This window comes from Mustela lutreola, chromosome 10 (genome assembly GCF_030435805.1).
Source record: "Mustela lutreola isolate mMusLut2 chromosome 10, mMusLut2.pri, whole genome shotgun sequence".
NCBI classification, from domain to species: Eukaryota; Metazoa; Chordata; class Mammalia; order Carnivora; family Mustelidae; genus Mustela; species Mustela lutreola.
This window is the reverse complement of record NC_081299.1, coordinates 108335833-108396780: the sequence shown is the minus strand read 5'-3', so window position 1 is coordinate 108396780 and position 60948 is coordinate 108335833. Positions and strand designations below refer to the sequence as shown.

The window sequence follows — 60948 nt, the reverse complement described above, 5'->3', positions numbered from 1 at the left end:
CTGAAATCAGTGATAAAGGAAATGTCTTCCGCCTTTGCCTCCTTGTGGACCTCTGTGCATCACACTTACACACTTGCCTGGGTTTGTAACAAGAGGAGGACAGTAAATCCTGGTGGTGGAGTCTTGAGATCTGGAGTTAGAATGACAGATGCAAATCCCAGGTTTGCCTCAGCTTTCCCATCTGTAAAATGGGAACATTAAGAGTTCCTACTTCATGAGGTGGCTGTGCGATTTTGGGAAATTTACTTAACCTCACACAGTTTGCTCACAGGTACAATAAGAAGTAAAGGAGGTAAGGCAATAATGTGTTTACACAATGACTGAAAACTTGTAATTTTAGGCAATAGCTATCTTTTTTTTTTTTTTTTTTTTTTTAAATAATTCTTAGACTGTTGTAGGCTTGAACCACTCCAGAGAAGCCCTATGGGCCAATTTGTCTTCGTTTCATTCACACAAGGATACAGTCTCTGTAAACAGCCTGTGCACACCATCTCTAACACTGCTTTTCCCAGGGGCAACTCAAGACACCATCAGCCAATGAGGGCAAAGGCCTTGTAAAAATCTATTGTACAGGTTCTGAGAAAGAAGATTCCTTTTTTTTTTTTTTTAAGTCTTACTTCTTTATTTGAGACAGAGAGAGAGAACACAAGTTTGCTTAGCGGCAGGCAGAGGAAGAGGGAGAAGCAGGCTCTCTGCTGAGCAGGGAGTCTGATGCAGGGCTCGATCCTAGGATCCTGGGATCAGGACCTGAGCGGAGGGCAGACGCTTAACTGACTGAGTCACCTAGGCACCCTGAGAAAGAAGGTTCTTTTTTCTTTCTTTCTTTCTTTCTTTCTTTCTTTCTTTCTTTCTTTCTTTCTTTCTTTCTTTCTTTCTTTTAAGATTTATTTATTTGACAGAGAGAAATCACAAGTAGACGGAGAGGCAGGCAGAGAGAGGGGGAAGCAGGTTCCCCGCTGAGCAGAGAGCCCGATGCGGGACTCGATCCCAGGACCCCGAGATCATGACCTGAGCCGAAGGCAGCGGCTTAACCCACTGAGCCCCCCAGGCGCCCGAAAAAGATTCTTAAGGTCCGTGTAGATTGCTGCGATCTTGAATTCGAAAGCCCTTGGGTTTGGGTCCCTTTCCTCCCCTCTCCCTTTCTGTCCTTGCCTAGATCGCCATGCTGTGGAAGCACAAGGCCGAGGGCAGAAAAGGGTTTACAGGAGGGTGGGTGGACTGCCACAGTTCAAGGCTGGCCACAGTTTTCCCCGGGGAGCTAGCTGGGACCTTCACATTTATGATTGTGCACACACTAGTCAGAGTGTTTAATGCTAGTTCTAATAGTGTGCGGTGGGGATAGCAAACACAGCGTAGGGGTTCTGAGGGAGCCTATCTCTGTGGTGGTGCTCTGCTATTTCTCTAGTTGACCCTTAGTTCACTGTAGTGACTGAGACATGTCCCCCCACCGACCTTGTCTTTCTTCCACGGTTACTAGGAGTCACCTAGGCACATCTTGCTTTCATGGGGAGAGCCACCACTGCTTTCTGAGGGGAGGATGGCAAGTTGTTTTCCCAGAGTGAGGCTCACCTCTTTGTGTTCCTGCCAGCTGGGCCTGGGTTCCAACTGTGCTCTAAGGGTAAATTACAGATAGACACCGTTCTTCAGCAGGGGTCCCGGATGTGACCACTTCTGGGTCTGCAGACCCAAGGACTAGGTCTGGCACCCAAAGGGCTGAAAGGAGTCAACTCTAGAGTCCAGCCCTCTCATACACCTTCCAACTCTTGCCCATGACTTCTGCCTCTTTCTGCCCCCCTGCCTCCCACCGCACCTTACTCCCCCACCTGGGTACCTCCAGACATGATTATAAAACACTCGACTCTTAGAAAGGTCCCGGATCCTTATGCAATTATCTCCCTACTTCCTCACGGACTCTCTGGGCTTCACATGTCAGTAGTTGAAGGGGAAGAGTTTGTGAGGGCGTGGAAAGAAGGATGATTTGGTTCCATTTGTCCCTCTGCCAGTCTGACAAGATTCCACTAGAAGAGACAGAAATGGGGTGACATGTCAACCAGAAATGGCTAATCCTCTTCAAAAGATGTTTTGTTATATTAACTCACCAGGCACTTCTCCATTAATTGTAGGTTGAGTTTATCTCATATAAGTTATATGAGACTATATATATGGTTCCTGGACTATAGCTATGCTTATTTAACATTTAAACTCTAAATACTTCACACATTGCTGCATCCTGTGGGCTCAGTAGTGTGCTGGCATGGCTCCCAACCAATGTGGTGAAGAGGAGAGTGACAGTAACAGCAAACATGCATTTTACATTCATTTACTCACTTAATTCCCCTTACAATCAAAACTAGGGACTAAGATTACTTAACTTGCTCCAAGGCACAGTCAGGATGTGAAGCTAGGCTGTCAAACTCTGAAGGGTAGGCTCTGACTTTCTTTCCCTGTGACAGACCCTGACAGACCTTGACTGACAGAGCCTGAAAGACCCTGACTGACAGATGCTGACAGACACTGATGGATCGTGGGCTACCAGAAGACTTCTCTTTTGAGGAAACCTGGGTGGATGAGAAGCTACCAGTAAGAGGACCTGTAGTTACCAAGCTCTTCCACCAGCCAGAGGCCATAAATTACTGCGTATACGTCTCCTTAGATGAGCACAGAGCCCAGCCCTAGCCAGCAGAAGCCAAATTTCAACAAGTTTTGTCTTCTTTTTAAGGGTAAGGGTGTCCTATTCAAATCACTTTTCTACCTGGGAATTCATACACATTTTTACTGAACACTTTCTCTGCATCATACTAAATGCTGTGTATGGATTTGCTGTTTTAAGCCTCATATCCTCATGAGGTATCCATTATTTTTAAAAAATTTTTTACAAAAATTAATTTATTTAACAGAGAGAGAGTGTGATAGAGCACAAGCGGGTGAGGGGAAAAGGGAGAGGGAGAAGCAGGCTTCCCACTGAGCAGGGAGGTTGATGTGGGGCTCGATCCCAAGACTGGGATTAAGACCTGAGCCAGATACTTAACTGACTGAGCCACTCAGGTGCCCCAGGTATGCTCTATTTTAAAAATCCAACTTCTATTTTATCAAAGTAATTTCTTCTTCTTCTTCTTCTTTTTTTAAAAGATTATATATATTTATTTGACAGAGTGAGAGAGATCACAAGTAGGCAGAGAGGGGGGGTGGGAAGCAGGCCCCCTGCTGAGCAGATAGGCTGATGAGGGGCTCGAACCCAGTACCCTGGGATCATGACCTGAGCTGAAGGCAGAGGCTTAACCCACTGAGCCATCCAGGTGCCCCATCAAAGTAATTTCTTGCATAAAGTTTAAGGTTAAGCTTAACCTTTTTTTAAAAGATTGTATTTATTTGAGACAGAGTGTGCGTGACAGAGTGAGAGAGCAAGAGTGGGGAGGAGCCGAGGGAGAGGGACAAGCAGACTCTGTACTGAGCCCAGAGCCTGATGTGGGGATTGATCCCATGACCCTGAGATCATGATCTGAGCCAAAATCAAGAGTCGGATGCTTAACTGACTAAGCCACCCAGGCCCCCACCCCCAAAGTAAGGTTTATTATTAAAGACAACAAATTCCCGGGGCGCCTGGGTGGCTCAGTGGGTTAAGCCGCTGCCTTCAGCTCAGGTCATGATCTCAGGGTCCTGGGATCGAGTCCCGCATCGGGCTCTCTGCTCAGCAGGGAGCCTGCTTCCTCTCTCTCTCTGCCTGCCTCTCTGCCTACTTGTAATCTCTCTCTGTCAAATAAATAAATAAAATCTTAAAAAAAAAAAAAAAGACAACATATTACCTTCACACTGCTCCGTTTTCCACTTCCATAGATTCAATCACTTTTAACTATTGTAGTGTTCCTTTGGTTTTTTAAAACTTGATTAAAATGACTTTCCATTGTTGGGTTTATACTCTGGGTTTATTTCCCTAATATTTCCATATTTTATTTTGAATTAGAACTTATGAAACTTCAAAATATTTAAGCTATATTTTTAATAGGAGCTTTGTAAGAATTTGTGTATTCAGCAATTAAATATTTGCAATTTCTATTATATTAAATTGTCTCTTAAACTAAATTTTAAAACTCAGTACTGGCACTGGGAGCCTCAATCCTAGATTTATATTATTTTTTAAAATATCACGAACTCACAAGATGGGACTGGGGAGGGAGACAAACCATAAGAGATTCTTAATCTTAGGAAACAAACTGAGGGTTGCTGGAGGTGTGGGGGGAGGGATAGGGTGGCTGGGTTATGGACATTGGGGAGGATATCTGCTATGGTGAGTGCTGTGAATTGTAAAAGACTGATGATTCACAGACCTGTATCCCTGAAGCCAATAATACATTATATGTTAATAAAAAAATATATCACGAACTTTGGTCTTCTACTCTGTTATTTATTTGCCAATATTTAACCCCTATTTTTAAAAATTTAAATTCAATTAATTAATGAATAGTGTATCAGTTTCAGAGGTAGAGTTTAGTGATTCACCAGTTGCATTTAACACCCAGTGCTCATCATATCACATGACCTCTTTAATGCCCATCACCCAGTTACCCCCTTCCCTGACCTATCCTTCCCTCCAGCAACCATCAGTTTGCTTCCTATAGTTAAGAGTCTCTTATGATTTCATCTTATTTTTCCTTCTCTTCCCCTATGATCCTGTTTTCTCAAATTCCACATTTGAGTAAAATCACATGATAATGTCTCTCTGATTGACTTATTTCACTTTGCATAATAACTTCTAATTCCATCGGTGTCATTGCAATTGGCAAGATTTCACTTTTTGATGGCTGAGTAATATTCCAACATATACAGCACGTCTTCTTTATCCATTCTTCTGTCGATTTGGTCTCTTTCCATAGTTTGGTTATTGTGGACATTGCTGCATTGGGGTGCAGGTGACCCTTTGGATCACTACATTTGTATCTTTGGGGTAAATACTTAGTAGTGCAAATGCTGGGCCATAGGTAGCTCTATTTTTAACTTTTTGAGGACCCTCCATACTGTTTTCCAGAATGGCTGCACCAGTTTGCATTCCCACCAAGAGTGTAGGAGGGTTCCCCTTTCTCTGCATCCTCTCCAACATCTGTTGTTTCCAAACTTGTTAATTTTAGCCATTCTGACTGGTGTAAGGTGGTATCTCATTGTGGTTTTGATCTGTATTTCCCTGATGTCAAGTGATTTTGAGCATTTTTTTCATGTGTCTGTTGGCCATCTGGATGTCTTCTTTGCAGACATGTCTGTTTATATCTTCTGCCCATTTCTTGACTTAACCCCTATTTTTGTATCAACATCACCCCCAGGCTTTTATCACAGATAAATACAATGTACACTCAGGAAATCACTCACTCCTCCTAATATCAGTCTATTAATTAGACCTGAAAACTTGCTACATAAAAACTTTTCTAAAAATTCATAAAATATTCCCTCTATCATTATCTATTTGGGATCATCTGTGCCACTAGCATTTATTCACCTAATTCTCTATCAATTGTCTAGTGCCACATTACAAATTACCTAAAATTTTAGCTCAAAATAACATTTATATCATTTCAGAGGGTGAGGAATTTGGAAGTGTGTTAACTCTGTAGTTGTGGTCCTGTTTCTCAGGAGGTTTCGGTCAACCTGGTGGGTGGGGTGGAGAGAGAGATCGGATGGGGAGAGGGAAAAAGGAAGGGGGGAGGGGAAGAGAGGGAGGGAGAGAAAGGGAGAGATAGAGATGGGGAAAAGGAGGATTCAAGATGTAAAGATGTAAGCTTTTTTTTCTTTTAAAGATTTTTATTTATTTTATAGAGAGAGAATATACAAGCAGGGAGGAGGGGCCGAGGGTGAGGGAGAAGCAGACTCCCAGTTGAGCAGGAAGCCCATGTGGGGCTCCACCCCAGGACCCCAGGATCACGACCTGAGCTGAAGGCAGATGCCCAACCAATTGTGCCACCCCAATTGTGCCACCCAGGTGCTCCAAGATGTAAGCTTTCTATTTGTTAGACGTGCCATTAAGTCCTACCCACACTCAAAGGGAGTGGAATTAAGATGTAGTATAGTTAACATACAGTGTTAGTTTCAGGTGTACAATATACTGATTCAACAATTTATACATTATTCAGTGCTCATCATAAATGTACTCCTGGGTGGGGGGATGGGTTAAATGGGTGATGGATTAGGAGGACACTTGTAGGGGGTCCCTGGGTGGCTCAGTTGGTTAGGCATCTAACTCTTCATTTCAGCTCAAGTCAAGACTGTCGTGAGATCAAGCCACGTCCGGCTCCACACGAGGCATGGAGTCTGTTTAAGAGTCTCTCTCTCGGGTGCCTAGGTGGCTCAGTGGTTAGGCTGCTGCCTTTGGCTCAGGTCATGATCTCAGGGTCCTGGGATCGAGTCCCGCATCGGACTCTCTGCTCGGCGGGGAGCCTGCTTCCTCCTCTCTCTCTCTGCCTGCCTCTCTGCCTACTTGTGATCTCCCTCTGTCGAATAAATAAATAAAATCTTTAAAAAAAAAAAAAAACAAAACAAAAAAACAAAAAAAAACACAAAGTTTTCAACACCTGAAACAGAAACCATATCCATTATGCAGTAACCCCTCATTCTCAGCTCCCCCCAAGCCTCTGCTAACCTGTAATCTACTTTGTGAATAAATTTGCTTATTCTAGGTATTTCATACAAGTGGAATCACACAATATTTGTCCTTTGGTGTCTGGCTTATTTCACTTAGCATAATGCTTTCAAGGTTCATTCACATCAGAATTTAGTAATAGCATTCTTTTATATTCAAACAAATATATTCATATTTGTTTATCCATCCGTCTGCTGATGGACATTCCGGTTATTTCTACCTTTTGGCCACTATGAATAATATGGTAATGAACACTGGCATCCAAATATCTAAGTCTCTCTTTTCTTTTTTTAAGATTTTATCTGAGGGGCACCTGGGTGGCTCAGTGGGTTGAAGCCTCTGCCTTTGGCTCAGGTCATGGTCTCAGGGTCCTGGAATGGAGCCCCGCATCAGGCTCCCTGATTGGCAGGGAGCCTGCTCCGCTCTCCCCACTCTCTGCCTCTCTGCCTACTTGTGATCTTTGTCAAATAAATAAGATCTTAAAAAAATAAAAGATTTTATTTATTTGAGAGAGAGAGAGAGCATGAGCAGTGGGGAGCAGCAGAGGGTGAGGGAGAAGTAGGCTCTCTCCTGAGCAGGGAGCCCGACATGGGGCTTGACCCCAGGACTCCGGGATTGCGACCTGAGCTGCAGGTCTCTCTTTTTAAAAGAGTCTCTCTTTTTAATTCCGGTGCATTGCCTGGGAATGTGGGAGGAGAGAACAGGGTGTGACTACTAATGGGGCTGTCTTCTGGGGTGATGAAATTTTGAAACTAGGGAGAGGTGGTTGTTGTACAACACTGGAAATGTACTAAATGCCCTGAATCATATTTTATTTTATTTTAAAGATTTCATTTATTTGACAGAGAGAGAGAGAGAGAAAGAGGGAATACAAGCATGGGGAGTGGGAGAGGGAGAAGCAGGCTTCCCGTGGAGCAGGGAGCCCAATGAAGGGCTCAATCCCAGGACACTGAGATCATGACCTGACCTGAGAGCAGACGCTTAATGACTGAGCCACCCAGGCATCCTGAGTCATACACTTTAAAAGTTAATTTTATGCTATGTGACTTTCATCTTGATTAAAACACACACGCACAAAGTGGTTTCTCTTCACATCTACTGGGATGGCCATATATACATACACGTATGTGTGTATGTACGCATGTGTGTATGTATATATAAATATATAGATACAGATTTATTTATTTTTAAAAAGATTTTATTTATTTGACAGACAGAGATCACAAGTAGGCAGAGAGGCAGGCAGAGAGAGGGGTGGAAGCAGGCTCCCCACTGAGCAGAGAACCTAATGCAGGGCTCCATCCCAGGACATTAGGATCATGACCAGAGTGGAAGGCAGAGGCTTTAACCCACTGAGCCACCCGGGTGCCCTGATTTTTTCATATAGTAAAAAAAAAATAAATTCCATGTATAACTGTCTGATTGACTAATTTCACTTAGCATAACAGCCTCTAGTTCCATCCACATCAGTGCTAACAGTAAGATTTCACTTTTTGATGGCTGCATATTGGATCCTTATCTTGTTCCTGATCTTTGCAGGGAAGCTTTCAGTCTTTCACCAAGTATGCTAGCTGTAGGTTTTCCATAGATACCCTTTTATTATGTTCTGCAAGTATTCCTAGTTTTCTTGAGTGTTTCTTCATGATAGGGCATTGAATTATGTCAAGTACCTTTTTTGCATCAATTGATCATGTGGTTTTATTCCTTTGTTCTCTTAACATGGTGTATTACATTATATTCTTTTGAACTACCCTTGTATTTCTGTGATAAATCCCACTTGGTCATGGTGTTTAATCTTCTAAAATGTGATGTTGGGGGAGGTGGGCCTGGGTGTTTCAGTCGGTTGGATGTCCAGCTCTTGATTTCAGCTCAGGTCATCTCAGGGTCCTGGGACTGAGCCCCAATTCCGACTCTTTGCTCAGCTGAGTCTGCTGGAGATTCTCTCTCCCCCTCTGCCCTTCCCCTCCGCTTTAAAATAAATAAATCTTTTAAAAAATAAATGTGCTGCTGGATTTAGTTTGTGTTTTGTTGAAAATTTTTGCATCTATATTCATAAAGGATATCAGCCTATGGTTTTTCCCCCTTATCTGTCTGCAGTTCACTTAATTTTAAATCCGTAACTAAGATGAAAAATAAGCCAATTCTGTAATTCTGAGCTGATGTTAGTAGTGACAAAGAATATTATCAAAAGAAATTTTGAGGGATGCCTAGGTGGCTGAGTGGTCAAGCTGCTGCCTTTGGCTCAGGTCATGATCCCGGGGTCCTGGAATGGAGTCCCACATAGGGCTCCTTGCTCGGCGGGGAGCCTGCCTCTCTGCCTGCTTGTGTGCTTTCTCTGACAAATAAAATCTTAAAAAAAAAAAAAATTTAAATCTTCCTGAAACATAAAATCCAAGACTTTAGTGATTTAAACTTGAGATTTTCTTGTGTCTACCATAGAGAATGCTGTATGGTTGGCATTGGAAAGAGGGGTTTGCCTAGGGTTCCATGATGGCTGGTTATTAGATAAAATAGTCATTTGGCCTCATGACTCCCTGTGATAGGTGGTCAGCATCTTGAGAAGGAAATGCGAATTGAAACACAGAACACAAAGGACATCTGCACCCTAAGAATAGTTTTTCTTGACTTCCTTTTATGTTTCATTCCACCTTCCCACTGGAGAAAAAGTTAATTTTTAAAAATTCCTTCAATGTACTTCTGTACATGACCATCTATTATATTTCCTAGGCATTTAGAAACCTGGGGTTAAGAGCAAAAGCTGGCTGCCCAATTGTTTGCCCTGATAGTTCAAAGGTATTTTAACACTGACCCACATCAATTCCCAATCTTTATTCAAACTGTTCCCTACTGGCCAGGGTAATGAGGGGAAATGGGCATGGAGGAGTATCTGCACAGCAACAGCTACACAGCAAGCTCATGACTGAGCAGAGCTGGCCCAGTTCTCAGGAAACTCCCCTCCTAAGCCACCTGCCCTCCAGCTTACAGATTTATCAAAAATGCAAGCTGATGAAGGCAAGAAAGCAAGCTTGGTCAAGCCTAGGAATGGAGTCTACTGCATAGCAGGGAAACCATTTTGCCCTTGCCGGCTGTGGAAGGCCCTGCATAAACAGCCGCCAAGCCTTTCCCGCGGCTGACCCTGTGCAGGTGCAAGCAGAACACCCGCAATACAGACAGCCCAGACACCAGCAAAACAGTGAGACGAAAACCTTACATGTGGATGGGAAGGAAGGTATGCACATACGTAATAAAACCTGGTCCTCTGGGAATCTTTGTTAGGTTCTTTTTAGCTTGGATGATGGCCTGGTATGCTTTAGCAATTTGAAGTACCTTCTCTGTCTAAACTCCTTTCTACTAATTAAGTGAAACTAGATGGCAGTGTTGGCTCATTCCTTCAGCTTCACATTTTTACACATGCCTACTATTCATGAGAAGCTATGAGAGAGGCATCAAGAGCCCACAGGCTCCAGTGTCATTAGATGGAAGATCTGGAAGAGAGGCTGTTGCCAGACATGCAAACTACACAGATGCGGGCCAGGCACCTGCCCAAGCTCTGCCAGGATTTCCAGGAAGAAGGAACTGTTAGCCTCACCTTTACTGTGACCCTGATCTTCTGCTGGGGCCTTTCTTGCAGCCTGGAAACTGCAGGTGTGCCCCAGGGATGGGAATCTTCTCTGGGCTTGGCCATCCCGGGATCAATCCACTCTGGCAGTGGAGTCGTCTAGCTGATCTTTCAGCTGTGCAAGGATGACTGGGTAGGGGGCTGCAAGGCTATCCCTAAGTCATTAGGTCGAGCCATAGGAAATTGTATTTGACCATTCTGACCTTTGAAAATGGCTATTTTGTGTGGTTCAACCTAAACTTTCTTAAGGGGAAAGAAAGGCAAGAAACTGAAGCCCAAACTATTGTCTGCAGTAGATTCTATTTGATCTATTAGAAGCAGAATAGGTTTCCTAGAACATTAGTCTCCCAATTCGTTTTTTCATCTTGTTATAGGTTCTGTTATGGGGTGAACCATGTCCTCCCAAAAGGCATGCTGAAGTCCCAATTCCCCTACATCATAATGAGAACATATATGGAAATGGGGTGTTTTTAAGTAGGGTCCATGACCCCAGTGCAGGGCTTGAACTCATGACTCTGGGATCAAGACCTGAGCTGAGACCAAGAGTTAAATGCTTAACTGACTGAACCACCCAGGTGCCACAGAAATGGGATCTTCATCAAGGTAATGAGTTTAAAGCAAGGTCATTAGTGTGGGCTCTACCAATGACTGGTGGCCTTATAAAAAGGGGAAATCTGGCCAGAGGGAAGATGATGGGAAGGCAGGAGTGATGCATCTACAAACCAAGGAACTGCTGAGGCTACCAGCAGCTAGGAGAGAGACTTGAGCAATCCCTTCCCTAGAGCCTTGAGAGGAAGCTTGGCCTTGTCTTGAGAGGGAGCTTGGCCTTGTAGAACTCTTGACTTTGTATTTCTGATTCCAGAACTGTGAGGCAATGAGTTCCTCTGTTGTTTGAAATCACCCAATATGTGATACTTTGTCATGGCAGCCCTGAAGTGAAGGTCTGAATGTTTGTTCCCGCCACTGCCTTCGTGTGTTGAAATCCTAACACCCAACGTGATGTTATCAGTAGGTGGGCTGTAGAGAAATATGTAATAAAGTAGAACCCTCCTGTGTGGTTAGTGTCCTAATAAAAGAGGATCTAGAGAACCTCTAGCCCTTCCTACCATGTGAGGACACAGTGAGAAGGCATCAGCTCTAAGCCAGTTAAGCTAGCCTTCACCAGGTGACTTTGACTTTCTAGGTTTAAGAACTGTGAACAATTTCCGTTGGTTATTTTGTTCTGTATTTTGTTATAGCAGCCTGAATGGATGAAGATACCTGGGAAGTAAATACAGGTTCCTTCCAGTGAAGATCAACTATGCTGTTGGTTAAGACACAACAGGACAGCTTATGTTGGTACAGCTATTTAATCCCTAGGATTCAGAGTTGAGGTATCATTCATTCCTATAGGAACTAGTTGTGCTTCCTACTGTGGCCAAAGAGATTTTGTTTGGATATAATAAAGCTAGCTTTGTAATTTATCTCTCTCTCTCTCTCTCTCTCACACACACACACACACACACACCTTCCTTCGGTTTTCTGGCATTTTCTAGTTTGTGTTAAGAGTTTCAATATAATTTTCTTCAGTCTGTAATGGGGAAGATACTATGCTTATGCAACCTTAAGGAGCCCATTCAAATTTAGGAGAACCAGAAACTTATTCTGAGGACACACAAAAAACTGCTGATACTGTCACAGAGAGTCCTTCCGTGTTAAAAGAGTTTAGAAGATGCAAACACCTCCTGGAGTTGTATTTCGAAGATTTGTTCAGGAAGATCAGTATTAGCAGGCTTCACCCCCTGGGGGGGGCTCAAAAGTGGGTAAGCGGGGCAGGATCAGAGACACCAGCTTCTTCTGGAGGAAAGGAGAGCCCAGTGCAGGTTGGTGCAGAATGCACCAGAAACTTTTATGGCGAAGTTTTTTTAGGATCCAGTTTTACAAATAAGCCTAAACAAACAAAATAACAGAAGGTGATTATAAGCTGGCTGACTACAGTCGGATGGGACTTCTCTGAGTAGAAATGTATACATAAGGAAAGGGATTTTCACTCATATTTGTACCTTCCCTCTTTGGGCCTACTCTCCTTTCTTAGCCAAATTAAGAGTCAGCTTTTGACTATCCCAGTACAACAGCACCTCCAGGAACTGTCCTCTCCCGCTTGGTCATTTTCATGGTTCATTACCACTTCCATTAGAGAGAGTGAGGGAAGTGAAAGGAGGTGAAATTACAACTAAGCCATATGGAACCTTTGATACTGAAAGCTTTAGGGAGACAAGACATATAACCACAGCCTGGAATGGAGTCTTTAAATTTGCTATGGATTCAAATTATTCAGGATCCTATTCCTGCTTCTTTTACCCATCATTTCTGCAAACAGCTACTAATTGGCAGGGGGTGGGGAGGAGGAATAAATATTAAGACACAAAAAGGAGTAATTGTAAAGGAAAAAAAATTAATAAACACAACTATATTAATGTGAAAAAAAAAAAACAACTTCCATTCATAAAAAAGATACCTCAGAGCAAATAAAACTTACATACTGGAAAGTGAGGCTTGTATATCCAACAAAAACACTAGTTTAATACAAAATAAAGAAAGAACTCCTATAAATCAGGTAAAAAAAAACAATAGAAGAGGCTGAACAAATAGAAATTTTATAGAATGGGAAACTAATACAGTAGAGAAATAATATGATGAAATGCTCATCTTCATGGGTGATTAGGAAAATGCTAATCAAGATCACACAAAAATAACATTTTACAACCATTTCACTGGCAAAAATCCAGAAGTCCAACTTTACCAAATGCTAGTGAGGACAGAGCTCAACGGAATCTCATCTATTGCTGGTGGGAGTATAATTTATTAACAGCTTTAGAAAGCAAGCTAGTTTCCTCTCTGAAGCTGAACACTCCCATATTCTACAACCCAGAAATTCTACTACCTATATGCCACGCTCTTGCCCGTGTACACCACCAGAATGCTCACAGCAGCCCATTCACGAGTCTAAGGCCCATGGGAGACCTGAGTGGCTCAGTCGGTTAGTCGACCAACTCTTGATATCGGCTTAGTTCATGATCGTGGGGTCGTGAGATTGAGGCCCACATCAGGCCCCAGGCTGGGTGTAGAGTCTGCTTAAGATTCTCTCTCCCCACCCTGCCCCCACCCTCTACTCTCCCTGCCTCTCTTTAAAAAAATAAAGTAAAATAAAAATAAAAAAGAATCCAAAGACCAATATCAGAAGAGGATATAAATCCACTGTGGTATAGTAACACAATGGAGTATCACTAAGTAGAAAAAACGCGGAAACTACATGCCAACAACAGAATGAACTTCAGAAATGTGAAGCTGAATGAAAAGACAATCAACTCTCAGAAAAATACATACAGTGTGTGATCTTTTTACAAAGTTCAGAACAACTAAACTGTACATTCCTTAAGTACACACATATATTCTTGATAAAACTTATTAAAATAAAAAACTAGGTATAAGCAAATATAACTTTTTTTTTTTTTTTTTTTAATTTATTTGACAGAGAACACAAGCAAGGGGAGTGGGAGAGGGAGAACAGGCTTCCCGCCAGAGCAGGGAGCCCGAAATCAGGGCTCGATCCCAGGATCCTCGGATCATGACCTGAGCTAAAGGCAGACACTTAAAGACTGAGCCACCCAGGCGCCCCTAACATTTTATGTTTATTATACTTCAAAAACCTCAGGAAAGCAGGAGGATGAGATGGGAAAATAATTAGATAGGAAGATGATAGTAGGATTCTGATTCTTGGCTGATGGTAGGTTTTCAGAGTGTTTCTTATTAAACCGAAAAATACTTTAGTGAATAAAGAAATAAAAGATGACTGTTTCATGCATCAATGATGCTTACTGTGTCCTAACTCAAAGATTCTGATTAAGCCAAATGTGGGCATCTGAGGTCTATTAAATAAAACGGAACAGGGGTGGCCTGGGTGGCTCAGTGGGTTAAGGCCTCTGCCTTTGGCTCAGGTCACAATCCCGGGACCCTGAGAAACAAGCCCGGGATTGAGCCCCGCATCAGGCTGTCTGCTTGGCGAGAGCCTGCTTCCCCCTCTCTCTGCCTGCTTCCCCCTCTCTTTGCCTGCCTCCCTGCCTACTTGTGATCTATCAAATAAATAAATAAAATCTTAAAAACAAAAAACAAAAAACAAACCCAGACCAGAAACAAACAAAAAGCACTGGGTATCTTAATTAACTCGTCTACCAGCTGAAGCTAAGGAATGTAAGGCTTCAAGGGCTCCTCCCTTGCAAGGGCCCAGTCAGTCGAGGGGCCATGAGTGCGCAGGGATACAATCTGGAACCACTTGTGAACAGCTTAGAGAGACCACAGAGGGAAGGGACCTGCATGTCCAGACAGCAGCAGCAGTAGCAGCAATGCTGCAGTTTCTTTCCTCTTTTTAAATAAAGACTCACATTTGTACCCAATTCTGCATTCTTTAAACTGTGCAAGTTTTAGGTGCCACGAAACCTAGCTTTTGTCCTGCTAATCCACTGACATAATCATGCCACAAGCTACACACAAGGGCCTATGGTGGCTTCTCCCTCCAACCTACCTGGTCCTCCTCCCAGAGGAAACCAAAGTTTGTGTGGCACTCCTGAAGGTCTCTTCAACACAAGAATATACAAATACTTCCCCCTCTCTCCTACTTTTTACTTTGAAATGTCAAGCTGCTAGAAAATTGTGAGACTAGTACAAAGAATGGTCTCCTCTGGCACCACTGGAGTTTAACTTGCCAAAATGTGTGTAAAATGACAACACACAAAGTTACTCACACTGTTATTTCTAAGAGCAAGAGACTAGGAAAACATTCATGTCCAAGATCTTCAATCCAACCAACATCACAGCATTCATTCTAGTGTTCTCTTTCCATATCTGGAAATCCCTTCTCTGACAGTAAGGCACCTGGCTCCCCTCTTGGCAGCCAGCCTGTATAAATGCCACCGTCCCACAAGGCTCTGACACCCTGCATCGGGCCACCTGCCCTTCATTCCACTCGGGCTCCAACATGGGGCTAAGCCATCGTAGCCATACCTCACCGCAGCCATACCTCACCGCAGCCTTTGGTCAATCCCAAGCCTATCTTGCCCACTCTACCTAATGGCTTTTGGAATAAATTATTCAGGAAGGAGGGAAGGAGTAAAAGGGAAAGAGGAAGAAAAGCGTAAGAGAATGCATTTTCTGTATTAATGATAATGATAGCACATTCACAGTCCTGTATCTTAGGGTTTTCATTCAATATATATTAATGAGATAGCCCCATAGCTAAAGAATTTCCTTATTATTTATGGTACCATAACATTCCACAAAATTTCTTGTGGCACACACAAAAATGGTTGCTCAACCAGTCTCCCACTGACAGGTATCTGTGTTCTGCCAATCCTTTGCTCTCCCAAGTATCTTTACAAGAGTAACACAATTACTGTGATAGTAGAGCAACATATACATTGTAATTTTGCACATTTTAGTACACCTGTGGGATAAATCCTAGAAATAAGTGAAAAAGAGTACAATGACTATGTAGGGATGTTTGTTTTTTGTTTTCAGATTTTATTTATTTGACAGAGAGAAACACAGTGAGAGTGGGAACACAACCAGAGGGAATGGGAGAAGGAGAAGCAGGCTTCCCACTGAGCAGGGAGACCCATATGGGGCTCAAACCCAGGACTCTGGGATCATGACCTGAGCCGAAGGCAGATGTTTAACGACTGAGCCACCCAGGTGTCCCATGACTTTACAGTTTTGATAGATTTTGGCAAGTAGCTCTCAACCAGTGTTTAAGAATACCTTTAACAGGGCGCCTGGGTGGCTCAGTGGGTTAAGCCGCTGCCTTCGGCTCAGGTCATGATCTCAGGGTCCTGGGATCGAGCCCCGCATCGGACTCTCTGCTCAGCAGGGAGCCTGCTTCCTCCTCTCTCTCTCTCTCTCTCTGCCTGCCTCTCTGCCTACTTGTGATCTTTCTCTGTCAAATAAATAAATAAAATCTTTAAAAAAAAAAAAGAATACCTTTAACTTTTATCTTTACATGATAGGGAACTAAGAATTTCTGGGCATTTGTGGGTTATAAAGCCAAAGCAAAACAAAAACAAAAACAAAACCCAACCACTTCCAAGTCCCCAAACACAAAACCCAAGACACTAAACCAAACCAAAAAAAGACATAGTAGCAGTTTCTTACTTGTTGCCTCAGAGTATAGAGTCTTTTCATCCACACTTTGGACATTACAGGAAACAAACAGTTTCCTTCCTTCAATTTTATCAAGCTGGCTATTTATCACAACAACAGAACAAAGGGGGATAGGCCTGCAGGGAAAAAAAAAAAAAGGAGACAAAATTTGTTTTTATTAAATTTATGTAACACTGAAATGACCAAGTGCTTGTGAAGTGCTGGAAATCTCTGATAGCTGGTATCAGCATGTGTCAGATAGAACTACCTTCTCAGATCAGACACCCCTACCCTGGGCTGAACCCAGGCTGCCTGCCCTTGATGTTAGCTTCAGAGAACCTGAGGGATTCCAACTTTTCAAGGCACAGGCTGTCACATCTGAAGACCCAGAGCAAACTCTGAAGCATACTGGAATCCTTTAAAGAAATGAAAACAGGGCCATGAGAGGTCTCATTTTCTATCATAATCCAAATTTCTCACCCAATCCCCTTTAGAGTGACTGTCACTAGAAAGTCACCCAATAACAACAAACTGCAGGTAATAGCTTAATGTAGGCCGTTCAAGAGAACTTTCCATAGTAACAGAAATGTCCCACCTCTGGTGTAGTTGTCCACTACAGTAGCCACCTTACAATGAATACCCAAGAGGAACTGCTGTGAGTTAGAAACTGAATCTTTAAATTTAATAAATTTGTATTTCATTTTAAATAGCTACACATGACCAGTGGCTACAGTGGCCTTTGGGAATCCTGGAGACAGAGTGCGATGATGAAAGAGGTACCTTTTCAAAGGTGAAGTGTTACTTGGCAGAAATGTAACAGTGCCACCACAGAAAGGAACTACTCCAGGTGGACGGGAAGTCATCACAAGTGATTACCTCTGCCCTGGTTTTGCTCCCAATTAGCTTTTCCTGAACCTCCTGATAGAACAACCTAATTCCACTTTTATTACTTTAAACATACTTAAATATATTCTTTATCATGTAGAAAAACCGTCTCTAGGATCTAATTTTATAGTATAAATAGTATAAAACTATTTGTTTAATGTCAATGTATAAAAAATATATATACTGTATAATATATTTAAGTATAAATGTATATATATGTGTGTATAAAATAAAGTCAATGTAAAAAACCACTAACTATATGTAAAGATGACCATTTTTCCCAAGTTGATTTTTAAGTTAATGTAACTGCTATCAAAATCACATTTTGTTTTTTGGTAGATTTTAGCAAATTTATTCTAATTTTCATTCGATTCATTCAAATGATACAGAGGTAGCTGGTAAGACACAGGATTATGTAAGAGAAGGTATGATGACAGTTTGGGTGAGGAGTTAAAAATCTCAAACACAATTAGGAATAAAGGAAACTACCTCAACGTAATAAAAGCCATGAAAGAAAAGCCCTCAGCTAACACCATACTCCATGGAGACAGACTGAAAGCTTTTCCTTCTAGATCAGAAACACAACAAGGTTGCCTACTTCTGTCACTTCTATTCAACAATTCCACTTCTATACATTAACAATGAACAATCAGAAAAGAAAATCAAGAAAATAATTATATTTAAAATAACAGAAAAATAAAATACTTAGGAATAAACATGACCAAGAAGGCAAAAAAACGTGTACACTGCAAACTACAAAGCCCTGTTAAAAGAAATTAAAGACAGAAATAAATGGAAAAAGTATCTGCTCATGGACTAGAAGAAAATACTAGTAAGATGTCAGTAGTATGCAAGCCAATTTACATATTCAATGCAATCTTAGAAAATCCCAGTAGCTTAATTTTTTTGCAGAAAAAAGAAAAATCCATCCTAAAATTCATAGTATTCTCACGGGACCCTGAATGGCAAAAACAGTGTTGAGGGGTGGGGAAGAAAGCTCCAAGTCTCACACTTCCAGATTTCAAAACATATTAAAAAGTAATAAAAATAGTGTGGTACTGGCATAGAGACAAACATACAGACCAATGAAATAGAACAGAGAGCCCAGAAATAAACCCTTTCATCTTGGTCTAATGATTTTCATTAAGAGTATTAAGGCCACTCAATGGACTGTGCCCCGGAGGCTCAGTTGGTTAAGCGTCTGCCTTCCCAGGTCAAGTTCCTGGGACCAGGTCCTGCATCAGGCTCCCTGCTCAGCGGGGAGTCTGCTTCTCCCCTTTCCCTCTGCCTGCACCCCCTACTCGTGCTCTAACAAATAAAATCTTAAAAAAAAAAATGCAAATCAAAGCACAATCATGTATCACCTCATACCATTAGGATGGCTACTATCCAACAAAAGCAAAAACAAAAAATCCAAGATAACACAGGCTAGCAAAAAGTTAGGCTGCCGATGGGAATGCAAAATGATGCAGCTGCTATGGAAGGAAACTTGTACAGTGGTTCCTCAAAAAATTAAAAATAGAGCTACCATGTAATCCAGCAATTCTACTTGCTGTTTAGTACTTACTCAAAAGAACTAAAAGCAAGATTTCACTGAGATATTTGCATACTCACGTTCATTACAGCATTATTTGTAAAAGGTCAGCAGTGGCAACACCCCAACTATTCAATGATGGATGTATGGATAAACAAAATGTGATATATACATGATGGCATATTATTCAGCCTTAAAAAAGAAAAAAAAAATCCTGGGATGCCTGAGGCTTAGTTAAGTCTCCAACTCCTGATTTCAGCTCAGGTCATGATCTCAGTTCAGGGTTGTGAGATCAAGCCCTATACTTGGCTTGGCACTCAGCGGGGAGTGTGCTTGAGATTCTCTTCCTCTCCCTTTCTTTCTCTGTGTACCTCTCCCGCCTGCTCTCTCTCTCTAATATATATATATATATATATATATATATATATATATATATCTTTAAGGAAAAAAAGAAAGAAAAAGAAAAATCCTGTTACATGCTACAACATGGACAAAACATGAGGACATTTTGCTAAATAAAATAAGCCAGTTACAAAAAGAGAAAATGTTGTATCGAGTCCATATATATATATAGTCAATTCATAGAAACAGAAAGAAGAATGGTGGATGCCAGGGGGTTATAAGGACAGGAAAATAGGGAGTTAAGGTTTAATGGGTATAGGGTCTCAGTTTTGCAAGATAAAAAAGTTCTGAAGATTAGTTTCATAACAATTTATATATATTTCACACTACTCAAAAAAATGTTGAAAATATAAGGCACAGGGGTGTCTGGATGGCTCAGTCATTGAGCATCTGCCTTTGGATCTGGTTGTGAGATCTTGGGATCCTGGGGATCAAACCCCGCCATCAGGCTCCCTGCTCAGCAGGAAACCTGCTTCTCCTTCTCTTACTCCCCCTGCTTGTATTTCCTCTCGCTGTGTTTCTGTCAAATAAATAAATAAATAAAATCTAAAATATATATATATATATATATATATATATATATAGTGTGTGTGTGTGTATACTGTATATACATATACCGTATATACATATACTATGTATATGTATATACAGTACACACACACACACTATATATATATATATACATATATATATATATATATATATATATGTATATATATATATATATTGCACAAAGCCCATTAAATCTTAAACACCACTGTGGGGATCCCTGGGTGGCTCAGTCAGTTAAACATCTGCCTTGGGCTCAGGTCATGATCCCAGGGTCCTGGGATTGAGACCTGCTCCTTGCTCAACAGGGAGTCTGCTTCTCCCTCTGCCTGCTTTGCTTGCCGCTCCCCCTGCTTGTGCATGCTTTGACAAATAAATAAATAAAATCTCTAAAAAAAATTTAAAATACTATAAAGTAAGATACCAAAAAAACTAAATACCATGTGAACTCATAAACTTACTAAATGTTAAGAATTTTCCAGCTATGACACAGAAATGGCCCAACAGCAAGGTTATCCTGCCCACCATGAGAACACATCTATATTTTCCTATTCTTCTGCACTATTCTCCACTCAAAAGAAATCAGCAATCTTTACAGAGTAGCTACTATACGTCTTGGCATAGATACACCTCGTTGTTGCTAAAATAAAAGTAATGATAATAACAACACTAACAATAATAATAATAAGCAGCCAACACTGAGTACTTATGTGGCCAGATATTGTTCTAAGTGCTCTACATGCATTCACTCATTTACAGCTCATAATGACCCTATATTTATGGTGGGTATTCTTAACCTCTTTTTAAAGATGATGAAATTAAAGCATACAGAGGTTAAGAAACCTGTCCAGGGCCATACAGGTAGTAAGTGGCAAAAGGGGCATTTGAACCTGCTCCAACATCTGTCCTCTTAACCACTACATTATACTGTCACTCTGGAGACAAAAGTACTTAAAATTCCGTCTGGAAAGAATTGAAAGGGCAGGATCTAGGTCCAAAGAAACTCCTAACAGGCCAAATGCAATTTAAGCACAGAAAAGAGTGTGATAATTATGACTATGTTATGGAAAGCCAGGAGTCCCTAATGATTCTGAAAAAGGGGAAAAATTAACTCAAGAACTATAAAACTATAGCTGTAATTAAAAAATAAGGATGGCTATGATTGGATAGGTTTAATTTTTTAAGCAGTTTACATATAGAGAACAATGAAGATAAAAGTGTATGTCTGCCTTCACAGTATTTTACTCTATTAAAGGTCATGGTTAACAGCTGAGCTGACAGGTGAAAAGAACACCTATGCATATTGGTGGATTTACACCCAGACAACTGCCATTTGGGGGTTTATGTATGTCTCGCACAATCTAAGAGCCCTCATTAACCCTCTCCCCACATCAACAGGCAGAGAACTGTCAGGAAGCCAAACAATTCCAGAAAATGCAGGAATGGTACTCTTTACAGAAAGGACTGATTACAGAAAAGAACCAAGTAGAAAGAAGGCAAATGTGTTGCCCACCTGAGTATCTCTGAAAGAGAAAGCTAGCTTCCATAAGAAGCATTTCCTTTACCGTGTGCACACCAATCTCTGTCTCAAGGTCTGCTGCCTGATCCAGGACATGTAAGAACCAGGTAATACCAGGAATTTACCTTCTAAAATTGATGTTGAGATTGGCAGTCATGACAGCTCCCCCAGTTAAAACTGCACACATACCAACAGTAGAATCAATCATGGTTGCAATGGCACCTCCGTGAAGGAATCTAGTTACAACAAGAGAAAAAAAAGAAAAACGTTTTCAGGAAGGTCTAAAAACAGAGCCTCTGGAGATAAACTACCCAAGCACATCTCCATATAATTTACTTATGAAAGGTCCATGTTCAATGAACTCAAATAATATCCATGTCCCCACATTTATTTCATTCTTAGCATAATACTATAGTGTTGCTAATACACCAGAACTTAATGGTAATTGGATACCAAATCATTTGTTTTATTTAACTGTATATAATACTGTTTAAAAATATAAGAAATGCAGGGGCGCCTGGATGGCTCAGTTGCTATGTGGCTGCCTTGGGCTCAGGTCATGATCCCAGGGTCCAAGGCCCATATCAGGCTTTCTGCTCAGCGGGAAGCCTGCTTCTCCCCTCCCACGCCCCCCGCCCGTGTTCCTTCTCTGCGTCTTTCTGTCATATAAATAAATAAGGGATCCAGCCCTGCATCGGCTCTCTGCTCGGCGGGGAGCCTGCTTCCTCCTCTCTCTGCCTACCTCTCTGCCTACTTATGATCTCTGTCTGTCAAATAAATAAATAAAAATCTTTTAAAAATATATAAAACAGTAAAATCTTTTAAAAAATGTAGGAAAGGGGGGCACCTGGGTGGCTCAGTGGGTTAGGCCACTGCCTTCAGCTCGGGTCATGATACCAGGGTCCTGGGATAGAGTCCCGCATCGGGCTCTCTGCTCAGTGGGGAGTCTGCTTTCCTCTCTCTCTCTGCCTGCCTCTCTGTCTACTTGTGATCTCTCTCTGTCAAGTGAATAAATAAATAAAATCTTAAAAAATGTAGGAAAGGGGCGCCTGGGTGGCTCAGTGGGTTAAGCCTCTGCCTTTGGCTCAGGTCATAATCTCAGGGTCCTGGGATCGAGCCCCGTGTCCAGCTCTCTGCTCAGCAGGGGAGCCTGTTTCCCTTCCTTTTTCTCTCTGCCTGCCTCTCTGCCTATTTGTGATCTCTGTCTGTCAAATAAATAAATAAAATCTTTAAAAAAAATGTAGGAAAGGCAGATCAACAAAGAAAAATAAATTAAAAATTGGAAGGCCTATAATGCCACCATCTAGTGACAAATCAGTTAACATATTAATGATACTCTCTTGCCCTCATACTTTTGAAATTTAGTATTTATAAACATCTTTCCATGTCAATAAATATGTATCCACACTGCCACTTCAATGCCTTTATTGTAGTCTACGGATATGTAAGACTACAAGCTAGCCATCTTTCAGATGCTACTAATCAATGGGATGCTATCATTCTTACCCAGGTATTCCTTGCAGGTAAGGACCTCCTTGCAATATGCAAACTGTCCTGTTTTCAACTTGATTATGGAACATCGCATATTCAAACCCCAGACCTTCCTCAAGGCTTCTGGGAAAGAGCCGAGCCTGTGACAATGGTTCTTCTTTCACAGGCTTTGAATCTGTAGGGAAATGAGGTGGATGAGCATATGAGAAAACAGGATGAGAAAGATGCCCTGACAGAGCTAAGCATCTGTACTGTGCAAGAACCACGTTAATGGATGACTGATTAAAATGTCAACGAGGTACAAAATTAGAGGGAATGGGAGCATCTCACAGAAACAGAATATAGGGTCTTGGGGCACCTGGGTGGCTCAGTGGATTAAGCCTCTGCTTTGGTTCGGGCCATAACCCCAGGGTCCTGGGATCGAGCCCCGCATCAGGCTCTCTGCTCATCGGGGGGCCTGCTTCCCTCGCTTCCTTTGCCTGCCTCTCTGCCTACTTGTGATCTCTCTGACAAATAAATAAATAAAATCTTAAAAAAAAAAAAAAGAATATAGGATTTTTGCCCTTATGGACTTAACAGTCTAATTGGGGACAGAGTAAACATAAATGAAATCAAAACGAAGTACTTACTCACACATGGCAATCAGGAAATAGAGCATATCAATGCTGAGGGTACACTAAGTGAAACAGTAAATAAGGTACAAAGTCTTCTTGGAACAAGTATGGCTTAAATGGGATTTAAAGAAAAATAAGTGTTAACAGTAGGGAGGTTTTCTCTGCAGAAGTGAGTCTAGCCTCAGCAGAAGAAAAGTTATCATAATCTAAATCAGGTCCAGTTCAGTTGAATATTCTGTGTGATTAGGACTCTAAGGCCCCAGATTCTGGGTTAGAAGCATTAAGGTTAGCAAAATCAAATTAGTGAGTTGTAATCAGACTTTAAAAGAAATAGAATGCTTCACATATATCCCAGGCAACAAACAGTATTCTTATTTAGACACGCTTTTTCAGTTACACATCTGTGCCCAAGTTGTGTGTTAATGGGCTGCGAGTCAAAACACAGGTCACTTCCAAGCAAAGACTGAAAGCTATTGTTCTGAAGGCAGGGTGTGTTTAAACTTACATACCAATGTTAAGATTTAATTCCCCAATTAAATCTTGGGTGACTCAGTGGGTTAAAGCCTCTGCGTTTGGCTCAGGTCATGGTCCCAGGGTCCCGGGATGGAGTCCCACATCAGGCTTTCCGCTTAGTGGGGAGCCCACTTCTTCCTCTCTCTGCCTGCCTCTCTGCCTACTTGTGATCTCTGTCTGTCAAATAAATAAATAAATCTTAAAAAAAAAAAAAAAAAAAAGGTTTAATTCCCCAAACTCTACTTTCTCGGCTCATCATGATTTGCCATGCCTAACACTCAATTCTTTTGTTACTAAACTTGTATTTACGAAGTTTGAAAAGGATATGAGATGAGACTACTTGGGAGAAGAGGGGAGAATGCCTTTATTTTAGGTCATGAACATCCCCTAGGGCAGGTACCCTTTTAGACTCTGTCTGCTCCACAAGTGGCACACCTTGTGTCTGCACACACTATACGCGCTCTAGTGGTTGTGGAGAAAATTAAGGGAGCCAGACAGTTGAAATGGAGGACCGATATCGTCAGAGTTGGGGAAAGCGAGTTCTTTGCCTAGAACTTGTTCAATCCTCCCACTCTATCCAGACAGTGAGGAAATAAACCTCAATGACTCGGAGAGCCATCTAACTCTGACACTGGAACTTCAGTTAATAAGCAACAAACCCTTCTAATTTTTTACTTAAGAGTTCAAAATTTCTGGGGCTCCTGGGTGGCTCAGCTGGTTAAGTCTCTGCCTTCGGCTCACTTCGGATGAGTTTGGATCCCAGAGTTCTAGGATCAAGCCCCGCATGGGGCTCTCTGCTCAGCAGGGAACCTGTCCCCCCCCCCCCCGCCTCTCTGCCCATTTGTGATCTCTCTGTCAAATAAGATCTTAGAAAAAAAAAAAAAAGTTCAAAATTTCTGATCTAGATTACCAAACCCTGAGGTTACCTCAAAGAAATGAGAAAACAAAGATGTAAAGTAAGTTTTGTTAGAAATGCAGACTGTCAGGCTCTACCCTGACCTACTGAAGTGCGGCCTGCATTTTAACAAGACTCTCAGGTGCCTGCTGCTGCCCCTCGGAACAATTTGTTACTTCAACTGTAACCCCTGGAGGATTTTACTAGTTGCCAAGCACATTTAGATATGGCCTTAAGAAATACATATACTGGCAACAGGTCTTTGGGGAGAAGGACGACGTACGACCGTGAAGCTGGGCAGCTGGGGATGCCCGGCCCGCTCAGGGCGGAACGCCGCCTGCTTCAGGGAAGCCGAGCGCCCGGGAACGCCCGGTCAGCTCAGGGTGGAACGAAAACCGCCTGCTTCCCTTTTTCGTGATCGCTCCTTTCTCTTCCCAGAAGTGCCCGTTGTTAGTTAGATGAGTCCTGTGAATGTGCTTGGTCAACTAGAAACCTGACCCTCCTCCTTGCTGGCCTGCAAGACGCGACTAACGTGTGACCTTCATCCATCCTTCTGTTGGCTATTGTTTTCTATCCAATAAAAGTGAGACTGTGGAGTTGCTCGTGAGACTGTGGAGTTGCTCGTGGCAGCCGTCCTTTTCGACTGTTGTCCCCTGCTCCCAGTCTTTTGCAGCTGACTTGTTTGTGCCTAATTCTTCTCTCGTCGCCGTCGCCGACTGGAAGCGGCAGGTGCCTCATATATTCATGTTCAAATTTGAGAGGCACTGGCCTTTTACAACACAGGATACAGGAGTGACATGATTGGACTTAAATTCTGAATCACTCTGCCAGCTGGATGAAAGGAGGGATTGATGAGGATGAGAAAGATGAGGGGAAGACCACTGAAACACTACAAAATCATGGTCACCAGCTTATTCCCTAGGTGAGGTGACTGTCCCCAGTGTTAGAGATGATGCAGCGAGATTCGTCCAGGGTTGGGGTTTTCGTAGATGAGTAGGACAGAAGTTCAGACAAATGAGCTCAAAGAATTGCTTCTGTGAGCCTTAAGCAAGCAAGACGGAAGGAAGACAACCATGGTAGGGAAACTGTCTAAATGTGTGAATGTGGAGGCTGTTAACTTGTTGCAGACGAGGCTCAGGATGTCTCCGGCTTGTACAGCTGGGGCTGGGTAAAGAGTTCACAGCTGACAGGAAGCTAAGTGAACTGAAATGATGGGGACTCAGATGGTGAACCAAGTATTGAAATACTCTGACGGAGAGGTTGGCAGAGGACAGCCAACACAGAGGGTGACAATGTCAGACGGTAGAAACCCCGTTCAAAGGACTGGGTTTCTAAGAGGAACAGGAAATATGGGTTGAAAGCAAGTGTGGGTAACGAGAACCTCCAAGTCCCCCGGCACCAAATTCAGATATAGTCAAGTTTCAGGCAAGAACCATGAACCATGTGGGAAAGGAGCCCTGGAAAACACTGATATTTAAGGAGCAGGGAGGAGAGAGAGAAGACTAGTCAGAGAGGTTTGTGAAAGCCAAGAGAGAAGTTCCAAGAAGAATGAGATCAACAGAGAGGTCAAGTATTGTAAGGGCCAAAAAAATGCCCTCCAAATTTGGTATTTAGGTCACTAGTAGTTTAAGTAAAGAAACTTCCATAGAGCTGTTAGGGGAGAAGCCAGATCACACTGTTAAAGACATTCAACTGTGTGACAGGATAAAGAGTTAGAATGGAGTTAGTAACACAAGTTACTAATTTTCCCCTTTATTTGTAAAACAAAGTAATTCTTATTTTTCTCTATTGGCAGTTCTATAAAGAAACTTGTGAACTCTACTATTTTTCTAGGTTAAAACTGGTTTTATTTTTCTTTCCTTTGTTCTTTCAACAAATGCTGAAGTACCTACCATGAGGAAATGGAGGCAAGGAATAACTTGCTCAAGATCATACAGCTTTAAACTGTGGAACCCAACTGGAGCCCATACACTAAATTTCAACAGTAAAGTAGGAAGCTGTCAGCTTTTGGATGGTGTCCAAAGCCATGTGAATGAATGGGGTTACCAACAGAGTAGCTGAGATGTGGGGCACCCTAACATGAAGAGTTAGAGGACAATGAGGAACCAGCAAAATACATGGACAGGAAAGGAACAATGAAGTAGGGGAGTGTGCAGCCTTGGAAAGGAGGCACTGGCTGTGCCAAAAGCTGAGAGGTCACTGGTTAGCATCGTAAAGGTCACTGTGCCCTTGACAAGATTAGTTTCAATGAAGTGATAAAATTCTGACTGAAGTGGGTTCTAGAGCACCTGGAAGAGAGAAAGATAGAGTTGTGGCATGTCTGGCACTGATGACAAAGACCCAGCACAGTGGGAGGTCTGTAAGTAGGCCAAAGGAGGGGGGGATACAGTGCACAGAGACAAGGCTTGGCTCCCCTAAGAGGAGCCATTAACAGGAAAAACAGGAAAAAGCAGAACACCAGGCACAGATGCAGGGAGTGGAAAAATGAGGCAGAGAGCGGATGGAAGTTCTTTTCTGAATGCTTTTACTTTCTCTTAGGGTTACAGGAGGCAGATCAACTGAAAGCAAGGCTTGAGAAGGTAGGATATAGTCTTTTAGGACAGCAGGAGCACGAACAGATAGGCAAAAATGAAAAATGCTTCTCAGGCAACATTAAGGGCCTACTCAAGGTTATTTTGTAAAAAACCATACTAATCCCGAGGCGTCTGGTTGGCTGAGTCAGTTAAGCGTCTGCCTTCAGCTCAAGTCATGATCTCAGGGTCCTGGGATTGAGTCCCACCCCACCCCACCCCCACCCACATCAAGTTCCCTGCTCCACCAGAAGCCTGCTTCCCCCTCTTTCCTTCTCCCTTTTCCTCTCTCCTCACCCCCAACTTGTGCTCTTTCTCTCTCACAAATAAAGAAAATCTTAAGAAAAAACAAACAAAAACCCATCACAAGGGCGCCTGGGTGGCTCAGTGGGTTGAGCCGCTGCCTCCGGCTCAGGTCATGATCTCAGGGTCCTGGGATCGAGTCCCACATCGGGCTCTCTGCTCGGCAGGGAGCCTGCTTCCTCCTCTCTCTCTGCCTGCCTCTCTGCCTGCTTGTGATCTCTCTCTGTCAAATAAATAAATAAAATTTTTTTTTAAAAAAGAAAAAAACCCATCACAATCCCCAAATTATCCTCAGGGATGAGTTTGGATGACTAAAAGATAATGAGTAAATTAGGAAATACCTGTATAAGCTCTGTTTACCATCTGTTTACTAAGGCCTATTCTAGAACTACAGTACTTAGGACAGCAGAAATGCTCAAAAGATAGTTATCAAAGGAAAAAATCCTGGATTTGCAAATCAGCAGCCTAAAAGGTCTTTATAGGCTGACTCAAAAAATGAAGAATATATTAGGTATATACATAAACTTCAGTAAGGTTCAACGATTTGGCCACGTAGGTGCAGAAAAAGGGAGACCAACAGTTCACACAAACACCACAGGGTGTTTAGCTGACTCTTAGTGGAAAGTGGGACATGGCTACCCACCTACTGCTAATATCTTATTCTAAACTGAAAGGATATAAATGGCTTCAAACTTAGTTCTGGGAAACACACACTAAGAATTCTGAGAAACTGGAACGTGTCCTGGAAAAAGCAACCAGGCTTATAGAACAAACTGAAATGTCCTCTGGGAAAAATACCTGAAAAAACAGAGAAGAGAAGCCTGGCAACAAGAACTGTCCAGCACAGGTGCGAGATGCATGTATCTAACTTCTACACATGAAAAGGATGTGAAAGGATGCTTACTCTATGTGTTCCCAGCTGGTAGACCTGAACAAATGGGTGAAAGGCTAAGAGTGACTATAGCTCAATACAGTCGAAGGAAGAAATCACTAATAATTTGAGCTGTCCAGAATGGATAAAGCCCCTTTGTCCCAAGCACCCTACGACGGGAAGGGTTCAAGTGAAGTGCGGATGAATGATCCTAAGGGTTAATACAGAAAGCAAGAGAAGAAAGAGAAAAAGTTAGACTGAAGTAGTGGGTCCCAGCCTTCCTTCCGTTCCAAAACAAGGGCGCCCACTGTTCTTTCCAAAAGCAGTGGCTTAGTAAGAGTGCTGGGTTATGAGTTCCACAAGGGTGGGGCAGCTCAATTTTTTTCTTCATTGCTATACCCAGTGGCTAGCATAGTGTCTGACACACAATAGGTGCTCAGTAAATATTTGTATAAGAAAGAAAGCCAGTAATCTCAAGAGAGGAAAGAAGAAAGTTGCAATGATGACTAAGAACCCTTCCCTAAGTGATTCTGATGGTCCATTCTTATATTCCAGACTAAATTATCTTCCAGGTCCCAACTCTCAGATTCTATTGTCTCTATTTTATCCTGGTTTGATTTAGCTAATTAATACATTTATCTCAATAACTATCCACATGTGTTAACTCTTTAAACTTCCTGAAATTTCTAGGTCATGGATTCCTTTGGGAATCTTATGAGAAACACCGACTGGTCCCATAAAAAATGGACATTCCTTAGGGAAGGAAGACCATCACTTTGTTTATCTGAAAGTCTGACATACTTCTTACATTCTCCTAAGGTCAGGTATTTCAAGTGTTCGTTTCTGTTTTAAATGCAGAAGTCTAGGGGCGCCTGGGTGGCTCAGTGGGTTAAAGGCTCTGCATTCGGCTCAGGTCATGATCCCAGGGTCCTGGGATCGAGCCCCACGTTGGGCTCTCTGCCTACTTGTGATCTCTGTCAAATAAATAAATAAATAAATAAATAAATAAATAAAATCTTTAAAAAATAAATGCAGAAGTCCAATTTAGGAGCCTAAGCCTAACTGGGCAACAGAGCACCATCTAAAATGGCAGATAAAAAAGGTTTTATTACCTCCACTTAAAGAGAGATAAAACCAAAGGGGAGTTCAGTAAGATTGGCTTTTGCAATGTGAAGATCAAAGAACTTTAAAGAACTTTAAACTTTAAAGTTTAAAGAACTTTCAACTTCTAGTTGGTTAACATCATTAACAGAAATCAGTGGTTCCCTAATTCCAGGACCAACTGCATCCACAGTGTTAAAGCTTGTTAAAAATAGATTCTCAGGCTCTACACCAAAGGGTCCAAATGATTCAGATCAGGAGAAACACAAAGGAGCTTAACTCTTTAGTTAGTGTAAAAGCGGTAAACCTATGCAGACCTGGAAACACAAGTTTTTCAAGTTTTCAGATGCGCCCCCTTTAAATCGTAACAGCAGGCCTGTGATTTTCACTCCTACCAGACCCAAGAAGGGAGGTAAAGCAAGCAATGGGCTGCTGCAGTTACTCCTTTTCCCCTGGTTATCTCCCATGTTATACATGAGGTGTACATGTTAATAAGCTTGTTTAATTTTCTTACTAATCTGTCTTTTATTATAGGGTTCCCACCAAGATCTTGGAATTATTTTTCCTCCCCTATAGTTTCTGGCGACCCAGAAAGTACCTGCTGAAACATATCACTTTTTCCAGAGCCTACAGATGGGATCAAACAGGCAGAAGCCAGCCAAGGGTAAGAATTCTTACCAAACTTGGCTCTCCCAGATCTCCATCTGTAGTGCCCGGACAAGAAAGGAAGGTAAAATGTTGTTCCACCCTTCCTAAATTCAGCTTAGTAGGAAAAAAACACGAGTAAGAATTAATTCTTTGAACTGTGTGACTCCTGGATTTGCTTTCAGGTACCCACTGGCTATCAACCCTTTCCCTCTTGTGGGTAGTTACTACTTTTTCTGTTTGTGTTGTTTTCTGTTCCGAGAACTTAGGCTGCATTTCTGCCTGCTGCCAACATAGGTTGTTGGTTCTTATGCGTACAAGTGGTCCAACTGTCAGGCTGGGGGTCCCAAAAAGGTGGCCAGACAGAAATGTAAACTCTACCCCATTTGTGGCTAGTGTCCTGCCAACTTTTGCCAGCTCTCAGGGGGCTGTATAGGTCTTTCTTTAGGTTACCTTGGGGAGTGGTTCTGGGTCTTGGAAGGTCTGAATCTTTTGCCTCTCTTTGGGGACACTTTTTGTGTCTGCCATTAAGCCATAAAAGGCTTACTCGTTTTAGTTTTTAATCACTTGATGGATATGCTTTTGATTTATAAGACACAGGAAAAAGTATTTAAAAAAGAAATAATGTCAGGAAAATTTACTGTTTCAGTCAAAACATGAGAAAATATTTGAAAGGAATTTTTTGAAAAGCTCAATGGTCAACACCTGGCCACACTGGAAATTGACAGTTTTTGTTTTAAGGGGGAGGTAGCTGCACCTGGGTGGCTGTCTGTTAAAAGTGGCTGCCTTCAGCTCAGGTCATGATCTTGGTGGGGGTGGGGGGGGTGTCCTTGTTCAGTGGGGAGCCTGGTTCTCTCTCTACCTGCTGCTCCCCCTGCTTGTGCTCTCTCAAATAAATAAATAAAATCTTGAAAAAGAGTCAGGGGCGGGGAGGCAAAGGGAGAAGGAGATCTTAAGCAGGTTCCACACTCAGTGGGCAGCCCAATGGAGGGCTCCATCTCATCTCTTGAGCCTGAGATCATGACCTAGCCCAAGTCAGACAGTTAACAAACTGAGCCACCCAGGTGCCCCATTGTATGCCTCTCTGCTCTATTTGATCCTGACTCCTCCCATGTGAACTTCTCAACAGACTGAAACCCCCTTCTTGAATCCCTACTGACTATATGCTCCACCAGCTCTGTCCACTTCCTTCTTGCTCACATGATTTAGTTAAGTATAATTTGGAACTTAATTGGCTTCTTGGGGAAATTTAAGATTTCCCTAGATTGGCTCCTCTGGGACCTCTTCCTTCCTACTGCTTCTGTCTTCTTTTGTCACCTTCTATCTCCCATTCAGTTCCCTGAATCCTTGCTACATCCCCTACTTCAAACTCCTGCCTCTCCAAACCTTCTCCACCCCAGCCAGATTTTCCCTTCCCACTTTACCCCCTTAGTTCCTTATAGCCACCTGAGCTTCAGACTGCTTTCCTCTACTGGGGGCTCTCCAGGGACCCAGATGATGAGGGAGCACGGGGCTGGCTGAAGACAAAGCAAAAGCTCGTGCCTTGCACCCCCCTCTCCATCCGCTCCCCGTCAGTCCTCTGTGTAGCTTCCCTGAGGCAGCCCTGACTGCCATGAACAATAAGCAAATAGTTAACTTGCAGAGCTCACAATCCTGCTAGACAGGAGTCTCCCTTGGCTTACAAATGTCCTAAATCTCACTAACAAAGACGATTGATAGCAGGATTGTGACAACCCACCAAAAAGTCTCCCAACTATCTTAATGTTCATGGCTGGTCTAAAGACAACACTGATCCAGCCGCAAGGGCAAGGCCTCCGCTAGGCCTGGGACATCCTGGCACCTTGTAGGCCCTCTTTAGCATATGAAAACTCCACTGACACCTCCCTTCCCCTCACCTTCCCCCAACCGCAGGGTACGTAACCTGCCATCCCTCACAACTCGGGGCAGCCGCATCTCTGCCTGCCCGCCCCCCCCCCCCCCCCCCCGGTGCTCTAATAAACCACTTTTTTGCACCAGAGACATCTTAAGAATTCTTTCTTTAGCCGTGGGCTCCGAACCTCACCCCACTGAACCCGACCTAGGTTCTGGGACTTCATCACAGAGATCCCAGGCAACTCTCTGAGACTGCAAAGAAAAAAAGGAGCTATTTGGACAAGGGGCAAATGAAAAACTCTTCTGCCTTCGGCTCAGGTCATGGTCTCAGGGTCCTGGGATCGAGCGCTCAGCAGGAAGCCGGCTTCCTCCTCTCTGCCTGCCTCTCTGCCTACTTGTGATCTCTGTATGTCAAATAAATAAATAAATAAAATCTTAAAAAAAGTCTTCTATACAAATGTTTGTAAAAAGCTTTAGCTGAGTGGGTTAACCCCAACTTATTCCATTTGCCTGAAATACAATTTGGATTCAACTGTTCTTTCTAAACTGAGTATAAGATTTCTTTGCATTTATCTGTATGTTTATGTATGTCTATGTATGTTCGTTCTAGATGTATGGTATTTTTCTACCTCTAGGTGGCACTGCCAAAATTACTCTGTAAAAAGAGCTCTACTTAATTGGCTTTTAAAAAAAGTGCTTATATTGGGGCGCCTGGGTCGCTCAGTGGGTTAAGCCGCTGCCTTCGGCTCAGGTCATGATCTCAGGGTCCTGGGATCGAGCCCCGCATCGGACTCTCTGCTCAGCAGGGAGCCTGCTTCCCCTTTTTTCCCTGCCTGCCTCTCTGCTTACTTGTGATCTCTCTCTCTGTGTAAAATAAATAAATAAAATCTTAAAATATATATATAAAAGTGCTTATTATGTAAATTAAGCATTCCTCAAACTCAGAAAAAAGAGACTGAGCCAAATGTTTTTCAAATTCACATGACTTGGGTAATCTTTTGTAAATATAAGTGATGAAGTTCTAGAACCTAGGTGAGGTTCGGTGGGCTGAGGTCTGGAGCCGATGACCAAGAAAGAATTCTTGAGACATCTTTGGTGCAAAATGGTGGTTTATTAAAGCATGGGGACAGGACCCGTGGGCAGGAAGAGCTGCTGCCCCGGGTTGTGAGGGTCGGCATGTTATATACCTTGTGGTAGGGGGAAGGTGAGGGGAAGGGATGGGAGGTTTCAACAGAGTCTTCACATGTTAGGGAGGGCCTACAAGGTGCTGGGGGGAGGCCTTGCCCTTATGGCCTGATCAATGTCGTCTTTAGGTCAGGCACTAACATCAAGATAGTTGGAAGATTCTTGGTGGGGTATTATGATCCTGCTATCATTTACATTCCCTTCTACCTCAGTCTCCTCCAGTTTATGGTGGGGAGGGAGACATTAGGGCTTCAGGAACTGAGAGTTATTTGCCTCTGGAAATTTGTGCTATTGATAAGGTAACCTCCCTGTTTAGGTCTCTAGGACATCTATAGAGCAAGGGAGATTCCTGTTCTGCAGGATTGCGATCCCTGCAAGTTAACTATTTATCATTTTATGGCAGTCAGGGGTGCCTGAGGAATGCTACACATATTATGGAGGGGAGCGGGTGAAGAGGGGGTGCAAGGTGCCAGCTTTTGCTCTGTCCTCAGCCAGCCTCCTGCTCCCTCATCATAAGTACTGTTGGTTTACTAAAACCACCACCACTAACCCAGGAAAACAGATAGGCGTTCTCAGAATTGTCAGCACTAAATGCAGACATGCAACTTTTTCTACCTTGTTTGCTAGTCAAATGAGCTCCTGTTATTTGTTATACAAATTTGTTAGCAAGAAAAATAACTTAAGATGATGAAATTTTTATGAATAATGTAAACATTGCTAAGAACAAATGAATTAAATGGATGTAAGCTAAACATTTATAAATGAACAACAATAATTAGGCTTTAAGTCTACCTAAAAATGGTTTCTTAAATCTCTTTGGTAACTTACATTCTTAGAATTTTGCTGTTATGGGTAGTCATTAAATATCTAGATCATTTCCAAATAAGATAAATACTGAAACATTGTTATATTATTAAGCCTAAGTGGGTTTTTTTGCTTAAACTTTTTTTTTTTTTAAAGATTCTATTTATTTGACAGAGAGAGATCACAAGTAGGCAGAGAGGCAGGCAGAGAGAGGAGGAACCAGGCTCCCTTGCCAAGCAGAGTGCCTGATGCAGGACTCAATCCCAGCACCCTGAGATCATGACCTGAGCGAAAGGCAGAGGCTTAACCCACTGAGCCACCCAGGCTAAGTTTACCTGCTGTGGCTTCTTATTACAGAAAAAATAAACATACGGGGGTCTGTTAGTAATTATGTCCTGTGCCACACTGAAAAACTGTACTATGAGGAAGTGTATGCTTCTAGAAATTGGCAAATTTGTGAATACATTTTTATAATCTCCACAATGCTGGCATGACACAGTTCTTAACTGCTTACTTCTTCATTTTCACTAGAAATTAAGTTGTCTGTGGGTTAAGAATTCTAATATATGGTATTAAACGTACTAGAAGTAATAAGGGAAACAACTCTATGCAAAGCAAGCAGAATGTATTTTTAGTAAGAAAATGTTTGAGATGTGGAGATGTATTTTTGTTAAGGAAAAAAAGGTAAATCTGTCCTCAAGTAAAGTAACTAGTTGTTTCAGAATGAAAAGAGAAGAAAGGACAAACTAAGTAGATAAAGTTGGAGGGGAGAGGGAGAAACACTCTTGCCTTTTGTGGTCAAAGTGGCCAGAACTGAATGAAATTATTATGAGGGTTTTTTTTTTTTTTAAAAGATTTAATTTTTAAGCAATCTCTATACCCAACATGGGGTTCTAACTCACACCCCCAAGATCAAGAGTCGCATGGTCCATCAACTGAGCCAGCCAGGTGCCCCTATTTTAAGAGTTTTTAAACTAAGTTTTATCTGAATGGCTGTACAAAGTTGTAATTTCACCACTTTTCCTCATTAGGACAGAGTTTTCTTAAAAGACTATTGGTCTGCTCTTGGTAAGAGACTGTGGAAGGGTTTTTTTGTTTGTTTTCTTTTGTTTTTTACCTTTTAAACAATCTGCCTAGAAAGCACAGATTTTGTATCTTAGACCAGCATCATTTCCTATGCTCCATGTTGTCTTTTGCAGGTCTTTACCTGAGAACCCAAGTCTACTCTAGTCACAGAGATTAAGTTTTTGGTGTTTTAACAACTAAGTATTCTTCTGGTTTGCCTCTGACATCTTTTTTTTTTTTTTTTTTTTTAAAGATTTTATTTATTTATTTGACAGAGATCACAAGTAGGCAGAGAGGCAGGCAGAGAGAGAGAGGGAAGCAGGCTCCCTGCCGAGCAGAGAGCCCAATGTGGGGCTTGATCCCAGAAGACTGGGATCATGATTCTGGGATCATGACCTGAGCAGAAGACAGAGGCTTTAACCCACTGAGCCACCCAGATGCCCTGCCTCTGACATCTTTTAACCATCTCTTTGGTTCAAAGAGTGCTGCTTCACAGTGACCTGCTTAATAAGGTGTTCTAAAACATTTGATATTTGACAAACTTCCCCCAAAAAAGTCTAAGTAGGTCTTTCTAAACTCAGACTAATTCTGGGATTTCCCAGCATGTTCCCTGGAACATCTCCTAAAGGAGAGATACTTAACTATTTAAATCATGTGATTAAATTCCTAGTGATCTGCTCTGTTCTGGTATAATGTTATCAGTCATAATTCTGGTTATCTTAAAAATCTCTGCCACAGAAATAACCACATTTCCTTGTCATTTGCATTAGAATGAACTCTCATCAGATCTTTAAAACCATGGCCATTTTAAAGGCTGTCATTTACAGTTTTACTTATGATTTTTTCAAGTGCTCGGTCTTCTGAGATTCAAGGACAGGACTCTGATATGCATAGATTTCTGATAAACTTTAAGATCTTACCACTGAACTGGGTAAGAATTTCCTTAACTTTAATGGAAAACTCAACTCACAAAACTGCCTATGATGAAGTTTTAGAATGTAGGTGAGGTTTGGTGGGGTGAGGTCCAGAGCCGATGACCAGGAAAAAATGGAGACATCTTTGGTGCAAAATGGTGGTTTTTTAAAGCACAGGGACAGGACCAGTGGGCAGAAAGAGATGCTGCCCCAGGTTGTGAAGAGTGGCAGGTTCTGTACCATGAGGGTGGGGGAAGTAAGGGAAAGGGTCTCAACAGAACTTTCATATGCTAAAGAGGACCTATAAGATACGGGATACCAGAGGCCAGGCCATTGCCAAGGTCGTTTTGCCCTTTTTAGCAAGCTGTTAGATAGTTGGGAGAGTCCTGAAGAATGTCACATATGTCTCACCAAGGAGTGGGGTTGGGGGTGGGGGAGGTTGCAAGGTGTCAGCCTTTTGGTTTGTCCTCAGCCAGGCTTCAGTTCCCTCATCACCAGGATCAAGCAAAACAAGAATCAATTACAAGGGACTAAATGAATTGATGAAGATAGACAGAACTGAAACATTTATCGTCCTCCTTACCTGATCTCATTAGAATTTGGAAATGCTTAAGTATTCTTATTTTTATGGTATTATGTATTTATTTGCAGATAATCTGTTCCTTATAACAGACACAGACATGACCAAACAGCCTCAAGAACTAAGGCTGACTTTATAGAGCCAATAAAAGCCCTTCAGAACACTGCCTGGTATCTTGCTTACTGGGTTTCCGACATCACAATGAATAAAGATTGCCCCCTCCTGGAAGCCTGAGAAGTTCAGAATACTTTGGGGGCTCTGAGAAGAGAGGAATCCATTCAAATTCATATGTATTGCAGGCAAGGGCAGTGAGTCCTTGGCTTGGCTTCTGGCCTTGAGTGGCTTTTCCAAGTACAATCTGAGGAGGCACCTGGGTGGCTCAGTTATTAGTTAAGCCACTGCCTTGGGCTCGGGTCATGTATGATCCCAGAGTCCCCAGATGGAGACCCTATCAGGCTCCCCGATCCTCGAGAAGTCTGCTTCTCCCTCTGACCTTCTCCCCTCTCATGACCTCTCTCAAATAAGTAAGTAAAATCTTATATATATATTTAAAAAGTACAATCTAAGGGATGCCTGGGTGGCTTAGTTCATTAAGCATCTGCCTTTGGCTCAGGTCATGATCTTGGGACCCTGGGATTAAGTCCCACAAGGGAGCCTGCTTTCCCCTCTGCCTGCTGCTCCCCCTGCTTGTGTGTGCTCTCGCTCGCTCTCTAGCAAATAAAATAGTAATAAAATAGACGTCGAATCAGAGATTCCGTAGAAAAGCAAAGGAGCGCCTAAGTGGCTCAGCTGGTTAAGCATCTGGTCCATGTCATGATCCCGTCATGATCCCAGGGTCCTGGAATTGAGCCCGCACTAAGCTCCTTCCTCAGGAGGAAGCCTGCTTCTCTCTCTCCCTCTGCTGCTTCCCCTGCTTGTGCTCACTCACACTCTCTCTCACGGAAATAAATCAAATCTTAAAAAAAAAAAAAGGCAAATCCAAAAAACCCAGGTGGCCAATAACTATTCTTGTGGTAGTGAGATGCTTAGGGAATAAAATTATGACCATTATACACCTAACCGCTATTTCTGCTTCTGTACCTTTGCTTGCTAACCCATGAGGAGATGGAAAAATACCAGCCGACTTTCTATGGACACTCTGTAACCACACATCCCCCGCCCAGAACTGAACCTGGCAGAGTAGCCGCTCCCGGACCCCTCCCACTGAGCTCTGGGTCGAGAAGTAACAGCCATCTGGCGCCAGAGAAACCCCCACCCAGAATTGGACGTGACAGAATGACTGCTCCCGGACCCCCCACTCAGCTCTGGGTGCAAGAGTTAATAACAATCTGGCGCCCCGCGTCTTGACAGGGAGACCCTGGCCAATCCTGAGGTGACACATACCCTAGCGGTGCCAACCAAGCAGTTTGAAGAACGACAGCCCTTTGACCTAACCAATAATCTGTTCCCAGCCTTTTCCCGCTCTGTAGCGCGCCAGTCATGGAGTTGCTTTTTGATTTTCCCGTGGTATGTGGCGATCTGTTACAAGAAACTATGATGTATGCTAAGTCCCTGCCTCCCCAAAAATAGTGTATATAAAAGGTGTTGTGACCCCGAGCTTGGGACCTCTTAGCGTCACCAGCAACGAGTGCGCGGAGGTCTGGTTTCGAATTTGTAATAAATGACCCTTGCTGTTTGGCTTTGACTCTGGACTCTGGTGGTCGTCTTTGGGGGATCTTGGAATTTGGGCATATTCAGTAGCTATGTAAATAATCAGGCCATGTTTAATGAGACCAGATTTATTTTGCAAACAAGTTAAGTTAGTCTTATTGCGAGCATCTCTGATACAAATGGGATGACTGCAGAAGAGAAAAGTATGTTTCAATAGCACACCTCTGTGGATATCAGATGCCAGTGCTGTCACTGTCTTTGAAGTTGTTATCTGCAAAGTGACCTGGATCCTAAATTCTTCTGGTTTTCTCAAATATTTATCTGATTAAGACTCTCCAAACAAACATTTCCAATTTTCTTCCAGCCTTCTTTCTGACTTGGAATCACTAAGAACAAAACCGCTTTTCTTGAGGTCCTGCAAACTGAAACTGGACAACCAGACAGAAATTTCCTAGAATCACTGTTAACAGCCATGCGTGGATGACGTTCTTGCTTGTTGCAGCTGGGCTATTCAGAGGGTTCACACCTGATGACATCACCAGAGATTGTCAAACTGCACACAAGGAAAATGAATGAGACTGCTCAAAGCGGGCTTTCAACTACCTCCATTTTGACCTTAAGTTTTCTTTCCAGCTCATCTCTTAAGGCAGGCAAAAAGCCCTCCAAGCAAAGTATCCTGTCTAGGGAACCAAAACTGCCCCTCAAGCAATAAGGACTGCATAGACCAGCAATAAGGTCTTGCCTAGGCCAGGAACCCACCTGTGATTGATGCTAGGCTAATCATCAACCTGACCTTTATATAATTGAAGGAAGGAGGGAATGGAAGCTCAGGAGGGAAGTTGACCCAAGTAAAACCATTTTGGTTTTTAGGTTGTAAGTCAGCAGGTCATAGACCCAAAAGACCCCCCTCCCTCCGGCTATAAAAGAAATGTCAGTTGGACATTTTTGAAACTGTTCCCTCAGAGTGTTGTGCTGACAATACTCACCCCATCTTTGGACGTCCATCTTGTTCACATTTGCTCAGAAACCTCACTTGTTCTGGGCCACTAGGAGATTAATGTATATACCTTAGAAATGCCTGGTAAGGCCACAACTGGTGGGGGAAGAGGGAGGTTTATTTTGGCCTCCCATGAATCAGAGATGACGCACAGGGGGTACCCCAAGATCTAATTGGGCATGAAAGCCTTTGGAGGTGTGTGTAAACCTTTTGATCTCACTACAATGCCCTTCTGTGTCCTCCCCACTCTACATAACCTGTGGACTAAGGTCTGGATTTCGTGAATAACTAACTATGCAGCTGCTGTGGACTGTTTTCCACCAGAATCCCTGTCAGTAAGTTACCCTCAATAAAACTCTATGTAAACTATCAAGTGGCCTGCTTTGTCTTCTGGTCTCAAAGTGCCGTCTTAGCTTGGGAATAGTTTACTGATCATCCTCTACCTTCTAACATACTCCCTGCAGGTAATGCTAAAACTCTATGTAGGACAGTAGAAAAACCAACCACCAAAATATAGGAGATACACCCAAAGTTAAAGAGTAAGCTCCTCCCTAGATGGTTAGCTAACAAAAAAAAAAAAAAAAGACAAACAAAAAAAACCCTATCAAACCCTTTACCAGAAGCAAAGGGGCAGAACTCTTCTTCACCCAGGAGGAGAGACCATTACTTTGTGAAGTAGCTCCTACTGCCTGTAAGTCCTTGAAACAGACAGAGTGACATTTCCTCTAGGAACTCAGCTGCCTTTATGTTAATACTTTGCTAAGGGCAATCTTAGCCCACCCCCAAGATCCTGTAAGTCTACTTTAACACATAAAAATTCCCTTAGAAGGGGCGCCTGGGTGGCTCAGTGGGTTAAAGCCTCTGCCTCCGGCTCAGGTCCTGGTCCTGGGGTCCTGGGATCGAGCACCCCCATGGGGCTCTCTGCTCGGCAGTGAGCCTGCTTCCCTTCCCCTCTCTCTGCCTACTTGTGATCTCTGTCAAATAAGTAAATTCTTAAAAAAAATTCCCTTGGAAACTTTCATTATCTCTACTCCCCACCCTAAGATACATGTTAGCAATCATCCTCTAAGTGATGAGGGAGCAGGAGGCTGGCTGAGGACAAAGAAAAAGCTGGCACCCTGCACCCCCTCTCCACCCGCTCCCCTCGGTAATGTGTGTGACATTCCTCAGGCACCCCTGACTGCCATAAGCGAGAAACAAAGAGTTAACTTGCAGAAATCACAATCCTGTAAGACAGGAGTCTTCCTGGGTTTCCAAATGTCGTATAGAGATCTACAAAGAAGTTACCTTATCAACAGCACAATTTCCAGAGGCAAATAACTCAGTTCCTCAGCCCTAAATAAAGTTAAATTTCTTCTATACCCAAATCTCACTAACAAAGATGCTTGATAACAGAAAAGTGAATGGCTTGCCAAAAGACAACATTGATCAAGCCGCAAGGCCTCCATATCCTGGCACCTCATAGGTCCTCTTTAGCATATGAAAGCTCCATTGAAACCTCCCTTTCCCCAACCGCAAGGTACTTAACCTGCCATCTCTCAGAACCCAGGGCAGCAGCTCCTTCTGCCCACGGGTCCTGTCCCCGTGCTTTAATAAACCACCATTTTGCACCAAAGATGTCTCAAGAATTCCTTGTTGGTCATCGGCTCTGGACCTCAGCCCACTGAACCTCACCTATTTCTAGAACTTTATCCATAAGCACACTGCCCACTGATCTACATCTGAAGGGTCTCATGATTCAGAGGTTTTGACAGTAATAAATGACCTCTTCCCAACAACAGTCAGCCCCCTCAAGGTCCTAGACTTTGCTTCCAAAATTCCTTACAACTTATGGTATATCCCTAACCCCTCCCAACTTGAAGGCATATTATCAGTCACCCATCACAATCCCAGTGCAGCTCTTTCTACCTATGGGTCCTGTCCCCGTGCTTTAATAAAACCACCTTTCTGCACCAAAGACATCAAGAATTCTTTCTGGGGGCGCCTGGGTGGCTCAGTGGGTTAAGCCGCTGCCTTCGGCTCAGGTCATGATCTCAGGGTCCCGGGATCCATCTCAGTCATTTCATCTGAAGTCTGAGCTTCTCAAACTCACTTTCTCCTTTCTTCCTTTACTATTATTTCAGGGGCTTTTCAACAACTATGGTCGTATTGGAACACTTTCAGGTCATTGCTCTGGCTGCAATCCTCTATCCTGGGGCTGCTCTATGGGGAGGAGAAAGCCTGCCTTTTGGCTGGTAGGACCCTGGACAGAATGGTAGACCCAGAAACTTGAAGCCTTCCCTTTATTCCTGTCTTTATACAAAGTTGTCTTTTGGGGGCATAGGACAACCACCTAAGTTGCTAGCATAGCTGCCAATCTTTAGACTCCCGTGTGAGGATTCTTCTCATTGGTTTAACGTGATGTTCTCCACATCTCTAGTCTAGTGATCTCTGGAACTGGCTGAAACCAGTACCCATTAACAAATTAAGTTCAACTGGGACCGTTTCCTAGAGAAGTTGGCTGTAAACACTACACGCGTGGAATGTCACTTAGACCATGATAAATTTCTATTTCTACTGTCTTCTGTCAGTGTCCTCCACTTACAACTTTAATAGAACTGGACAATTTCGCCTTGTAAAAACTTTCCTAATGTTTTTCCATGGGTTAAAAATAGTGGGTTGGGGTGCCTGGGTGGTGTAAGGACCTATTTATATTTAGCCAGAGGCTTCCATTAAGGTTAAATAATACTCTTGTGTAACCCTTAAACTGTCCCTGCTTCCCTTCCCCCCAGGGGACTGACTTACTAAAAACAAGTCCCAGAAACCAGCCCCAGGTAACAAAGCCCAGATGCAAGGGTGAGTCAGTCCAGGTGGAGACATTGATCAGTGGGGGCGCATACTGTCTCCTAGCTACCAAGGAGTATGGGCCCCGCCCTTTGGGCACCTTTTGGATGCCAATTCTAACGAGGGTGATAGGCTAGGTCAAATGTCTACTATAAGGTAAATTGTAATTCAATTGGTCACTTATGTGTGACCTAACATGACTGTGAAGTTTCCTGTGTGCATTACAATCTCATTGGCCACCTGTGCATGGCCAGGCCCAACCACATAGCCTTTGCCCTTAAAAGCCATTCTGTGAAACAGAGAAAGGTCCCTCTCTCTGTAAAAGGCGTGGCCCTGGCCGGTCATTCTGATTCTTGATGCCTGGTGCGAAATAAAGCTTTGCTTGACCTTCGCTTTCTATCAGTCTCGCTCCTTTAATCACTGACCCATTATTGGGGGACCTAACAGGTGGCTCAGTGGGTTAAAGCCTCTGCCTTGGGCTCGAGTCATGACCCCAAGATCCCAGGATCGAACACTACATCAGGCTTTCTGCTTGGCAGGAAGCCTGCCTCCCCTGCCAGCCTGTCTCTCTGCCTACTTGTGATCTCTGTCAAATAAATAAAATCTTAAAAAAAAAAAAAAAAATGGTGGGTTCTTCAGGGCAAGGAGAGGTTTGGTATCTCAGTCCACAGGTCAGCACCCATTTTACAGTCTAGAATGCTATGGGAAAGCTGGGGAATACCAAGAATCCTTCCTACCAGGACTTTAAGGGCAAGGTGATGATCATAGCAATTTCATTCAAGAGACGTCTGGGGTTGCTTTGACACCAGGAACCTCCGACAAACATGGAACTGTCTATACATGAGCTATTGTGGAAATTTCTCTAAAATTTACCTCATGTTTTCTAGCTTAGGCAAACGGCAAACATTCAAAGACAATGAGAACTGTAATTGTCTATAACAACTGTAATTGTCAGTAACATCTGCAAAGGTGGGTTACTGAAACATAAATTTTTCTCTCTATAAGCACTCTCATTTCCAGAAATAGCCAAATTAAGATTAATCTGTATGTAGAACAAGTCACAATCTTAGCCTTACTTTTTCCTTTTGCCTTTGTTTCCCACATCAGCATCACTTAGGCCAAGTCACCAAACTAACATTTGCTTATTTATTTTTTAAGACTTTTATTTATTTGACAGAGAGCAAGTGCACACAAGCAGGGAGGAACAGGAGAGGGAGAGTGAGCAGCAGGCTCCCTGTTCAGTAGGGAGGCTGATGCAGGGCCTGATCCCAGAATCCAGGGATCATAACCTGACTGGAAGGCAGACGCTTAACCAGCTGAGTCACCCAGACTGTTCTGAAACTGGGGTTTAATATCTAATCTACCTGCAGTGTCAGCCTCCCCCAGAAAGGTTTTAACTGAGTCAGGCATCATCCTGTCATCACCAATGAGGTAATGTTACCTAGGCCCTCTCCACCCCCAAAAGCAAATGAGGTCATCTGCATGATAAGTCCCAGTACCCTTTCCTCCAGGTGATAGTAAGCTTGCCGGCAATCCTTTTCTTCTGCTATTAACTCCTTGCCCCACCCTCCTTCTTATAAAAACCTTCTATTCTGTGTAACTCCTGGGAGCCCCTCTCCACTTACCAAACGGGGTGCTGCCCGATTCATGAATCGTTTAATAAACCCAATTAGATCTTCAAATCTGCTCAGCTGAATTTTGTTTTTTTGGCTGGGCCCTCACTCCCATCTGAGATGCTTTTGAGCCCAGTATCTAAAAATCTTCTTAACTATCCTCTGGACTCAAAAACAGAGTTTATAGTTTGTTCCAACGATTAACCTTTGATTTAGTTTTATTTCCATAAAAAAATGCCTCTTATTAAATAGGTGATTGATTGTTCACGTTATGCAGAACGCCCCCTGCAATACCACCTCCTGAAATGAGACACAACTGTTTAACTGAACTAACATATTCTCAGGACTAACAGAGTGGTTCAAAGACATGAAACTTCTTGGGAAGCTTCAAAGAGGGGAATGAAGGATAGCAGAACGCGCCAACCCAAAGTATGGCTCTTTGGCCTCAAGCTTATTCTGAGGAACAGCAGACACAGGGGAACCTCCAAAAACAGAGAAGTTAACCTTTTGAGTGGAAAATTTACATTTCTAAAGGAAATCTCCATTTGTAATGGTGCCCCCCCACCCTGCCCCATGCCCTTTCCAAATAGAAGAGGGCTCTACATTGAAGAGAATCTTATCTATGGAGAAAGCACCAAGTTAATTCTGCCTAACCAACCTTATCCTGTTTACTGTGCTTTTTGCTGGTTACTTCCCACAACTTCTCCCCTTCTCCCATGCCCTGCTTCAGTACTGAGCCGAAGATGGTATTTAAACTGGTGACTAAGGCCACCCGGGGAATTACTCACTTTTCCCTAGGTATCTTCCATGTACACCTGAGGTAAACCTGTTCAACTTCATTAAAAAAAAAAAAGAAAATTTTTTTTTTAAAATAAAGCAATGGGCCTCCCAATTCCTATACCAGAGATCTGGCACCACATTTTAGGAACTAAAAAGTTCTCTTTGGGAGATGATAAGAACTGAATAGGGACTGCAGTCAATACTGCTGTGATGGCAATGTGCAGTAACAGAGGGCAGCTACCCTTATAGTGATGAGCACTGAGTAACGTACAGAACTGTTGAATCCTATGTAGTATACAAAGAACTACCATAACATTGTTAGGTCAGTTTAAAAAACTCTTTTTTTAAAAATTAAGGTGCATATTTATTTTTTGTATAGCACTCATCACCATTTGATATACTCTGTATTTTCTTTCTTTAATGGTCTGTCTCTCCCTCTATGGTGTTAGCTCAATGAGGGCAGAGATTTTAGGTAAATAATTTTACCTTTTAGGTAGAGCACCTTCAACAGGTCTTCTGGGTTTGTTTTCTCTTTCCTTTCTTCCCACAAATATTTGTAAGGCACTTACTAGGTAGTCGGTACTGTTCTAAGTACTGGAGATCCCAGAGAGAATAAAACCAAAATCTCTGTCCTCAGGGCAACTGGGTGGCACAATAGGTTGTGATCTCAGGGTCCCGAGACCATGACACCGAGCCCCTGTAGAGCTCTGAGACAGCAAAGAGTCCACTTAGGACTCCCTTTCCCGCTGCCCCTCTCCCCACATGTGCACACTCTCTCTCAAATAAATCAATCTTGAAAAAACAAATCCCTGCCCTCCTGGAGCTCACACCCTGGTATGAGTCAAAAACAGTCTGTCAAACAGTGGTTAAGTGCTATAGAAAAAATAAATGCACCTGAATAAATGATTATTAAGGGAAAGAAAACAATTTGAAGAAACCACATACTATACGATCCTAATTATATGGCATTCTGGATAAGGCAAAACTATGGACACAGTCAAAGGATCAGTCATTGCCCACAGTTCAGAGGGATGGTGGGGAGGGTGAACAGAGGGGGGTTTTGAGGACAATGGAAACATTCTGTATGGTACTCTGATAGATACCAGGCATCATACATTAGCCAAAACCCATAGAAAGCACAATCCAAAGAGTTAACCCCAATGTAACCTATGGTTAAGGATACTGTTATGGGGCACCTGGGTGGCTCAGTGGGTTAAGCCTCTGCCTTCTGCTCAGGTCATGATCTTAGGGTCCTGGGATCAAGCTCCACATTGTGCTCTCTACTCAGCGGGGAGCCTGCTTCCCCCTCTCTCTTTCTGCCTGCCTCTCTGCCTATTTGTAATCTCTGTCAAATAATCTTAAAAAAAAAAATACTATTAGCAATAGTAGTTCATCAATTATCAATTACACTTTAATGCAAAATGTTAATGATATGGGGAACAAAGGCAGAGGAATGTCGGTAAAATTAAATCTTATAACCAGATTGTTAACATTCCTCTTTATGAAAGTCCATTTTGAACTTCCCCTATCTTTACGTCTCCCAACCAGAAGGTATAAAATCACTTGCTCCTCATTAGCCCGGAGCAGCAAGGAGCAAGAGCCAACAGCAGCCACAGCTCCTTCCACCCACAGGCCTGTCCCAGTGCTTTAATAAAACCACCACTTTGCACCAAAGACACCTCAAGAATTGTTTCCTGGCCGTGGCTCTAGACCCCAACATTTCCACATCAGTATCCAGTGCCTCAGTATTTCCTGTTTTGTATTTAACATTTAAATATTCTTTATGAGAGAGTGGTTGTTCCTACCAGGAAAAAAGATTTTGACCTCTTCAAGCCTTTTAGAAGATATAAATTTATATGAAGGCAAACGTTTCCAAGAGCCATCTTCACTCTTCTTCATGAACTGGTCAAAAATGAGTCTCATGTCCTTGCTCCAGCTGGGGTTGGGGAGAGAATGGTCCCTGTGAGCAACCTCTGATGAATATGACCTCTAGAAGAAAGAGAAGAGAAAAAGAATGGGAAGGGAACCCTATCTTGTAACATATTTTTCTTTTTTCCTGAGACTATCTTGCTGCTTCTGCCTCTCCTCTTTCCAGAAGGTGGTCATTTCAGAGTAGAAGCAAATTTTAAAAATCAGCCAGACCAACCTCCTTGAAAGGAGAGATTGAGATTTGCTCAGTGTCACCCAACTAGCTTGGAACAGCGCAGCATTTAGCTCAGGTCTGTGGATTCCCTTTCTTTTTAAACAAAACAAAACACCTTAAGCACAAGGTAAACCAGGAACTGGAAGTAAACAGATGAATGTAAAAGAGTTACTAATGGGGTACGCAGGACCCAGAGCACAGGGAGAGGTATTTAGCTCAGATGTTGTTGTGGAGGGCAGGAGGGGGGCAGTGGTGGTGGTTCAGGAAGGAATTTTTTGACCTAAATCTTGATTTTGATGTAGGGAAGATGTTAGGCTTCGAAGTCAATGGTCAAGAAAGAATTCTTGAGCTGTCTCTGGTGCAAAAAGGTGGTTTTATTAAAGCACGAGGATGGGACCCATGGGTAGAAAGAGCTGCACTGGGATTGTGATGGTGACTGATTATAAGCCTTCAAGTTGGGAGGGGTTAGGGATATACCATAAATTGTAAGGAATTTTGGAAGCAAAGTTTCCAGGACCATGAGGGGGCTGACTGTTGTTGGGAAGGGGTCATTTATTACTGTCAAATAAAACCCGAGTCCTGAGACCCTTCAGGTGTAGATCAGTGGGCAGTAAGCTTAGAGGATGATTGCTAACATGTACCTTAGGGTGGGGAGTAGAGATAATGGAAGTTTCCAAGAGAATTTTTGTGTTTAAGGAGACTTTACAGGATCCTGGGGGTTGGGCTTAGATTAAGATTGCCTTTTGCTCTTAGCAAAGTATTAACATAAAGGCAAATGAGTTCCTAGAAGAAATGTTCACTCCGCCTGTTTGAAGAACTTGTTAATGGGGTATTGTAAGGAAACTTAATAATTTTTCTTCTACCTTTGTTCACCACATCAATTAGACAGCAGAAATTAGCTAGCTAGAAAGGGTACTGTAGGCAAGGGGAAACTATACGCAAAAGCAAGGAAGTATAACACAGTTTTATGGGGCCTCAGAACCACCACACTTACCAAATACTCATGAAGTAGGAACTAATTTATCATCCCCATTTTACGGATGATGAAACTAAGGCCTAAAGAAGTTTGGCTTTGTTTCAGTGCAAGGGGAAGAGCAGATGGCTGCAGAAATACAGACAAGGGCATGGCTGTGAGAAACTTCCATACTATGCTAGTTGGCCTGAACTGGTCTGGAACCATAGTTGTTCCCAGAGGGATTTTCACAGGGAAATAACAAGAACTCATCTGGCCATCATATGAAAGATAATGGGAGGGACCAAGACTGGATCTGGGGACTCCTGTGTCAAGGCTTTGGGAGATAACTTACCCAAGTGAAAAATTATGACTGCATTAAGAAGATAATGAGTAAGGGAAGAGTAAAAAGACAATACGAGCTCCAGGTTTCTGACCTATGCAACACAGTGAGTGACAGAGGCAATTACCAAGAAACAGAACAAAAAGAGGGGGCGGAGGTTGGGCAGACAGGTGCTTGCTGTCAGAGTAACCATGGCTTCCACCCATGCTATTTCTCTGCAGCACTGGGCCACGCTACCACTCCTGTGCAAAGGCAGCAAGTGGAATGGTACAGAGGTCCCAGGCCCTAGAGGGGGAGAAAAGGTGACTTATTAAGGAGCAGGACAAAGCAAATGGCCATAGGCACTGGAAAGGAAAACTTTTTATTTTGGGGTTTTTTTTTTTTTTTTTTTTTGGCTTCAGCAGAAATCTTGGAATGTTTAAGATCACAGAAGCTATCAAGTCTATGGCATTCCACTTCCAGTCACCCTTTTCAGTTTAGATTCAATGTATCTATAACACTTGGACCACACCTGAAACCAAAACAGTAAGGCTGAGCCATGATGGAAGAACAAGCAAACTAGCCTTCCACTGACACTTGATACATGACACCTCCACTGGCTCTTATCTAGCTGGCTCTGATCCTGGCCCGATGGTTGAGAATACAGGCAGCCTGTCACAAAAACCCTACAGAATTAAAAACTCCTTGGCTGAGGAAAAGGAAGTAACAATTTCATGAGGGTAACATGAGTAGGGTTAAGACAACTCCACCCCTAGCCAGGATCTGTACCTGTTTTTTTCCTATGGCTTTGAATTTGCTCATCTCTTTAGAACCTAGTTCAGAAAATCTGGTAAAGAAAAGAGCGAGCAATTTATAGGTGCACGGGTGGCTCGGTCAGTTAAGTGTCTGCCCTTGGCTCCTCATGATCCCAGGATCCCAGGATTGGACCTGAATCAGGCTCCAGGGAGCCTGGTTCTCCCTCTGCCCTTCCCCCCACTCATGCTCATGGACATGCACATTCTCTCTCAAAAATAAAGCAGTTTTAGAGAGCGAACGAGCCCCTCTATGGGAGAGCACAAGCTGTAGGAGAAGCAAGCCGCTCATCAAGCAGAGAGTCCAATGTGGGGGCTTGATCCCAGGACCTAAGGATCATGACCTGAGCCAAAGGCAGCCACCCAGGAGCCCCCAAAATAAAACAATTTTTAAAATCCACCATTATTTCTCCATCTCAAGACAATGATAGATGTTGGGGCATCTGCTTTCGGCTGGGGTCATAGTCCCTGAGTCTTGGGATTGGGCATCCTGCTCTGAAGAAAGCCTACTTCTCCCTCTCCAACATCGCCCCCCCCCTTTTGTTTTGTGTCTCTCACTATCAAAATCTTAAAAAAAAAGACAATAATAAATGTTTATGTCTTTCTACCAACTTTTCTTAAATGTGATCTTTCTTGTATTTATTTATTTATGAGAGAGCAGGGGTGCTTGAAGGTGGGGGAGGAGCAGATAGGGAGGAAAGGAGAAGAATCTCAAGCTGACTATCCACTGAACTGAGCATGGAGTCTCACACAGGGCTCAATCTCAGGATCCTGAGATCCTGACCTGAGCAGAAATTAAGAGTTAGATGTTTAACCAACTGAGTCACCCAGGTGCCCTTCAATGGAACTTTTTTTTTTTTTTGAAAGATTTTATTTATTTATTTGACAGAGATTACAAGTAGGCAGAGAGGCAGGCAGAGAGGGAGAGAGGAGGAAGCAGGCTCCCTACTGAGCAGAGAGCCAGTTGTGAGGCTCAATCTCACCACCCTGGGATCATCACCTGAGCTGAAGGCAGAAGCTTTAACCCACTGAGCCACCCAGGCGCCCCAAATGTAACCTTTCTTGATATACTCATAATTTCAGTAAGAAATTTATTTTTCCTTTCTGCCTCACCACTTAAAATTATGTAGTACCCACTTTTTCACGTCCTTAATCTCAATTATCACCATTTTCAACATCAGAAAAATAGTCCTTTAGACCCATGTACTATAATTTACTTAACCATTTAAGTTAGGCATTTAAAGCATTTCTAATCTTTTGCAGCTTTAAGTAAGAATGGTCACTGGAAATTTTTGAATATAGCTTTTTCTCTGCTTTGGATTATTTCCTTAGAATCCAGTCTCAATCACATGGCTTTTAAAGAACATGAATTCTGGAAATAAACTGATCTAAGCAGTCACAGATAAATATGCACTGAGCAATACATGTCAGCTGAGAGGTAGAAAAGACTGTAGGATCTGGCTCATCTACAGGTCTCAACAGGCGACTCTACCAGAGCTAGGGTGGCTCAGTCCTTAGATATCTGCCTTTTGGCTTAGGTCCTGACCAAGCCCCCACATCCAGTTCCCTGCTGGGTGCAGAGACTGCTTCTCCCTCTCCCACTTACCCTGCCTATCTGTGCTCTCTCACTGTCTGTCAAATAAATAAATAAAATCTTAAACAGGCAACTCTAGGATGGATCAGTTCCACCGTCTTTTTATGTACCAGGATGAGAGATAATTGAAGACTTTTAGGAACTAGAACGACCCCTTGGCTGTGGGCTGCCCTACCGGATTTTAACTTTGAAGGGTGGGATTCAACTACATGCAGTGAACTTTTTAAAATCTGCTAATATGCCTGCTTTGGTGCTGGGAACTGGTGGAGGCAGAGAGGGAAAAGAGGACTTGGGCCCTGCCCTCAAGTGGTGGCAGCTTCAGGTGTGGAAAATGCTGTAACAGGAGTACATGTAGACCCAGGAGTGACACGGATGAGGACTGATGGAGTGGTTTCTAAAGCAGAAGTGCACTAAGGACAGAATGGGAGAGCTATACCAAGCAAAGGCACAGAGAGATGACACAACTGTTTGACACCTTGGGGAACTGCCAGGATTTCAGTCCTCAGGATGTAAGGTGCAATGAGAAGAGCAGCCAGATGTGCAGCCAGATGTGGATGGCAAAGCAGAAGGGGAACACTCACCACCGAGCCTCTGTGGCCTTAACACAGGGCTTAGATTTCATCGGCTAGGTCAATGTTTCCAAACCTCAAAATGAAAGCTGATTTTAGGTAGCACAAGGACTACAACAAATGTATTTTTAGAATGCCTATTATCAAAGGACATAAACAACATGTCATATTTGACGATCTCACAAACGTTATTTCTTAGGATGAAGTTCATTAAAGAAACGTAGTCTTTAAAACACCACGAAGGTGGTATTTGAATGATAAAGTACTTTTTTCCACTATGGGGAGCTTTAAGCAAAGCAATAACATGAACTTAGGTTTTAGAAACCACTCTGGTGTAAAAGATGAATTGCTAGGTGAGAAAAATGGCAGGGAAAGCTGTTAAAACTGTTGCAAAGATCTAAATGAGATATGGTTGGAAGCCAAACTAGGTAGAGAGAAATGAAGGGGAAAAAAAGACTAAGAGACTTTTAAGATACTGGGACCAAAGGATGTGGAGAGAGACTGATCATGGGGAAAAAGAAGTAGGAGCGCCTTGGATGATTCCAGAATTGCAGCTTTGCAGATTGGGGTGGAAAGAAAGGAGATTTTTGTTAGTCTCTGTGTGTTGTTAGGAGGGGGAAGAGGAGGAGTAATCTGTTAATTTTAGAGGCATGTAAAGTGTAGGACCTCAGATGAACACTGTGATGTTGTGAGAAATAAAAAAAAAAGTTTCAGTTCAACAGGGTAGGACTCAAGAGATACTTGATGTAAAGGCACAGGCAAATTCCCAGCACAGACTGTGTACGTGAGGGATAAATGTTAGGGATAATCATTACCTTTTGTAGCTCTCTGTAGGGGAAACGTCTTTGGTTATATGTTTTTTAAGGGGGACTTGTTAACTGAAGTTATGACTTCTTTTTAATGTGTTTCCTTTTAAGATTAAATTACTTAACAGGAAAAAAAAAAAGACTTACAAAGCCTCTAAATACTATTGTTAAGTATTCTCAACACAGATTACAAGGCACCAACATGTAATTAAAGTAATAAATTTATCTTTGAGGTAAGCGCAGCACAGGCTATTTTCTTTCCCAGGTGAAAGACGGTATAGGATTAATAACCAGTCTGCACACATTATTCTTTAAAAGAAAAGTGTGACAGCTTGCAGTTCTTGCTCAGTACAGAACTGTTCCATGTTCTCTTAGTACTTCATTGTAACATACAGCCATTCACCCTTTTCTCCCAAACTAGACTGTGAGCTCCTTGAGAGAAACGGTTTTCTTACTGATCTTTGTATCATGAAGACCAATGTCTTACATGTTGTTGGGGTTCGATTAGTAATAATTGAATACTGGGGTGCCTGGGTGGCTCAGTGGGTTGGGCCTCTGCCTTTGGCTCAGGTCATGGTCCTGGTGAAAGACCCCCCCCCCCCCCCCGTCGTTATTGCATCCAGTGGCAGTGTTGGATTCTTGGGTAAGGGGATCCGCGGGTCTTTCACTGGCACCCTGGGATTGAGCCCTGCATCAGGCTCTCTGCTCAGCAGGGAGCCTGCTTCCCCCTCTCCCTCTGCCTGCCTCTCTGCCTACTTGTGATCTCTCCCTGTCTGTCAGATGAATAAATAAAATCTTAAAAAATAGTAATAATACTTCAGTGAAGCGAAACATAGGGAAGTAAGAACAAGCATTATTTAGTACAGGCAGTGCATTAAGCGTTGCCTCATTTTCCTCTTACAACAGCCTTTGAAGTTGAGAAAGTGGCTTATGGGACAATTACCCGCTGGGCAGAGATGATCAGGATGAACTCTCGAAGGGACACCGCTCTTCTGGCGAGCACAGACTGTAATGGTCAGGAGCAGTACTGCCTAGGTCAGACCCCACCGTCACTACCGGCCCCTGTCTGACCTTGCCCAAACCAGACCGCCTTTTTTTTTTTTTTTTTTAAGATTATTTATTTATTTGACAGAGATCACAAGGAGGCAGGCAGGGGGGTGGGGTGGGGGAAACAGGCTCCCCACTGAGCAAAGACCCTGACGCGGGGCTCCATCCCATGACCCTAAGATCATGATCTGAGCCGAATACAGAGGCTTTAACCCACTGAGCCACCCAGGCGCCCCCAGGACCGCTTCTTTACCGGTCTCAGCCGTAGCCATCCTCCCCGACCTGCAGACCGGAGTCCAACATCCCGGAGGCTGCCTCACGCCGGTGTCCCCTTCCTGTCCCTCTCCGCCTTTGGCTCTCAGGGCTGAAAGCGACCCCGCTAACAACAACGTCTGGCACTGACATTAGCTTTTACCCCGCGGTGAGCGGATCAACAGGTCAGCGCGGCCGTCCTCACCCGCTCCCCCCAGACACAGGCTGTCCTGGCGCGGCCGCCCGCTCCCGACGCCCCGCCCCCGGACTCACGAGAGGCCACGAGTCCCTCGCCAGCGGGGACGCGCCTCCCAGCGGGACGCAGAGGACTCCCGGCGTCCGCAGTAGGGAGACGCAGCTCCGCAGCATCGCTCGGAGAGGGCGCAGGGTTCCGACACAAACGGCCTGGCAGTCTCGCGCTCACCGGCTCTGCCCATTCTCCGAGGGAACACGTGACCAAGGGGGCGCGGCTTGAGGCGGGCGGGGCGGTGGCCTTTGGTGTCGTCAAACTTTGGCCCTCGCCAGGTCCGGGCAGACTACTGTTAAACCACCCGGCTGGAGGGCAAGGGGAGCGAGGCCCCAGAAGCGGGGAGGGCAGGAGGATCAGCCCACAGCCCGGCAGCTCCAGTCGGCCTTCGTCCCCAAGCCCGGTCCCACCCCTCCCGCCCGGCGCTGGGATCTCTGGGCGTGTTACGGGGAAGTCCGTCGGGCGGAAGACAGAAGGGCCCTCGGCGGCTGGGAGCGCACACGCGGAACCGTAGCGGTGAGGTCCTTGTAGGCCACAGACGTTCCCTGGGATCAGACTGGTATTGATTTATAGAGAGCCTTCCAACTACTGAGTGCATTTATACGCGTAAAATGCTCCTTTTCAGCCTCTTCCGCTGCCCCGGGTCTCCCGCCCCCTTAAAGCCCCGAGCAGAGCTAAAAGTTCTAAGTCTTGCTTTTTTCAAAAAGAAAGAACTCTTAAGAACTCTTGAAGGACGTGTTCATCTGTAGCCTTGGAGACAGGCCTGAGCTCAAACTCCTCTCCACGCCTGGCCTCTGTTTCTTCATCTGTTTGTGGAGAATACTAAAGGTGCACAAAAGGGTGTTCTCTTCAGTGGGAGTCACGAAGTTAGAAGTCACCTGAAGTTACCAAAAGTCACCTCGTACGTCCCTCAGGAAACTGTCCCAGGGGCCCCTGGGTGACTCAGTCCTTTAAGAGTCTTACTGCCGTGGAGGTCGGGAGGGGCCTGGCATCCAGCCCTGCCCCTGGGGTTCCCTGCTCAAGGTGCCCTCTGGCCTGCTTGTGCTCTCTTGTGCTCACTCGCTCTCTTCCTCAAATAAATAAAATCTTAGATTTAAGAAAAAAAAAAAAAGAGGGGCGCCTGGGTGGCTCAGTGGGTTAAGCCTCTGCCTTTGGCTCAGGTCTTGATCTCAGGGTCCTGGGATCCAGCCCCACATGGAGCTCTCTGCTCGGCGGGGAGCCTGCTTCCCCTTCTCTCTCTGCCTGCCTCTCCGCCTCCTTGTGTCTCTCTCTCTGTGTCAAATAAATAAAATCTTAAAAAAGGAAAAGAAAAGAAAAGACAAGGAAGGAAAAGGGAAAGGAAAGGAAAGGAGAGGAACTGTCCCAGGCTGGTGGTGTGCTGGAGCCGGCTCCTATAAGCTCCTAGCAGCAGACTTAAAAATTCAGAATTTGGGGGTTCGTGGGCGGTTGAGTGGGTTGGGTGTCGGCCTTGGGGGGGGATCCTCCTCCTAGGATCCTCTGATGGAACCCAGCGTGGAGCTCCCTGCTCAGTGGAGAGCCTGCTTCTTCCTCTCCCTCTGCTCCTCTCCCCAGCTTATGCTGTCTCACTTTCTTTCTCAAATTTTTAAAAATTCAGAATTTGGCTAGCCAATCCTTAAATACTGCTATTATTGAAATTTAAATTATGTCATGGGGCGGGAGTGGCTCAGTTGCTTAAGCAGCTGCCTTCAGCTCAGGTCAAACTCTCAGGGTTCTGGGATGGAGCCCCAGCTTGGACTCCCTGCTCAGCCAAGAGTCTGTTTCTCCCTCAGCCTTTGCCCCTCCCCCATGCTTGTGCATTCTGTCTCAAATAAATAAAATCTTTTAAAAAACTTATGTCAACTTACAATTGAATAAGTTATATTAAAAATAAAGGTGTTTGGGATGCTTGGGTGGCTCAGGTCATGATCTTAGTGTCCTGGAATGGAGCCATGCATCCAGCTCCTTGCTCAGTGGAGAGCCTGCTTCCCACGCTCTCTCTCTGCCTGCCTCTCTGCCTACTTGTGATCTTTGTCTGTCAAATAAATAAATAAAATCTTTTAAAAAATCACGAAGGTGTTTGATGGTAGAGTCTGTAACTTTCTAATTACTGTTGGGCCCCCCAAAATGGGTACCCCAATAGTGGGTCTGTGATTAAAGGAGCGAGACTGATACAAAGCAAAAGTCAAGCAAAGCTTTATTTCATGCCAAGCATCGGGAATCAAACCAACCTTCAAACACTCCAGTTGGGGCCGCCCTTTACAGAGAGAAAACCCCCTCCCTTCTTTCCAGACTAACTTTTATAGAGCAAAGGCCATGTGGTTGGGCCTGGCCACACACAGGTGGCCAATGAAATTGTAACACATAGAGAAAGCTGCACAGTCATGATGAAGTTCTAGAACCTAGGTGAGGTTCGGTGGGCTGAGGTCTGGAGCCGATGACCAAGAAAGAATTCTTGAGCCATCTTTGGTCCAAAATGATGGTTTATTAAAGCATGGGGACAGGACCCGTGGGCAGGAAGAGCTGCCGCCCCGGGTTGTGAGGGATGGCAGGTTACGACGTACCCTGCGGTTGGGGGAAGGTGAGGGGAAGGGAGGTGTCAGTGGAGTTTTCATATGCTAAAGAGGGCCTACAAGGTGCCAGGATGTCCCAGGCCTAGCCGAGGCCTTGCCCTTGCGGCTGGATCAGTGTTGTCTTTAGACCAGCCATGAACATTAAGATAGTTGGGAGACTTTTTGGTGGGTTGTCACAATCCTGCTATCAATCGTCTTTGTTAGTGAGATTTAGAACATTTGTAAGCCAAGGGAGACTCCTGTCTAGCAGGATTGTGAGCTCTGCAAGTTAACTATTTGCTTATTGTTCATGGCAGTCAGGACTGCCTGAGGGAAGCTACACATAGGACTAAGGGGGAGCGGATGGAGAGGGGGGTGCAAGGCGCCAGCTTTTGCTTTGTCTTCAGCCAGCCCCGTACTCCCTCATCAGTCATGCTAGGTCACTCATAAGTGACCAATTGAATTACAATTTACCCTATAGTAGACATTTGAACCAGCCTATCACCTTGGTCAGAATTGGCACCCAAAAGGTGCCCAAAGGGCGGGGCCCATACTCCTTGGTAACTAGGGAGACAGTATGCATCCCCCCCACTGATTGGGTATCTCCATCTGGCCTGACCCACCCTTGTTTTTGGGCTTTGTTACCTGGGGCCAGTTTCCAGGACTTGTTTTTGAGTAAGTCCCTTGGGGGAAGGGGGGCAGGGACAGTTTAAGGGTTAAACAACAAGGTTATTTAACCTGGATGGAAGCCTCTGGCTAAATAGGTCCTTACACTACCTGTGCTCTTGGGGTTATTTACCTCTATCCTATTTGTGTGGTGGGAATAGTAGGCATATATTTTCCCAACATCACTTTCAGTCACATGGTGGCTTGAAATTCACTTCATGGGAGTATTCAGTCAGATATTGCAAATGAGGGCCTTCTCTCCCCTTTTAATTAAACATTTAACAATAATATGCCATTAGTCCATTTAAGAATTGAAGTCTTAAAACACTAAGTCTTAAAACACTAGCATAATAGGTTATTAAAATTGCTTACACTCAGCACATCATTCATTACATATTTTTCCCAACAACACACCTCAGTCACCACTCACATAGTTAAAAGGTGGAACTGGAGGGACCATTATGAGGAAAGAGTCATCGGAGGTAAGAAAACTTTGCTTTGGGCTTGTTGTTAAGTTCAGAGAGCCCCCTTCTACTTTTGTGTGTGTGTGTGTGTGTGTGTGTGTGTGTGTGAAATGAGTATCTGTGAAACTAATTTCCAATTATTCCAGCATCCTTTATCAAAAGGCTCTCTTTTCTCTGGTCAGGTGTCTTTGCTCTCTGGTCAGGTGTCTTTGCACCTGGATCAAAAACTGATTATTCATAGATGTTTGGGTCTATTGCTAGACTCCGTATTCTGTACGTTAAGCTAGTTATCTTTCTTGATGCTAATCCCATACTATCTTTATTCCTGTGGCTTGAAATTATTTTCAATTTTGTTTTTCTTTTTCAAAGTTGTTTTGGCTATTCTAGATATTTTGACTTTCCATAGAAACTTTAGAATCAGCTTGTCAATATCTACAAAAAAAAAAACTTCTGGGATTTTGAATTGACATCTCAGCAAATGGAGTCTCTTCATGAAAGTTGTTTTTCATTGATAAGTCTTATGAACAAGTTATATCTTCACATGTATTTAAATCATATGTAATGTCTCTCAACAATATTTTGTAATATAGATCTTGTACATCTTTTGTCACACAGACATACTTGTTTTTGTATGATTCTCTTTATTGCGCTTTGCAGATACTGTGTTTTTACAATTGGAGATTTGTGGCCACCCTATGTGGAGCAAGTCTGTTGGTGCCATTTTTCCAACAGTATTTGCTCACTTCTTGTCTCTGTGTCACATTTTGGTATTTCTTCAATATTTCAAACTTTTTCATTATTATTATATTTGTTATGGTGATCTGTAATCAGTGATTATGACTCTGAGTGCTCAGATGATGGTTAGCCTTGTTCAGTCATACAGTGTTTTTAACTTATGTATCTTGCTTTTTTAGATATAATGTTATCACACATTTAATAGACTACAGTATAGTGTAAACCTGACTTTTATATGCACTGGGATACAAAAAAAAAAGCATTTGACTTGCTTTATTGTGATATTTGCTTTATTGTGGTGGTTTAGAACCCAACCTACAATATCCTGAGGTATGCCTGAATCTATCTTTAAGTATTTCGAATGTGTCGTGTTCTTATAAATAAGATTTTTTTTTTCAATCTCTGATTGTTTACTGCTAATATATGGAAATACAATTACTTTTAAGGGTGCCTGGATGGCTCAGTCAGTTGAGCAACTGACTTGATTTCAGGTCATGACCTCAGGGTCTTGGGATCAGGCCCAATACAGAGCTCTGCACTCAGCCTGGAGTCTCCTTCTCTGTCTTCGTCTCCCTCTACCCCTTCCCCCAGTCTCTTTCTCTCTCTCTCATAAATAATCTTTAAAACAAAAGAAATACAATTACTTTTTATATGTTGATCTTATATTTACAAACTTGCTAAAGTCACTGGTTGGTTCTAGTAATTTCTTTTTTCTTTTTTTAAAAGATTTTATTTATTTATTTATTTTTTAAAGATTTTATTTATTTATTTGACAGACAGAGATCACAAGTAGGCAGAGAGGCAGGCAGAGAGAGAGAGGAGGAAGCAGGCTCCCTGCTGAGCAGAGAGACCGATGCGGGACTCGATCCCAGGACCCTGAGATCATGACCTGAGCCGGAGGCAGCGGCTTAACCCACTGAGCCACCCAGGCGCCCTGTTGTTGGATTTTATTTGCTAGTATTTTCTTAAGGATTTTTGCATCTATGTTCATCAGAGATATTGGCCTATAGTTCTTTTTTAGTGGTGTCTTTATCTAGTTTTGGTATCAGGATAATTTTGACTTCATAGAATTCATTTGAAAGTTTTCCTTCCTCTTCTATTTTTTGGAGTAATTTGAGAAAAATAGGTATTAACTCTTCTCTAAATGTTTGGTAAAATTCACCTGTGAAGCCATCTGGTTCTGGACTTTTTGTTTGTTCGGAGGTTTTTGTCTTTCTTTCTTTCTTTTTTTTTTTTTTTTTTTTAGATTTTATTTATTTATTTGACAGACAGAGATCACAAGTAGGCAGAGAGGCAGGCAGAGAGAGGAGGAAGCAGGCTCCCTGATGAGCAGAGAGCCCGACATGGGGCTCCATCCCAGGACCCTGAGATCATGACCCGAGCCGAAAGCAGAGGCTTTAACCCACTGAGCCACCCAGGCGCCCCTCTTTCTTTCTTTCTTTAAGAGAGAGGGCATTGGTGGGGAGGGACAGAGGAGTGGGAAAGAGAGAATCTTAAGCAGTGTCCATGGCCAGCAAGGAGCCTGATGTGGGGCTTGATTTCACAACTCTGAGATCATGACCTGAGCTGAAATCAAGAGATGGACACTTAACCAATTGAGCCACCCAAGTACCCCTATTGGGAGTTTTTTGATTACTGATTGAGTCTCCTTGCTGATAATTGGTATGTTCAAAATTGCTATTTCTTCCTGCTTTAGTTTTGGTAGGTTATAAGTTTCTAGGAATTTATTCATTACTTCCAGGTTGTCTAATTGGTTGGCATATAATTTTCATAATTTCTCTTAAAATTATTTGTATTTCTGTGGTATTGGTTGCTCTTTCATTAGTGACTTGGTTTACTTGGGTCCTTCATCTTTTTCTTTTTGATGACTCTGGCTAGAGGTTTATCAGCTTTGTTGATCTTTTCACAGAACCAGCTCCTGGTTTCATTGAACTTTTCTATTGTTTTTCTAAGTTTTTATATCATCTACTTCTGCTCTAATATTTATTATTCCTTTCTTTCTGCTGATTTGGGGTTTTGTTTCTCCTTTTTCTAGCTCCTTTGGGTGTAAATCTATGTTGGCTTTTTTGAGATTGTTTTTGTTTTCTGAGGTTGGCCTGTATTGGTATTAGAATTGCTTTTAGAATTGCTTTTGCTACATTGCAAAGATTTGGGACTATCACATTTTCATTTTTTAAAAAATAAAGATATTTATTCATTTGAGAGAGAAAGAGAGAATGAGCAGTGCGGAGAGTCAGAGGGAGAGAGAAAAGGAGACTCCCTGCTGGACAGGAAGATTGACATGGGGCTCCATCTTAATCCTGGGACCCTAGGATCATGACCTAAGCCAAAGGCAGCTGCCTAACCAACTGAGCCACCCATATGCCCCATTGTGTTTTTATTTTTATGTGTTTTTGTTTTTTTGAGACAGAGAGAGAGAGTGTGTGAGCAGGGAAGGGTAAAGAGAGAGGGTGCTAGAGAATCTTAAGCAGGCTCTAAAATCAAGAGTCAGATGCTTAACTGACTGAGCCACCCAGGTGCCCCTCCATGTCATTTTTTATTTCTTTTCTGATTTCTTAGTTGACCCATTCATTGTTTAGTTTGCATGTTATTTAAACTCTGTGTATTTGTGTTCTTTCCAGATTTTTTCTTGTGGTTGATTTCTAGTTTCATAATGTAGTCAGAAAAGGGGTGCCTGGGTGGCTCAGTGGGTTAAAGCCTCTGCCTTCAGCTCAGGTCATGTAAGGGCCTACTTAGCCAGAGTGAGCCATTTTGTTGTTTATGCAGTAAACTTAGATTGACCCTGCCTGCCACCACCCCCCCCAGAGGAACTTACTTAGAAACAAGTCTGAGAAACCAGTAAAATATGATTGACCAGCCCCTCATAACAGAGCCCATATACCAGGACGTGTCAGGTCAGGGGGAGGTAACAGAGCCCAGAATACAAGGATGAGTCAAGCCAGGTGGAGACATCCAATCGGGAAAGCACCTCCCTAACCACCCAAGAATGTGGGTCCTGCCTTTTGGGTGCCAATTCTGACCAGAATGACAGGCTAGTTCAAGTAGTTACTATAGGGTGAATTGTAATTCAGTTGGCCACCTGTGTGTGGCAGGCTCAACCACATGGCCTTTACTCTTTACTCTATAAGTTAGTCTGTGAGGCTGGGAGGGGTCGCCTCTTTGCAAGAGATGGCCCTGGCTGGTCAGTTTGATTCTCGATGCTT

The 60948-nt window shown here is 43.2% G+C and overlaps 1 protein-coding gene across 2 annotated transcripts; it reads right to left on the bottom strand.

The window, feature by feature from the left end:
- Nucleotides 1-1044: 1044 nt before the first annotated feature.
- Nucleotides 1045-53536, bottom strand: THEM4 (thioesterase superfamily member 4). 2 transcript variants are annotated; one of them, XM_059135584.1, is made up of 6 exons: nt 53358-53536; nt 46393-46576; nt 22808-22967; nt 21427-21537; nt 16425-16549; nt 7134-12170 (listed from the first exon to the last, which is right to left on the bottom strand). In XM_059135584.1, the coding sequence occupies exons 1-6, from the start codon at nt 53451-53453 to the stop codon at nt 12130-12132; spliced, it is 717 nt and encodes a 238-aa protein (XP_058991567.1). In that variant the 5' UTR covers nt 53454-53536; the 3' UTR covers nt 7134-12129. The 2 variants fall into 2 exon arrangements, with proteins under 2 accessions (XP_058991568.1, XP_058991567.1); XM_059135585.1 differs by lacking the exons at nt 7134-12170; nt 16425-16549 and adding an exon at nt 1045-2018.
- Between the last annotated feature and the right edge of the window lie 7412 nt (nt 53537-60948).

What these genes read in the sequence shown, in the direction of transcription:
- THEM4 (XM_059135584.1), bottom strand. Translation starts at nt 53,453, where the DNA reads ATGCTGCGGAGCTGCGTCTCCCTACTGCGGACGCCGGGAGTCCTCTGC. An exon ending in CGAGGGACTCGTGGCCTCTC is followed by an intron (nt 46,577 to 53,357) that starts GTGAGTCCGGGG and finishes TCTTTCTTCTAG; the next exon opens with AGGTCATATTCATCAGAGGT. An exon ending in TCTATACTCTGAGGCAACAA is followed by an intron (nt 12,171 to 16,424) that starts GTAAGAAACTGC and finishes TTGTTTGTTTAG; the next exon opens with GCTTATTTGTAAAACTGGAT.